The sequence below is a fragment of the Lynx canadensis genome, chromosome C2 (assembly GCF_007474595.2).
Source record: "Lynx canadensis isolate LIC74 chromosome C2, mLynCan4.pri.v2, whole genome shotgun sequence".
In the NCBI taxonomy this organism is placed as follows: Eukaryota; Metazoa; Chordata; class Mammalia; order Carnivora; family Felidae; genus Lynx; species Lynx canadensis.
The window spans coordinates 45,478,912-45,551,000 of record NC_044311.2 but is presented as its reverse complement, the minus strand read 5'-3'; the positions used below and the strand labels follow the sequence as shown (position 1 = coordinate 45,551,000).

The following is a 72,089-nucleotide window of genomic DNA, read 5'->3' as shown; positions in this document are numbered from 1 at the left end:
TAATGGTCCAAAATCTTTGTGATGCAGCAAAAGCAGTTCTAAGAGGGAAGTTTATAACAACACAGACTATATTGAGAAGTAAGAAAAATCTCAAATATCAACCTAATCTTATACCTAAAGAACTAGAAAAAGAAGAACAACAAAGCCCAAACCCAGCAAAAGGAAGGAAATAATAAAAATTAGAGCAAAAATAAGTGATACAGAAACTAAAAAACCCAACAGAACAGATCAATGAAACAAAGAGTTGGTTCTTTGAAAAGATAAATAAAATTGATAAGCCTCTAGCATGACTTATTAAAAAAAAAAGAGAGGACCCAGATAAACAAAATTACCAATGAAGGAGGGAAATAACAATCAAGACTACAGAAATACAAACAAGTATTGTAACAGAGTATTATGAAAACTTATATGCCAACAAATTGGACAACCTAAAAGAAATGGATAAATTCCTAGGAACATATAACCTACCAAAACTAAAGCAGGAAGAAATAGAAAATTTGAACAGACCAACCACCAGGAAGGAAATTGAATCAGTAATCAAAAAACTCCCAACAAACACAAGGGCAGGACCAGCCAGCTTCACAGGTGAATACTACCAAACATTTAAAGAAGAGTTAATACCTATTTTTCTCAAATTATTCCAAAAAATACAAGAGAAAGGAAAGCTTCCAAACTCATTCTATGAGGCCAGTATCACCCTGATACCCAAACTAGATAAAAAACACTACAGAAAAAGAGAACTACAGGCCAATATTTCTCATGAATATAGATGCAAAAAGCCTCAACAAAATATTAATGAACTGAATCCAACAACACATTAAAAAAAATCATTCAGCACAATCATGTGGGATTTATTCCTGGGATGTAAGTGTGGTTTAATATTCACAAAAACATCAACATGATACATCACATCAGTAAGAAAAGGATAAAAACCATATGATCATTTCAATAGATGCAGAATAAGCATTTGACAGAGTACAACATCCATTCATGATAAAAACCCTCAGCAAAGTAGGTCTAGAGGGAACATATCTCAACATAATAAAGGCTCTATATGAAAAACCTACAGCAAAATTCATACTCAGTAGGAAAAACTGAGACCTTTTCCCCTACGGTCAGGAACAAGAGAAGAATGTCCACTCTCACCATCTTTATTCAATATAGTACTGGAAGTCCTGGCCACAGCAATGAGACAAACATACAGAAATATAAGTCACCCAAATTGGTAAGGCAGAAGTAAAACTCACTCTTTGCAGTATATATATGACACTATATATATATACGACACTATATATATATATATATATATATATATATATAACATATATATATATGACAGTATATATAGAAAGCCCTAAAGACTCCACCAAAAGCTACTAGAACTGATAAATGCATTCAGTAAAGTCACAGAAACATAATTGTTGTATATATCTGTTGCATTTCTATACATTAATAATGAAGCAGCAGAAAGTGAAATTAAGAAAACTATTCCATTGACAATTGTACTAAAAACAATAAAATATGTAGGAATAAACTGAGCCAAAGAGGTGAAAGATCTGTACTCTGAAAACTGTAAAACACCAATGAAAGAAATTCAAGATGACAAACAAATGGAAAGCTATTCCATGCTAATGGATTGTGAAAACAAGTAGTGTTAAAATGTCCATACTACCCAAAGCAATCTACATATTCAATGCAATCCCTATCAAAATAACACCAGCATTCTTCACAAGGCTAGAACAAACAATCCTAAAATTTGCATGGAACCACAAAAGACCCTGAATAGCCAAAGAAATCTTGAAAAAGAAAAACAAAGCTGAAGTTATCACAATTCCAGATATCAAGTTATATTACAAAGCCACAGTAATTGAAACAGTTTGGTAATGGCATAGAAATAGACACATCAATCAATGGAATAGAACAGAAAACCCAGAAATAACCCCACAATTATATGGTCTGTTCATCGTCAACAAAAGAGGGATGATTATTCAATGGGGGGGAAAAAAAGACAGTCTCTTCAACTGTGTTGGGAAAACTGCACAGCTATACACAAAAGAACGAAATTGGACCATTTTCTTTCACCATACACAAAAATAAACTCAAAGTGGGTTAAAGACCTAAATGTCAGACCTGAAACCACCAAAATCCTAGAAGAGAGCACATCCAGTAATCTCTCTGACATCAGCTGTTATAACATTTTTCTAAACATGTCTCCCGAGGCAAGGGAAATAAAAGCCAAAATAAACTATTGGGAATACATCAAAATAAAAAGCTTCTGCATAGCGAAGGAAACCATCAACAAAGCTACAAGGCAACCTACTGAATGGGAGAATACATCTGCAAATATAAAGGGTTAATATCCAAAAAATAAAAAGAACTAATAGAACTCAATACCCAAAAGTCAAATAATCCAATTTAAAAATGGGCAGAAAACATGAAAAGACATTTCTCCAAAGAAGACATCCAGATGGTCAACAGACACATGAAAAGATGTTCAATATCTCTCATTCTCAGGGATATGCAAATCAAAAGTACAATGAGATATTACCTCACACCTGTCAGAATGGCTAAAATAAAAAAACACAAGAAAAAACAGGCATTGGTAAGGATTCAGAGAAAGGGAAACCCTCTTGAACTGTTTGTGGGACTGCAAACTGAGGCAACCATTTGAGGAATGGAGAGTCCTCAAAGAGTTAAAAATAGAACTACCCTATGATTCAGGAATCACACTACTGGGTGTTTACCCAAAAAATACAAAAACACTAATTCAAAGGGATACATACTCCTGTATGTTTATGCCAGCATTATCTACAATAGCCAAAATATGGAAGCAGCCCAAGTTTTCATTGATTGATGAATGGATTATTCAGCCTTCAAAAACAATGAAATCTTGCCATTTGCAACAACATGGATGGAGCTAGAGAGTATAATAGCAAAGTAAGTGACTCAGAGAAAGACAAATACTATATGATCTCACTGATGTGGAATTTAAGAAACAAAACAAATGAGCAAAGGAAAAGAGAGAGAGACAAACCACGAAACAATTCTGTTTCTATACAGAGAACTAACCGATGGCTATTAGAGGGGAGGTGGGTGGAGTCATGGGGGAAATAGGGGTGGAGATTAAAGAGTATACTTAGCATGATGAAAAAACCCAAAGTGAAATATGATTTTTTAAAGTCTGTAAATAAGAATCCATTCATCCCATCATTCTACATAATGACCCTCTCTGAGTGTGAGGTACAAAGACTTTGCAACACCCTGTCTTCAAGAAGCTTACTGATTTGAGGGAGAACATGTGTAGCTACATTTTTTTAGGTTTTTCCAGTGCCAGGGTATCCACTGGCTGGAAGGATGATAGTTTCCCCTAAATATTCCTTATGCCTTACCCAGAGTTTTTTGTTGTAGTTATTTTTGTTTGCTTGTTTGCAGTAACAGCTTTATTAAAACCCATCCTCGTTTTTTATGTGGTGCTCTAAGCTACCCTACCACCATCTTCCACCTGTATTATCTCCTTAATCCCCTTGTTTCAAAAAACTCTGCATTCCCCACTGTGTCATAGGTCCCCAAGACCATTCCTCCATTCAGTAATTCACTAGAAGTACTCACAGGTCTCACCAAATAATCATACTTTTGGCTATGATTCATTATGGTGAAAGAATACCAAGAAAGTCAGCAAAGGGAAAAAGCACTTGAGGTGAAGTCTGGGGGAAACCAGGCACAATCTTCCAGGTACGAAAGAACTTCTCCCAATGGAGTCACACAGGATGCACTTAATTCCTCCCACAATCACTTGTGACATCAAGTGTGAAACGTCTTCCAAGGAAGCTCATTAGAGACTCAGTGCCCAGGGTGTTTTTTTTTTTTTTTTTAAGTTTATGTATTTATTTTGAAAGAAAGAGAAAGAGAGGGGCAGGGTCAGAGAGAGAGAGAGAGAGAGAGAATCCCAAGCAGGCTCTGCACTGCCTTAGGGCTCAAACTCATGAACTGAGATCATGACCTGAGCCCAAATCAAGAGTCAGAGGCTTAACCCACTGAGCCTCAGCCACCCAGGTGCTCCATGAGTGCCTAGGGTTTTTTATTAGTATTTTTATTTATAGACACCCCATGTATAGCACATATCAAAATTCTAGACTACCAGAGGGAAAGCAGGTGTGCAGACAGTTTAAGCACAGTGAGCAGCTCTTAGCATTTTCTTTTCTTTTTTTTTAAATTTATTTATTTATTTTGAGAGAGCACACAAGTGGAGGAGGGGCAGGGAGAAAGGGAGAGAGAATGAATCCCAAGCATGCTCCACACTGCCAGCCTGGAGCCCAACACAGGGCTCAGACCCACAAACTGAGTCATCAGATCATGACCTGAGCTGAAGTCGGGCACTCAACCTGCTGAGCCATCCAGGAGCACCACCACTTTTTCTATCAGCATAGAGAACAGTTTACCATTCAATTTCCAGACGCCAGCCTATGGCCAACCTTCCAAGCAGCTTTTCTAAGCCTAGCAGCCTCAGACCCACTAGGTTAATTCTTTTCTTTTCTCTTCTTTTCTTTTTTTTTCCTTTTCTTTCTTCCTTCCTTCATTCCTTCTCTTTCTTTCTTTCTTTCCTTCTTTCCTTTCCTTTCTTCTTTCTTTTTCTTTTTTTCTTCTTGCTTCTTTTCTTTTCTTCCTTTTCTTTCTTTCCGTTCTTTCTTTCTTCTTCTTTCTTTTCTTTCTTTCTTATTCATATTCTTTTCTTATCTTTCTTTCTTTCTTTCTTTCAGGTAATCTCTATAGACACCCATGTGAAGCTCAAACTCACAACCTCAAGATCAAGAGTGGGGCGCCTGGGTGGCTTAGTCATTGAGCGCCTGACTTCGGCTCAGGGTCATGATCTCATGGCTCGTGAGTTTGAGCCCTGAGTCAGGCTGCTGTTGCTGACAGCTCAGAGCCTGGAGCCTGTTCAGATTCTGTGTCTCCCTCTCTCTCTTCCCCCCTGCTCACACTCTGTCTCTCTCTAAAAAATAAGTAAACATTAAAAAGATTTTTTTAATTAAAAAAAAAGATCAAGAGTTGCATGCTCTTCAGACTGAGCCAGTCAGTCGCCCCTATATTAATTATTTTTTGCATGGCAACATTATTAAAGTATTTATTGGTTATAATAAACTAACGTTGTAATACTGCCTCAGGGTACTTGTCACTAACTAAAATTGTAATATACTATATATGTCTGTATGTTCTTAGCGGTCTAGTTGTTTATTTTTCTGCCTCTCCTGCTAGAATGTAAGTTCCTCTGCAAGAAGGGTAAAGACTTTGTCATATTCAGTATTTTTAGCAGCTTAAACAGGGCCTCCTCCATCACGGGCACCAACAAATACTGGTTGAAGAGACAAAAGATCAACACTTAGGCCTGGACAGACTCAGGTGCGAGCTTCCTTGGAACATTCATGGAGTGCATCCTCTCCATGGTGGCCATGACTGCCAGATGGGGCAAGAGGCTGAGGAATGCTTTTCATTTTTTTAAATGTTTTTTTTTTTAATTTATTTTTGAGACACACACACACACACACGCACACACACACACACACACACACACAGCATGAGTTGGGGAGGGGCAGAGAGAGAGGGAGACACAGAATCCAAAGCAGGCTCCAGGCTCTGAGCTGTCAACACAGAGCCTGACCCCGGGCTTGAACCCATGAACCATGAGATCAGGACCTGAGCTGAAGTCTGATGCTTAACCAACTGAGCCACCCAGGGACCCCCTGAGGAGTGCTTTTCAAAAGCAGTACTGTCACAGTGAATCCTGGTCTGGTGCACCTGTAAGGACAATCTCTGAAGATCTCACCTGTAGCTGTATTGAAGAAGACATAAGAATGTTCTAGATCTGCTCATTCTTTTCCCTTTCTCTTAATAAAGATAAACATGGTACTGTTGAGTTTTCCCTGTGTTCCTCCCCACTCTCAGAAACATTTCTGATGTCCAGATTAAGTATTTCCTAAGGGTAGAAAAAACTATATTCCTTTTGAAAAACAGCCATCTGTGCAGCCTTGGAGAAACCCTACAGGACTCATGAATGAAAAGGGATCCCCAGATTGAAAATCAGTTCTCACTTAATGTCTTCTCTGGCTATTGCTCTGGCTGTTGAATGGGGTCAGGTTTTCATCTTATGTAATATGATGGGACAATTCAACTTCCAATGAATGTAGCAAATTTCCCTAGAGCTACATAGGACAGAGCTAAGTGGTTACATAAACACATATGGAAACTTAGAAACTTTAAAGAGAGGCTAAATACTCTGAGGGACAGGCCACCCACAGGGGAAATTAACAGCTGGGTCAACAAGCAGAGCTCTTTTCCAAGTGACACGTGGATCGCATACAGCTTTATGACCGCACTACAGGAGGAGCAAATGACTTTAGGTACACCTTTTTCTGTGACTCACTCTGAGAAGAAAATAAGCAACACTTTTTATCTCAGGAAACCAGGAGAAAGAGAAAGCACTACAGCCATAAACAACCACAGGCCATAGTATTTAGGGTCAGAGCAAGGTGTCTGTTGGGAATCCAGCAGGAAGCAGACACTCGGGAGGACTGACTGACGGGATTCAAGGAAGGGACTAGTTATAGAGGTGTGAACGGGTTAAGGAAAGCAATAAGGGATAGTGAGGCACCAGGGACTAACAGCAGCAGGAAGTTTATACTACTTTTAGGCCTGTTGAGAGCAAAGGGTAGATGTGGCGTGATTGGGCCCAGCAAGCTCTACAGTCCTGGGAGAGGAGCCACCCAATAGGAGCTGTAGCTGTTCGCAGACAGGGTCAGAACCATAAGAAAACTGGGGGAAGGGAAGGTGATAAGTATCTTAGGCTGTCTTTGTTCCTACTCACCAATCCCTTGCTGATGGCTCCTGCTGGCCAAAGCCAACGGGAAGCCAGGGGCAAGGAAGTCTGTAAGGGCAAAACAGAGAGGTCAGCGTCCTGGGTGTGGAGCAAGTCAGAGAAGGGCAGAGTAGGGGTGGGCGAGCTGGCGACGGCATGAGGATGAGAGTCGGCACAAACGTCTCGACCACCCTCACTACCACTCAACTGCCAATGATGGTTCTCGTGTGCCGGATGTGTAGGCACAGTCTTACATCCTTTCCACGAAGAACCTCACGTAATACTTGCTCTTTACCACGAAAATAACCAGGTTGAAGCTTCAGGGCCTCTTACCCGCCCAGACATCTTTCATGGTCCTTAGAGGGACGCTAAAAATGAGTTTCCCCAGTCGTACTTTTGGGACATGTGTAAACGTAAGATACATTTACCTCAATTAAGATCAGTATCTCTTTCCATTCAAATTTCCTTACCACCACGTTTCCCTTCTTGTCAGGTGGCACTGAGTACCTGTGGGACTTTTTGGATCTGGCTAACAAGAAGCTGAGTTGGGGTCATGCTTAATTTGGATTCAGTGGGATATTGCTGGGTGGCCTATCATCATCCCAGTGTAGGTAGGAATGGTTTCCAGGAATGTTCCTTCCATTCACTGTGCTGACCCATCATGAGACAAAGCGTCAGGACCGGGGGTCATATCATGGTATGACACTGAGCTACAGCACATCCCACTGGATAATGCAGATTGGAAAGAAACAGAGCCAGAGGCTAGTCTCTGGAAAATTCTTCCAATCATCAGCTGTGTAAAATGGTGAGGGTAGGTTTGAATTCTCAGTGATGCCTAGACACAATAGAAGTCCTCTCGTGGCAAGAATATACTGTGTAATTCATTGCCTTCAATTGTAACAGCATTATACTTTCCCCCTCTTTTTTGATGGGAATTGTGTGAAACTGAATAGTAAAATTTTGCGCCTGTGGGGCACAAAACAATATCGGCACTGCTTATACACAAGTTATTACAAATCCTACATATTTAAATGTACTTTGTGAGCCACATAGGTAAAACCTAGAGAAAAATATACATGTAAATATATTCGAAAATAATGTAATAATAGCTAATATTTATAGAGCAAGTAGTATGCATTTGGCACTGTGCTAAGCATTTATAAATAATTCATTTAGTCTTCATAACAACTTTCTGAGGTAGGTATCACTGTCCTCTTTTCTGACTTGTATTTCCAAAAGGCTGAACCCATTGTTGAGACCAAAATTTGAGGCGAGAGATAAGTACTTTCCTGGGAAACATGATTAAAGAAGGACTTTTCTTAGAATAAAGCCTCAAGGACTGAAGCAGACCTCAGCGGCTGGGGTCCCAGGCTGTAGCCATGACATGGCAAGGGTCAGCAAAGGCAAAGAAATAGCCGTTCGGGCTTGGCCTGGGATGTGCGTGCGTCAGCAGAGATTAGTAGAACACCTATCAGGATGGAGGCTTAACATATAAGTAAGCTGATGTAGAGAAATTAAAGAAAAAAATATCTTGGACCTCTGAGTTTGAGGACTAAGATTTGTATCTGCCATCTAAGTCTGACTCCGAAAATTCAATCAAAGGAATTAACACACCTTAGCTTCGCTGCCTTCAAAATCTGGGTTAACCAACAGAAGGGGTATTGGCTTTGGAGCCAGAAATAACTGGCTTCAAATCCCAGTCCTGCTATCTATTAACTCAGTGCCCTTGAAAATTTTCTAAAAATCTTCCTGGGTCTTGGCTTCCTCGACTGTAAAATGGGTATCGTTGTGGGAATCAATGTAAGATGATGTATCTGAAACTCCTCGCCTGTTACCACCTAACAGGCACTTAAATATCAGTTCCCTTTTTATATATTTTTAAGTTTTTTTTTTAATGCTTATTTATTTTGGGGGGGAGATGGGCAGAGAGAGAGAGAGAGAGAGAGAGAGAGAGAGAGAGGGAAGGAGGGAGAGAGAGAATCTGAAGCAGGCTCCAGGCTCCAAGCTGTCAGCACTGAGCCTGACGTGGGGTTTGAACCCACGAACTGTGAAATCATGACCTGAGCTGAAGTCAGATGCTTAATCCACTGAGCCACCCAGGTGCCCTCAGTGCCTTTTTTAAATGAAAATCAAAGCTGAACACATTTTCTGAAAGAAGGTGTTGCAGAAGCACAAATTACATAGTCCTGTTTCAACACCACCTAGCTAATATGTTCTATGAACAAACCCAGCCATAATTTTAAAAATTTTGAACTCACCCAACATTTTGCCCCCTGCTTTCTAAAACTGGAAGCCAAGCGGGTAACGTGCACCCATCTGTTCACCCACACCCTGCTGAATATGAAATTGATATAAAAGCTTTCTCAGGCTGTTTATACAGGCCTCGGTGGCTTTGAGGCAGATAGATCTGCTTCAATTAGAACCTAATCCTGCTCACCTCATACTTGTAACGCTCTCTCTAAAACCAGTGAGAAAGAAAAACAATAGTCCATTTAATTAAATTATGCTAAAGCCTGAATTCAATCCACCGGTGTAGCAAGAAGTAAGATTTTGAATACTGATTACTGTTCTCTGCACAAAAACTCCACTCCCTGCTTCCTACTCTCTTCCTGGTAAAGAATGATTCTTCTTCCCTACCCTCACCCCAGCAGTTTTTATTTTACTTAAGAACAAATTAAATAGGCCCAGTTCTAGACAGAAAGGAATTATATTGCTTCCCCTCTTCCTTTCCTTAAGCTTACTGTTCCTGACTTCTGGGACTTTCTCTCTGTCCTACCCTAACCATCCCATTTTAGTTGTCCACTTGCCTCCCAGTGCCCACTGTGACTTCCACTCTGAGCAGCATTCTGGGCTCCTAGTGTCTCTTTCCTCTCTGCCTGCTCTCTCACTTCTGCTTCCTACCCCGAAGGGAAAGCCTGACTGCCTGGGTTGTCTGAGCGACACTAGGCATCTCCTCTTTTTGCCCACCCAGAAGTTACACAAAGGGTTGTATTATGGAAACCTGAGTTAACTAACGCCCTGCTTCTAATCTATGGGGATGATTTGGTGGCCCCTATAGAACCTGCACCCCAGCCCAGCTCTGAATAAACGTGCTCAATAAACTCCTGACTCCATACTTCTCTGTGTGAAAGGGTAAGAAAGGCCTGCTCCTAGCAGTAATTGGCTAAGCACCAATTGGGCAGACAGATGAAAGATTAGAGATTAGGCAGCTACTTGCAAACCTGATTATACCATAAAATAACCCAGGGAGCCTTTAAATAATATTGAAGTCCTAGCCCCACTCTACCTGAACTAATTACTCTGATAGGGGACTTAGGATATATATATATTTCATTGTGGTAAAAACACAAAACAAATTTTACCATAACCATTTTTAAATGTATAAATTCAGTAGTGTTAAGTGTATTCACACTGCTATGAAACAGATCTCTAGAACTTTTTCATCCTCCAAAACTGAAACTCTATACCCATTAAACAACTCCCCTTTTCCCCCTCCTCCTAGACCCTGGTAACCACGATAGTACTTTGTCTCTATAAATTTGATTACTTTAGATATATCCTGCAAGTGGAATCATGCAGTATTTATTTTTTGTGATGGGCTTATTCACTTAGCATAATGTCCTCAAGGTCCATCCATATTGTAGCTTGTGACGGATTTCCCTCCTTTCTGACACGGAATAACATTCCATTGTATGTACATATCACATGTTGCTCATTCATTCATCTTTTAATGGACATGTGGTTTGCTTTCACCTCATAGCTATCAGGAATAATGCTGCTATGAACTTGGATGTGCAAATACCTCTTCAGGACTCTGCTTTGGATTCTTTTGGATATATACCCAGAAGTGGGATTATTTGTAATTTTTTTGAGAAAACTTCATACCATTTTCCATAGTGGCCATACCATTCCCATCAACAGTACACAAGATTTCCAATTTCTTCATATTCTTGCCCACACTTGCTATTTTCTAGATATTTTTGTTTTTTGTCCACTTGTTTGATAATAGAAATTCTAATGGATGTAAGGAATTATGGTGGTATCTCATTGCGGTTTTGATTTGAATTTCTCTGATGACTAGTGATATTGAGCATCTTTTCATACGCCTGTTGGCCATTTGTATATCATCTTTGGGGAAATATCTATTTCAGTCCTTTAGCCATCTTAAAATCAGGTTACGTGATTTTGTTGTTAGGTTGTAGGACATCTTTATATATTCTGGATATTAAATTCTTATCAGATATACGATTTGCAAATATTTTCTTCCATTCCTAGGTTGCTGATTGTGTCCTTTGATGTACAAAGTTTTAAGTTTGATGTATTCCCATTTGTCTATTTTTGCTTTTGTTATCCTTTGCTTTCGATGTCATATCTAAGAAATCATTGCCAAGTCCAATGTCATGAAGGTCTTTCCTTATGTTTTCTTCTGGAGTTGTATAGTTCTGGTTTCTTACATTTAGGTCTTTAATCAATTTTGAGTTAATTTTATATATGGTGTAAAATAAGGGTCCAACTTCATTTTTTTAAACACAATACCCAACTTTCCTAACACCATTTGTTATGAGGAAAAGACTTTCCTTTCTCCATTGTGTGGTCTTGGTACCTTTGTTGAAGATCAGTTGACCATGGAAGTAAGAGTTTATTTCTAGGCTCTCTGTTCTGTTCCACTGGTCTATGCGTCTTCCTTTATGCCAGTTTCACACTATTTGGATTATTATAGCTTTGTAATATGTTTTGAGATCAGGAAGTGTGAGTCCTCCAACTATGTTGTTCTTTTTCAAAATTGTTTTGGCTATTCAAGGTCCCTTTAGATTCCATAGACATTTTAGGATGGATTTTTCTATTTCTGAAAAAAATGCCTTTGGGATTTTCATAGGAGTTACATTAAACCTATAAATCACTTTGAACAGTATTGACATCTTAATAATATTAAGTCTTCCACTCCATGAACACAGAATATCTTTCCATTTATTTGTGGCCCTTCAGAGTTTGTATTTCCCCTGGCCAGAGCAATTTCTTCAAAGATAGGTACAATGCCTTTTTAGAGCCAAAAAGACACAAGGAATATATATATATATATATATATATATATATATATATATATAATATATATTCTGTATAATATATATTATATATAAATTATATATATATTCTATATAATATATATCAAATATATATATATATTGATATATATATATATATTTGATGTATATATATTTGAAATTTCCAAAGCAAAAGTGAGCTCTATTCCTATGCCCCTTGAACCTGAGGGGATGTAGAAACTAAAGCTATTGTCACCATCCATCTATGATGCCTGGGTTGGAGGTCAACCCAGTAAAAGGCTGAGACAAGGGATGGAGTGAAACTGAGCCTGGATGATCCCCTTTGAACCCTGAAGCCATGACTACTCCTGATCTTTCCAGTTATATGGGCCCAAACGATTCCTTTGATGCCTAAACTAGTGTTTGATTGGAATTTCTGTCACTGGCAGCTAAGACCCTCCCTTATCTGGAAAACAAAACAGTTTGTCAAAGAGTAGAGGTGGCTAGGCATCCAGAACCCAGGCCAGCAGTCCTGGGCATGAGCTCTCAGCAACCATAACAATGCTGTCCCTGAACAGAACCCTACCTGAGACCAGTCTGCACTTTAAGAAGTTGGCCCACCTTGCCAGTCTTGCAAGAATGGCTGCAGACTCTGAGCCAGCCACATCTGACAACTCCTTGCAGGCTATTCTTCTCCTCTTCATCCTCTATCCTGTAGGCCCCCGGCACCAATGTTCTGCCCGTCAACACTGCTCTCATTCACTCTAAGGTTTCCATGACTCATATGTCCCTACTTGTTAGAACATCTAACATTTCAAAGGGACAAAGTATTCCAATAATGATAACATTTCCAGTGATGGAATTTTTTAGACACATAAGAGTAGTTGCTTAGCATTTTAAATTGCCTTGGTTCACTGTACTGGTTTTGAAACCCAACTTATTGCAGACAATTGAATTTGCCTATGCTCGTAAAGCTCTATATTGATCATGTAACACAATGATATAGTGCTTTATGAATCATTATAGAATGCAGCAATTCACAGCAGGCCTTATAGTTTTCTTCTCCTCCATGGAAAAGTACAAGGTGCCCTCAATAATATCAAGGAAACGTCATCACCGTCATCAATGTTTATTGAACATTTATTACATGTTCCATACGCTAGGCATTGTTCTAAAAACTTCGCATACATTATCTGATCTCAGCCTCACCAATACTTGATGAGCTAACAGCATCATGAATCTCTTATTGCAGCCAAGGAAGTTAAGGTGCAGAGAAGTTAAGGAACTTTTTCAAAGCAGCAGTCACTAAGCTGAAGACAACTATGGAGTGAAAAAACCATTACAGGTGGCACTGGCCTCCAGGGTTCCTCCTGGGCTCCTCATAACCACAACATGGTGTTTAATGAAATCAGGAGCTGAAACATTATTTTAGAATCACATTAGGGGTGCCCAATGTGCCATTAAAAAGAGTAATAAATAAGATTTAGCCAGAATATCAGAAATGAAATTTATCACACGTCAGGGACTTTCTAATTTCTGTTCTCTGCATTCATTCATTCACTCACTCATTTATTCAGCATACACATTGCATAGAAAATACTCATCCCATAAAAAATGTTGGGGATGCCAAAATTAAAAATAGAAGCATATAAGCAAAATAAATAAGTTCTTTGCTCTCAAAGAAACAAGAGTGTTGGGAACAGGTGTTAAATTATTACCATAGAGTGTGATAATGCACTGATCAGTCACTTAGAGAAGGAGGAGCCGAGTCCACCTGAGGGTGTCAAGAAAACTTCATGGGAAAAAGGAGAAGTAGCTTTCAAAGGAAGCCAGATCAGGGAGCAGTCATCAGGGAGACAAATGAGACAGCAGGTGGAGGGTCTGGGGAACTGCAGGAATCTGGTTGTAGGAGGTGAGGCTAGGAAGGTGGGCAGACAGGATCTCAGGTTTCTCCTGCCAGGCTGAGGAATAATTTTTTGGGGGGGTCACAGGTGTTCTTGGTCAGATTTGTAATTAGAAGCAAATCACAATTTTAAAGGTGGAGAAGGGGTTAGGACAGGGTAGGCTTGCTGGGCAGGGGATTTTAAGCATTTAAGTGACCTGGTCAGATGTGCTCTTGGGTTAGGATGTGGTAGGGGTGCCTCTGAGGAGCTGAGGGGACAATGGATGGGGTTGCAGGGAGTCAAGTTCAGGGCCTGTTGCATCAGAGGAGAGCTCATGAGCACCTACCTTAGGGAGGTCTGCGGAGATGAGGAGCAGGGGTGTATTTGAGAGAGATTTAGGAAGTAAACCTACAAAGCTTGATCATACTGGTCAGGTATGGGGAGTGAAAGAGAAAGAAAGGGCAAGTCTGCCTCCCTGGTTTCTGAGCTGGCAGACAGAGTGGATGGTAAAGCCTCCCACTTCTCTTCTGCAATAGATGCAGGTTGTAAACAATTCAATAATGCAGAAGTGGAAGAAGTAACAAGTGAAAGTCCTCAGGATGGCTGGGTGGCTCAGGAGGTTGAGGGTCGACTTCAGCTCAGGCCATGATCTCGTGGTTCATGAGTTCAAGCCCCGCATCGGGCTCTGTGCTGGTGGTGTAGAGCCTGCTTGGGATTCTCTCTCTCCCTGTCTCTCTCTGTCCCTCTCCCACTTGTGCTCTCTTTCTCAAAAAAAGTCCTTTATCCTTTTCCTCCTTCGCCCCAGTGCCATTCCCTGAGGCAAAGCCACTGTTAATATTTTGGTGTGTTCATTTAGACAGTCTTCTGTGCCCATGCCCAACTCAGTTGATTTTTTAAACACAAAGAGCACTTCTGCTACAAAGACATCTTGCCAAATCATTGAAATTTCTAGACAGAATGTTTGCAATCAACCGTGCATATCGCAGCACTGGGCAAAGTTCCAGGAAAGGTTTCAGGACAGTTTCAGTACAGTTTCAGCGATGACAGGTCTTCCAAAAACCACATCTCTGGGAGTTCGTTCTGGGCTCTGTCACAGACTCATCCAGCACAATCACTCACAGAACCCCAAAACTACTGCACAGCATCCAAGTGTTAACATACCAGCAATGAAACTGATAAAACTTTATTAAATAAAACGTTCTTATTAATGATATATGATAATGATATGATACGATAATGATATAATGATTCCCCTATAATACAGGTATGTCCATCTCTAAAGTTAAATATAAAATATATTCTCTTATGTATTCAATGCTCTGGAAATGCCAATAGCACTGTTTGTATGGACATCAGCTTGCAGTTGGAGAATTAGCTATGGAGATTTTTCTTCCTCCTGTCACCTGGATAAAATTACTGATACAAATTAAAAATAAGGCAAATGTTGCAGGATGTGAAGAGATGATTTCAATGGCATATGCAACTGCAGTTGAACTCAATCACTCATACACACACACACACACTATATATATATATATATATATATATATATACACACACACATATATATGTATGTATATATGTATATATACACATATATATGTATGTATATATGTATATATACACATATATATGTATGTATATATGTGTATATATACATATATACATGTGTATATATATCAATATTTATATATAAATATATTAATTCCTATCAATATATATATTCAAATTTTCAGATGGAAAACAAAGTCTACCTTTTTATGAAGGCAAAATAAATCCTATTGCACACAGTAAGGTGTATTGGGTAGTAGAGATTCAAGCACTGCTTAACCAGGGTGTTGCTTGAGAGTGACAGAATGAAGGATTTCAAAAATATTTGAGCAAGGAAGCCCTAAGTCATGTATGTGGAGCTACTCCATGACTGAGAGTAAACTGTCCAGGTTGGTTACAGCATAAAGTGGAACTTAATTAAGCTCTTGGTTCTACCCCTGGCATACAGGCAGTCCAGACTTAGAAACATAGCCTTTTTGCATCTTGGACTCGTGGTTGCCAGGATAGGATGTCTGATGTGGAGGCAGGGGAGAACTGCTTCTAGAACTGGGATTATGGAGAGAATCTGTACACACTGGGAAGGTGCAGTAGTGACTGTGACTGCGTGCATGGACAGGCACATGCATCGTCAATGAGATCCCATCCCAGAGTCATTAAAAGTTGAATTTGTTGCTGCCAAACAATCAGACAGATTAAATCATACATATGGTCCCATTAGAATGCTCACAGAGATGTTTTATTAAGTGAAAAAAGCCAGATGTAGAAGAGTTTTCATGGTATATATCATTTGTTTATAAGGCAGGTGGTGGAAGGAAGATGTATTTACACCTATGCTAAGATGATCTGAGGATATAACAGCAAAGTTTTACAAGAAATTGCCTTGTAGAAGAGAGCCTGGAGACTAAAGGTCAGGGATAGAAGAACACTGGTTTTCACTCTTTATGGTTTTATCACTTAATTTTATAAACCAGGTGTATGCTTTACTATTTCAGATAGGATAGATGGTAGGTGGATGGATAGATAATCGATAATGAGTAGGATTTCTTACATTTGCCCCTTTACATCCATTTTACACTCTTCACCGCCCTGCCCTATGGCCTGAGAGGCTAACCTTTGGTTTCCAGTTGGATTTGGCCAATGGGAACACCAGGAGCTGATCAGAGGAGAGGAAAGGAGGAAAGTCAGGTCAAGGTAGTTATTGTCCCATCTTTTTTCCTGTGGGCCCACGGCAGATTCCAGAAGTCAGCAGAGGGACACTGTTGTTTTCAGGTGGCCCCCTCCACATGGACTTCTCTATCTGTAGATTCCAAAAACTATGCCCTTCCCATCTCTTTCAGTTCTCATAGAGGACTGCATCATCCCTTGTAATTGCCCTAAACCCTGCCCATGGTTTTGTAAATCGTCCCTTTATTAAACTCTCCTGCTCAGATTGCTACATCTGAGTGAACCAAAGATTCATTCTGGGATTCTAAGAAACAGAGATGATGATGATGATGATGATGATGATGATGATGATGATGATGATATAGATAGATAGATAGATAGATAGATAGATAGATAGAAGATAGGAAGGAAGTTGGGGGGTGGAGAGAGGGAGAGAAGGAGAAAGAGTCATAACTAGAAGAAAATAAATGTGAAGGGGCTGGTCCAGAGTTGGCCTGACATTCCAGAGTTGGACCCCAGTATTGCTTGATTTTGCTAGGACTCTGAGAATGGAAGTAGACTCCCAAAAAGGTCACAAAAGACTAAAGAATAAAATCAGCACACCAGTTTCCTTATTTAAAGCAAAAAGAGGGGCGCCTGGGTGGCGTAGTCGGTTAAGCATCCGACTTCAGCCAGGTCACGATCTCACGGTCCGGGAGTTCGAGCCCCACGTCAGGCTCTGGGCTGATGGCTCAGAGCCTGGAGCCTGTTTCCGATTCTGTGTCTCCCTCTCTCTCTGCCCCTCCCCCGTTCATGCTCTGTCTCTCTCTGTCCCAAAAATAAATAAACGTTGAAAAAAAAATCTTAAAAAATAAAAAATAAAAAAAAAAAAAGCAAAAAGACTAGAACTTCCAAAGGAACCAGTCAATCACCTGTGCTGGACAGCACCTTCCACTCAACAGAAGAATCCACACATAAACTAGATTACAAATGGGAGCAGACAACGTGGTCAGAGCAATGGGGTTGAGTGAGTCTCTCACCTTTAGAGGATCTAGCTGCCCATCAAGTCAGGTGTACCTGTGTCAGGGACCCAATACATCAGATTTAAAGACCAAAATCTCCCAGGAGCTGAAGGTACACTGCTACCTTTTTTCTCTGACAGTTTCTTAAATTTTCTTTGCTGATTCGTCTGACTGACACATATTCTCTTTAGACATCTTAATGCCATTTATTCTGCAAAGGCTTTAGACAGACTATTAGAGCCAGACTTTGCTTGTTCTTACCACTTTTGATCTGAAAAACATTTTGCCTTTAGGACTTAATTTGCATACATACATTCACTAATTCTGACAGCTAATGGTATTGATTGATATTGAGGGTCCACCCTGTGTCAGGAGATACGTGTTTCCTGCCCGGCAGCTACAATGGGGAACAAGAAAAGTTCCCTGTCGCCACAGAACTCACATTTTAGTGGGAACAACAGACAATAGTCAATTTGACCAATAAGTAAATAATATAACACAATTTTAAGTGGCAATATGAAGAAAATGAAACAGAGCAATGAGTTAGACAGTAGCTGGTCGAGGTGTGCTGTTTAGGTAGGCTGGTCCAGGAAGTACCCTCTGAGGAAGTCATATTTGAGTTGAGTTCTGCATGGAGAGAAGGGACCAATGATTGCAAGGTCTGGCAGATAATCATTTCCAGCAAAAGGAAGGGCAAGGGCAAAGTTCCTGAGGCTGACCCAAGCATTGAGTGTCTGAGAAACAGAAAGCTGACTTGTGTACTGAGCCTAGGGAGTGATAAGAGGAGATGTCTTAAGTAGATGGGCTGGACCACAGAGGGGTTTGTAGGCCACAGTAGAGTCCAAATTGTATCACCAGTGCATTGGGAAGTCACCAGCATCCATCCACTAGCAGTTCAATGGGATCTGATTTACATTTACATTAAAAAAACTTTTTTTACATTTATTTATTCTTGAGAGACAAAGTGAAACAGAGCACAAGCAGGGGAGGGCAGAGAGAGAAGGAGACACAGAATGGGAAGCAGGCTCCAGGCTCCGAGCTGTCAGCACAGAGCCCGATGCAGGGCTCGAACACACAGAACCATGAGATCATGACCTGAGCCAAAGTCACACACTTAACCGACTGAGCCACCCAGGCGTCCCTACATTGACATTTATAGAGGATCACTGTGTCTCCTGAGTTGAGAATGAATTGCACAAGGGAGAGAAGTTAAGAGGCAATTGCAGGAGTCCAGGCCAGAGACAATAGTGATCAACAGGACGGTAATAATAAGGGAGACAGTAAAACACGGTCAGGATCAGATACATTTTGGAGGCAGCAGTGAAAGAAGGTGTTAATGGATTGAATATGGCAGGGTAGGAGGGGGTGGCAAAAATCAAGAACAACTCTGAGTTTTGCCCTGAGCTGAGAGGTGACGAGGGTGATTAACGAGATGGGAAAGGCTCAGATTGGGCAGACGAAAGCTCTTCCTGCAGACAGTGTTCCTTATTTGCACCCATACAGGAAAAGAAAAGGTTAAGAAGTAGGAATCATGTCAAACCTACTGTGGGAAGCAGGAAAAAATAAACACCAAAGAGGAAAATTACTTGCCATGGTCATTGGGTAAGTTGGTCACAGGACCTACAGAGTCCAATCCAGGTCTCCTGACTATGCCACGTCTGCCAAAACACATCAAATATTTATAGCAGAACAAATTTTGAAAGAAATATATCTGGAATTAGAATCCTTTTGGAAGCAGTGATCCCTGTGTGTAGTGGTATATGTGATAACTCTGTTAAGCAAAATATTAAGTTGACTAGAATATCCTGTTTTTCTATTCTAAGAAAGAGGTTAATTCATGTTTAACTTCTTGCATAAGAAAATATCTGGAGAGCTACATGCTGAGTGTTGGCATTCCAAGATATTTTAATTGTGTTCCCTTTTTTAGGGTTTAATGTAGCAGAATTCTCCCTTTTTAGGTATGCAGTTCCAGAAATTGTAACAAAAGTTTGCAGGCATGTAACTCCACCACAATTTCACCCCAGAGTTCCCTCCGCCCCCTTAAGAGTCAATATTTACCCACCCTGGCCAGCCCCTGATAATTATTGATATAACTTATGTCCCAATAGTTTTGCCCTTTCCAGAGGTCATATAAATGAAGTCATACGCTTGAGTCTCTCTTCTTTCAGTTAGCAAACAACATTTGAGATTCGTCCATTTTGGTGCGTGTGTCAGTGGTTTGTTCCTTTTTATTCCTGACTAGTATTCTGTTGTACAGATGTACCACAGTTTGTTTATCCGTTCACAGTTGGTGGACATTTGGGTTATTTCCATTTGGGGGCGATTATGAATAAAGCCACTATAAACATTTGTGTATAAGTGTTTATGCAGCCATATGCTTTCAGTTCTCTTGGGCAAATACCTGAAGTAAGATTACTGGGTCATGTTACGAGTGTATGTTTACATTTTTAAGAAACTGCTAAAACTCTTTCCTTGGCTGTGCCATTTTGCAATCCCATCAACATACATAAGAGTTCCAGTTGCATTCTTGCCAGGACTTGATATTGTCAGGTGATTTTGTTTTGTTTCGTTTTAATTTTAAACATTTTAATAAGTAGGTTGTGATAGTCTATTGTGGTTTTATTTTGACTGATATTGAACATCTCTTCTTTCCTTTTTTTAAGTTTGTTTATTTTGAGAGAGAGCAAGTGAGAGCATGAGCAGGGGAGGGGCAGAAAGAGAGGGAGAGAGAATCCTAAGCAGGCTCCACGCTGTCAGCACAGAACCCAACGCGGGGGCTCGATCTCACGAACTATAAGATCATGAAGGAACCAAAACCAAGCGTTAGACACTTAACCAACTGAGCCATGCAGGTGCCCCTTTGAGCATCTTTTCTTGGGATTGTTACCCATATGTCTTTTTTGATGAAGTGTCTATTGAAATATCTTGTCTGCTTTTTAAAGTTGGGGTGTTTGTTTTCTGAGTTTTTAGGTTTCTTGTATATATTCTGTACACAAGTCGTTTATCAGATATGTATTGTTATGTATTTTATCCTAGTCTATGGCTTACTTTTCATTTTTTATGATGCTTTTCAAAGAGGAGAAAATTTTATCAATTTGTTTTTAATTTTATCATTCATACTCTTTTTGTCCCAGAACTCTTTACCTAACCCAAGGTCACAAAGATTTTCTCCTGTTTTCATCTAGAAGTTTTATCATTAGGCTATACATTTAGATCTATAATAAATGTCTAATTAATTTTTGAATATGGTTTGGTTTTTCTAAATGTCTTTGTTAAAATCATCTTTTTCATAATGATAAAACATTTCTGTGTCATTAACATCAAGAAGTCATTGGCTAGTCTACATTTTGTTTCAATAGAAGTGCAGGCATGGAGTGCAGCTTGGTTTTTCTTCATAAAAATCCAAGATCCACTCAATGTTCATGCGTCCTCAGTAGTGCCCATGGCTCAGCGCCTGGGCATTTTACATCATTTAAAGACACAGTGTCATGTCTGATCTGGCTTACTGGTGATTTTCAGCACATGACAAGTCAAAGAGTTTTGGCTCCCAAGTATGGTGATTTCTCAGGCTACTCCCAATCCAGCTTGGGTTTCCCAGCGCTTACCACCCCCTTCCCCATCTGTGGCTGCTCATCTTGGAAAGAGACTTTACAGATAAGGCATTCATAACCCTCTACATTGCCTTGTCTATAATATGCCTTTATTATTTTTCAAATAAGGACCATGTACAGAGAATATATGCACAGGCGTTGGAAAATTAATAGAGATCTTATATTCATTTCAATCTGAATTTCCTGGAAAGGGATTTTTAACCTTGAAATTTTGCCTTGCTTTGTAAGTACTTAGTGAAGTGTCTTGGCCACTGGGCTTAAAACGTTTCGTTTTAACACTTCATGCCCTAGTGACTAGCCTATGTTTTGCCATCCAAGGAGATAGTGCTGGTTTTCTAAGGTGCATAAATACGCACTTCATTCAGGATCTTCTCATGGATGGACAAAAATATTTTTGCTAAGAAGACTGAGGAAGAAAGAGAGACAGAGAGAGAGAATATGAGTAGCTATGGTAGAATGAAAGACATTTGAAGGATTAATTCATGTGTGATCTACCCTGAGTGGGGGAAGAAAAAGATCTGAGTAGGGCATGTATACATATCACTTGCAGATTTGCTAAGAGACACTGCTGTCTGGGAAAGTGAAGAAGAAGGAGGGACACGGTACTCAGGAGAGGGTATACTGGGAACATGGGCTGCAGCTAGGGCCCAGAATGGAAATCAAGTCCCATTATCACACTGTTACGCCGTCCTTCTCATGGCAACTAATGAAGCTCCCACGGGACAGCAATCAGCACGCTGCCAGCATGCATTCACAGGAGTCTCTCCTGTCTTTGCTCCAGGACTCTGTTCAGGCCTCCCCACCCCCTTCTGTTGAAGTCAATCCTAGGAAGTTCAGCAGTCTAGATTCTTGGGGGTCCTCCCTTGGAGGGTGAGACCTTGGGCGCCTCTGAGGTAGTGACCACATGTAAGGGGAGTGTCCATCCCTGATGAAAGAGGGATCAGACAAGACCAGCCTGAGGGGAAGCTCCCATAGAGCTAGGGCACTGGTGGACACAGAGGCTCTGGGACAGGGGATGGGTGGCACTAATATGCATGTGCTCACAGACCACATGTGGGATCTGCGGCAGCCACTGCTCGTCCTTCACTCACGTGACTGTCCAGCCAGTCTCACCTGGGGCGCTGCACCCACAACCAGATGGTGGAAAGAACTGAAATTGGCGCTTCCTGGGAAAGTTCTCAGCAAACAAACAGGTAAAAGAGTAAGAATGCTTTGAAAGCAGAGCCCGCCTTTTGACTTCTAGGAAGGAGAAGGGTGACAGGTGGTAGAAACACTGTGCAGTCAGACTGGGGAGAGAGGGCAATTCAAGGCCTTCTTTATGGGAAGAGACTCTCCCTCCTTCTCTCTGCGGACTGGCCTCCAATACTTTGACCTTGTGTCTTTGGGTACCACTTCTCAACCCTCAGCAGATGGATTCTGATTAGTCCGGACATCTATTCCTAATCACAGTAGACTGGAAAGCATGAGTCATAGTGCAAAGATGGCTGCCATAGAGTTTTCTATCAGGGTATTAAAAGGAATTTCTCAAAGAAAGGACCCAGGGCTGGGAAATCAACCCAAAGGCTGATGATGCCTCACTGTAGTAACACTTGGAATTGTCATTTCACACCGTTGGCTCCTGTGGAGCTCATTGTCTAGCTAATTGTCTTCTCACATGAAGGCCTGCCAACCCAGATTTCCCCAGGCAATTATATTTTTAATCCTGAGGATATCTTGTTGCTTTGATCCCATCCTTGGAACATGAAGATAATCTTGAATCTCTTTTTGGTCATCTCTTATTTTTAACTGTCTCTGTCCATGGTCAGTGCTCAAATAAAGGTTTGATAGGAAGCTAAGTGTTTGGATGAGATACAACCTCTGTTTTTATGTGAGTCTCTGATAGTAATGTCTGGGTGAATCAGTCTAAAGGTCTCTCTTGCTAGCATAGCTCCATAAGTCAATACTCGTTATTTCTGGAGACTTGATAAGATATAAATCCACCCAATTGTACTATTATTCAGCTCTTCATTATGAGAATATTTCAGGAGACTTTTTATCTGTCTGGCTAAAAATTGAACTATTGTATTACTTGGAATATCTTAACAAAGGAGGGGCAGGAAATCTAATAATTGCCCCAGTGTGTCTGAAAAGAAAGGAGTTGACACATGGAAAGCACATAGGATAAACCCCAGTAGGAATTATATTTTTGTTAACATTGCTACTATTATTTTGATGTAAATCATCAAAGAAATTGTCAGTATTTTAAGTGTCACACACCCACACAAAAGAAAACATTTATACAACAATAGTAATGGCAGAATCAAACTGCTCCAAAGTTTACCATTGCAACACATCTACCCCAGGTTATATCAGTGAGAATTTTTGTTGATTTCTCTGTTATAGGAATTCAGTCCATCTATGATTATTTTTTTAAAGTTTTTTTTTAATGTTTATTTTTGAGATAGCGAGAGAGAGAGAGAGAGAGAGAGAGAGCAAGCAGGGGAGGGGCAGAAAGAGAGGGAGACACAGAATCCAAAGCAGGCTCCAGGCTCTGAGCTGTGAGCACAGAGCCTGATGCAGGGCTCGAACTCATGAACTGTGAGATCATGCCCTGAGCTGAAGTCGGATGCCTAACCGACTAAGCCATCCGGGTGCCCCTCCATCTATGATTATTAAAGGAGGGGGTCTCAACTGGTGCCTTCCTTCTTCACTTATTTAGGTAACTTTTCCCTCCTTCCCAGAATAGGTCAGGATTCTGCTAAATTGAGGCTTAAGTATCACCATAGTCTCTGTACGAGATACCAACAAGAAACAGAAAAATCAGAGGGTGTGGTCACACGTCTTCTTTGACAGGATCACAACCTTCCTCTACTTAGGCTTTCTCTGTGGCTGCTCTCTGTCACAGAAGCCCAGCTCTTGCACTTACTTTAAATGTCCTCATAACCATCATCAACCCTGAAAATCCCTGCACTGAATTCACCCTCTCAGTCCAAATCCACTGTGACTTCATCTGTATTCTGAAAGAACTTTGTTTTCTTTTTCTTCCCTTTCCTCAACCCTTTTAATCCTCTAGTTCAAGCAATTAGCTCTACAAATATTAGCTGCAATCAAGGTCTAGCACATGTGGTAATTTCCCCCCTAATAAATCAATCAGTTCTTTCTGTGGAGTGTGTGTGTGTGTTTTGTTTTTTTTTTTTTACCCCTTTCAGTCATTAGAGAATTACAATGCTACTTGAGGATCACCAGCAACTTGAATCAGTCAAGAAACGTCAATCAAATTTGCCAGATTTTGCTTTAAAGACGAGAAAAATGGGATAGATTCACAAAGGCCTCTTGTCTTAGAATAGGAAGCTTGATAAACCCTTGTTGAATCCCTCTCAGAGAGGCCTTGGAGTATAATGATCCATTTGGAAGAAAATCAAAATCAGCTTTACCAGCGACAAATTGGACAAAACCCAGAAACTCTCATTAAAAAAAAAAAAAAAACTAAAAATTAATAATTGGAATAATCAACCACCTAGTGTCTCTAGGCAATACAATATTCTATAATAGCTGACAGGTGAGTACAGCAAAGAAAAAAATAATCTAGCAAATGGACATATTCGAATTCTATAACTGGCAAAAAAATTTTAGTTAGAAGGCAACTCAAGGATCGCCTGGCCCATGCCCATCATTGTCTCTGAGCTGACTCTAGGGTTGCAGGTGGAGGCTCTTAGGGAAAAAGGAGTGAGGAGAGTCCGCAGCAGACCTCCTCCATCCCCACCCCTTCCAGTATAGAAGCCCAATTTTTAAAAATATTTTTAATGTTTCTTTATTTTTGAGAGAGAAAGAGACAGAGTAGGAGCAGGGGAAGGGCAGAGAGAGAGGCAGACATAGAATCCGAGGCAGGCTCCAAGCTTCAAGCTGTCAGCCCAGAGCCCGACGCGGGGCTCAAACTCACAAACCTTGAGATCGTGACCTGAGCCGAAGTTGGGCGCTCAACCGACTGAGCCACCCAGGCACCCCTAGAAGCTCAATTTTTATCTCTTCCTCCACTCAAAAGTTCAGTTGAGGAAATGGTTTCTCTGGCTAAAAATTATTTAAGAATTGCCTGTGTAGCCAAGACCATTCTTTTCATAAAGGAGTAAAATGAATGCCAGAGTAATTAGGGAATTCTTAATTTTAGTGTTGGACCCTGGGTCATATCTTCCTCCCCACCCAGTGCTCTTTCCTCATGGTGCCATGCTGTCTCTTACTCTTAGGGAGCAAATCAATGAGAATTCCCATGTCTTTGGAATTGGGCCTTTTTTTTTTTTTTTTTTTTTTTTTTGCTTTTGTTTTTGAATAACCATAAGGGAAACCCAATGAAGCCAAATTAGTATGAGAAGACTCATAAACGAATACTGAAAGTAAAAGCATAGTCTGCAATTGTACTCTTTTGTCTATATCGTTTCCGGTCTCACTGGAGAATTCTATCATCGACCAGCACATGGAAGGGGTCAGGAGGGAGGGTAGAAAAGGCCTAGTTCCATTTTCATATGTTACCAAATGTACTGCTGTTAAGATTGAGAGAAGTAAAGATTTCAGTAGGATACTTGGTGAAAACTTGCTGACATTAATGACTCAAATTCTCAGAGAGACTGCAAGGAAAATGGTGTCATCACTGTCATTCAAGACATTGAAGATGAAATTTCAAAAGGAGGCTGTCAGGCATAATGACTGCCAGGTTCTATTCTATCATTCTCAGAGGGTGGATCACATACACTACTATGCAGCCTGTGGGTGGCTGATATTGAAGTTTGAAAGGAAGCTGCAGAGAGGAGGTGGGGTGGGCGTAAGACCCGAGAGGGACTGCTTCACAACCAGGAGACATCACCGTTGACATTCTCATGGTGATTTGGGGTAAATCTGTGATCTGGGGCCGAGGTTTTAGTCTGAGATAGGCTGAAACCTGACCCATCGGGACATTTTGACAAGATCATGATCTTAGTGGGGAACAAAATTCAGGAAATTTGAGCTGTAAATGGTTGTACCAATTTATTAATTTACAGTAAGGAAATTTCTCTCTGGTGTCTGAATGTTCACGTGTGCATGCACTCCAGCACTGAGATACCTGTGAACCCTAGTCAGCAATCAGAAGGCAGCTGTGTGAGAAGAGCCCTCGTTCTCAACCTTGGCTGCCCCCTGCAACTCCCCAAGGTGCTTCAACACCGAGGCCATCCCCTAAAATAAATAAATCTGAATCTCAAGGATTAGGACCCAGACATTAGTATTTTAAAAGTCTCCTCCAATGATTCCAAAGGGCAGTCAAGGCGGAGAATCACTGGGTCAGAGCAGAAGACGTTGTCTATGCAGGTTGCCATGAGCCTGAGGCCTCATCCTTTCCACACAGGGGTCCATGCTTTTGCATACTATAGACCGTGGGTTGGTTGGTTGTTTAAACTCGGAACAGATAGAAGTTTGCCATTAAAAAAAATTGTTTTAATGTTTATTTATTTTTGAGAGAGAGAGTGTGTGTGCAAGCAGGGGAGGGGCAGAGAGAGCGGGAGAAAGAGGATCTGAAGCAGGCTCTGCACTGATAGCAGAGAGCCCAACGCGGGGCTGGAACTCACCAGCCGTGAGGTTATGACCTGAGCCAAAGTCAGGTGCTTCCCCGACTGAGCCTCCTGGCACCCTGCCAATTTTTTTTAATTTGCCAAGTGAGGATGTATTTAATGATCACTATTCATTAAAGAAAGGAAATTTTAACAAAGATTAAGAAGGACATAATTTTACAATAAAAGAACTATGTCGTATTTCTTTTTCTTCTGTTTCTATGGATCAGGGAAAACCCCACTGTAGGCTGAGGCACACTTAAGAACTGGTGTGATCTAACTGCTCTCTATATCCAGTCAAGGCTTATCTTCCTGGATCGCTTACCATACCACGGGTTGGGGTTTGGTTCACATTAAACCACTGTCCCATGCTAACTACTCCTCTCTTACCACAGCCTTTCCATAGATGTACTCATAGTATTGATTACGTTGTAAATAATTTCTGCTCCCAGGCTCGGAAATATTCTGTCTCTTCCAATTACAGAATATGCTGATTTAATTAGCATAGCTCTTCTTCGACATCTCAAACTAAGGTTTCTAGAATGGGTGTAGCACACGTAACCCCAGATAACCGCTTCTTGGGGGCACTGCTGCTCCCTTGTTTCATTACTGGACAATGATGACAATTATTCTAAATCCAGGGAAGAATTCATTGGGAGGGCAAATAACCTGTGGTGGGTTGTTTATTGTGGGTGTCAAGTTACATGAAATGAAAAAGCTTACTTAGATTGGAAATTTAATTTTGAGTGCCTCTTTGGAATCTAGTGTGTGCTCTGTTCTTCTGTGGTCGTGGTTTATGTTGCCCCCTTCCTCCTCTGAAGGGCCATGGGCATTTTGGGATCAGTTCTATACTTACTTGTCTATCTTTCACAAGACAGCCTCTGGGGGCGCCTGGGTGGCTCAGTCGCTGAAGTATCTGACTTCGGCTCAGGTCATGATCTCATAGCTCGTGAGTTTGAACCCTGAGTTAGGCTCTGTGTTGACAGCTCAGAGCCTGGAGCCTGCTTCAGATTCTGTCTCCATCTTTCCATCTCTCTCTGCCCTCCCCTGCTCTTTCTCTAATATAAACAAACATTAAAAAAAAAAATCAAAACAACAACAAGAAGATAGCCTCTGGAAGCTACTAAGAGAGGGTAGCTGTGCCAGGAAGTCCAAGACTGTACGTAAAGAACCCCTCAAAGTGCACATAACCTTGAGATTCACTTATGCTGACAGTGGCATAAAATACATCTTCTGTTATTAATTTCTCTTCAGCTGACATGCTTAAAAGTGGATCAAGAGAATAGAAACTAGCATCAATATGTGCTTTTGACCAAGTGGGAAAATTCTGTTCGAAGATACCTGTGTTCTCCAAGCATCCAAGATGTACAATTAGTGAGGATTGCTCTGCCCTTATTACTCCCAGCCCAATACAACCCAAGATGAAGAGCTTATCTTCTCTTCAAGGCCAAGGGCTTTGCTCAGGCTAGCAGATAAACCTCAAAACGAGAACACCTGGATTTGAATCCCAGCTCCATTACTCTCTTGGGCAAGTTGCTGGGTCTCTCTGAGCCTCAGATTCCTTATCTATAAAATGGAGATATCATTTTCATCATCACTTCATACAGTGATTGTGAGGACTAAATAATATAATTTAGGTAAAATACTGAGCAATATACCATGCATACTAAGTTCTCACTAGAAGTTAGGCTCTGGGTCAGAGCCTAGCACAATAATGTGCCATACAATAGATACTCAGTAAACACACACACACACACACACACACACACACACACACACACACACGTTCTGTGTCTGAAGGGAAAAATCTCAGTAGAAATGCTGAGGTGAAAATTTGTTACTAAGTTCTCAACGTTAGTTTTCAGACATTAATGATGTAACCTGACTTACTTGCTATTTAATCTTGCTCATGAATTTGTCTCTTGTCTCTCTAACTGATGACTTCTCCTAGGACCCTTGCTTTTCTGTGGTAAATTCCTTTTTTTTTTTTTTAAGTTTACTTGAGAGAGAGAGAGAGAGAGAGAAGCAAAGAGAGAGGGAGAGAGAGAATCCCAAGCAGGCTCCATGCTGTCAGTACAGAACCCAATGCAGGGCTCAAACTCACAAACCATGAGATCATGACCTGAGCCAAAATCAAGAGTTGGACACTTAATCGACTGAGGCACCCAAGTACCCTGTGGTGAATTCTTAGAGCAGACTATATGAACACAATCTCTTCTTTCCATGACAGTGACCTTCTCTTCTTTATAGATTCAGATATTTCTCAGACCCAGAACCTCATTTCCTTGCTAGAGTCCTGAAGCAGCAAAGCATTTTGAAGGAAAGCTTTTAGAAAACTAGATATTTGCACCTGTGCCCCAGGAAAAATTGGAATGAACTTTTCTATGATTCAAAATCATGGATTGGGAAGAAAAGGAGTTAGGGGGACAGGCCCTGATGGTTGGTCTAGGGCACTTCATATTGACACAGAACCCAACTCAGTTCAATATTTTCTCCTGTTACATTAACATTTTTCAAAATCTATTAATTACCAATAAATACATATATGTTCTTCTTCTGTCCACACGCCTCTTCAGCCCCCACCAAAAATGAAAACAGAAACACATCAAAAAATGCACTTCTCAGGTTGCTGAAAATCTGCCATAGGAGCCAAGCCTGTTTCTGAAACTTTCAACTCATCCAATCAGACAAAAGGCTGAGGAAAGGGGAGGCATTTATCAAGTTACAGGGAGGACTCCATCTGTTATCTTAGACCTTTGTTACCAAGTGACACAAGAGGAGATTGTCGAAGGCAGCATGAAAGAGTTTTATTTTACAGACTCTTAGTCCAAAGCTTCCAAATTAGAGAGAAGCAGCAGCAGAAAAGAAGTCAAGTAAGTATGATGAAGAAGTCTCCATATCCTGCCATTCTACTGACGAGAACCACTGTTGAGGGTGAAGGTGCCTCTGTGGCCGGGATCTGTCCGTTCAGCTTCTACAATAAATGCAGCCAAAGGGGCAGTCACTTCTCATCAGTCACAAAAGTCTCCTCTTTAGACCTCACTCTCACAAAAGCCATTTCTCATCATGCCAAACCAACAAAAGAAAGTCATTTTTTGTATGGCTGGGGTGTTAAGCTTCGTGTGCGCCCTTGGAGTTGTGACAGCCCTGGGGACACCGTTGTGGATCAAAGCCACCTTCCTCTGCAAAACAGGGGCTCTGCTCGTCAATGCCTCTGGGCAGGAGCTGGACAAGTTCATGGGAGAAATGCAGTACGGGCTTTTCCACGGAGAGGGTGTGAGGCAGTGCGGGCTGGGAGCGAGGCCCTTTCGGTTCTCACGTAAGTAACAATTGCATTTGAATTATTTAATACTTTAGGCGCGCTCTCCCAATTGTTACAAGGAATTACTTTTAAGAAGGAATTATTTTTAAGAGCCTTGCCCTGTCTATTACAAGCCTCTTAAAACAGACGTGAACCATTTGAAATACCTAGGACTCTTCTGAGAAATTTCTTCTTCCTAGTTTTTACTATTTTGTTCTTATTATTTCATTCTGTTTTTATTATGACAATATATAGTTAATGAGTTGGTATGGAATTAAGCTTTTTGAGAAGGTAAGCAATTAAATTCTCTTAAACATTAATATTTATGCTAGAAATTTTGGTATCTTTTTAAAGGGGGGGCAACTTGGAGAAATAGAAAGCTGTAAGAGACGATCTTCTTTTTGTTCTTAAAACAAGAAGATCAGTGTCATGGGCTCCTTAAGCAACTCTAACTTCTTTTCCACCTTGCTCATGACTTTGTACCCCATCTATCCCTCTTTTATCCCTGCTAGCACCTTTCCTGCTGCTAATATTTTTTTTTTCTTTTTTCACCAATGTGAATCACTTGGCTTTTGGAATTTAAAGCGGATCTGCTATGCTAACTGGGAAAGAAACAGATGCCTATTTAGGATAGAAAATTTGCAACTGATTGACCTTCAAATCATGTAGAGAATATGAGATGGGTTTTCTGTTCGATTTTTGTGAGATGGAAGTGTTACCCACAGTATTTATAACCTGTTTATCTTAAGAAGAGAATTTAAAAAAAATTACCATGTGAATAGGCAACTCATTAAATGAAAATTAATAAGAAGGCATTTGTTATATCTCTCACAACACACATTCAGAAATTATTATTATTTCAAAAGGGCTGGTTTGGAACAATCTTATGAAGAAACAGCCAGTAAATTACTGCATAAATCACTCTTCAGGAAAGGAGGTTACCAAGTGAGGCATTTAAAATGAATTATTATTTTGCCTGGGTATTTTTTTTTCTCTAGCATAGGTAGAAAGCTAAATTAATTGAATTTATTATTAACATATGCAGTGTCTAATTAAATTTCAGTGCTGGCCTATTTATATTTCTGCAACATTCCTTCTATCTTCTTCGCAGTCACTGGACACCAACTTTCACTCACATAGGTTATTAGGTGATACGAATTGTCACAGGGCTCCAAAAAATCCTCAAGAATTAGTCTTTAGCTTTTCGGAAAATTATCATCCACTAGATTTGATGAAGTGAATACCAACTCTTTTTGCTGAATGGCTTCAGTTCATTAAGGTAATGGGGCTGTTAAAGTTGCTTAGCTGTCCTTGGGGGGAAAAAAGAACAAAGTAGATCACATGATTTGCAACTGTATTAAAAAATAAAAGAGGAAAAAAGATGAGTGGAATTAGGTAACTCTCATTCATTGACAGCTAAAAAGGGAGAGGAAAGCTTCTCACACATGAATTTAGACAAAAGCAGGGACCATACAGTGAGTTTTCTGGAGCCTTTGCATTTTGTACAGTGAAACAGAGATCAGCTTTACTCATACCATAGGACAGGTTTCAAACGGTAGGTTTTGTGAACACTTACAAGACATGAAGCACGAAGCGTGTTTTGTCTTATTTAATCCTCACAAAGCCACATGCCTCAGCGGTTTGATGAATAGTTTTCATGGCCGTGTCCTCTGCTAGCTCTGTCTGTGACGCCGTTGTGCTAGTCAGGTGGCCTACCCTTTGCTTTTGTGCGGACTCATAGAGTCGTGGGGTTTAGACAATACCTTCACCTATGACAGAATTTCATTTGTCCTTGTGATACTTTGAACATTTCCCCCCACCCTCGTTAAGAAGATCTTACATTTGTTAGTCTGTTCTGTGGTGACAGCCTCTCTGTGTAACCTGTCTCTACCCCAGACATGTTAAAACCTCATTAATTTCTTTTTTTTTTTAATGTATTTACTTTGAGAGAGAGAGAGAGAGAGAGAGAGAGGGTGAGCTGGGGAAGAAGGGAGGGAGGGAGGGGGAGAGAGAGAGAGAAAGGGGGAGAGAGAAGGGGGAGAGAGAGAGAGAGAGAGAGAGAGAGAGAGAGAGAATGAATCCCAAGCAGGCTCCACACTGCCAGCATGGAGCCCGAGGTGGGGCTTGAACTCACAAACCACGAGACCATGACCTGAGCCAAAATCTAGAGTTGGATGCTTAACCGACTGAGCACCCAGGCACCCCAAAATCTCATTAACTTCAATGAGACCCTGCAAAGCATACCTACAGTATCACTTTTTCTGCCTAAGCTTAGAAGTATCTCTTTCAATGGAACACAAGAGAAAGTTAGGAAAAGTGAATACTGGATTCCCTAAAAAGCATAATGCTCATTAATTTTCTTAAATGTTTATTTATTTTGAGAGAGAGAGAGAGAGGGCAACAGCGGGCGTGGGCAGAGAGAGGGAGGGAGAGGGAGAGGGAGAGAGAGAGAGAGAGAGAGAGAATCCCAAACAGGCTCTGCACTGTCAGCACTGAGCCCGATAGGTCTCCATCTCATGAACCAGGAGATTATGACCTGAGCCTAAATCAAGAGTCCGTCGCTTAACCGACTGAGCCACCCAGGTGCCCTGCATAGTGCTTATTGAAACAAGCAGCCCTCTCAGTGATAAAAACTTCCTCACCAATATGCCTTTCGAACATCCTGCACTGAATTGACACTCCTGCTACAGGAAGGCTTCACGGTCCATATCTTCACGTTCAAAATGCCATCACCCTGTCAGTGACGTTCTAACAACGCATTCTTGAAGGAAGAGAGCCCTCAGATCATTCGCCTGAGAGAAAAGTGTAGTCCTGATACTGTAAGAGAATGGGAGGCCTAACCCTGTTTTCTCAATAATGGCATCCTTCGAGCAAAACGTAGAGCCCCCAGAGAGCTCAGGGTAGATGATTCTTTCCTGTTTCTTCCAGAGCCCAAGTTATGATTAGGGCACAACTCACTTCCCAGAACTTTTCCCTTTCTCATATTCCCCTTAGAAAAGTTATTAAGCAAACATTTGGATTGAAGAAACTTTCCAATGTAGGAGGAACGGAAAAGGCAGCTCGTCCAACTATCAATCGCTTCGTGACCCGGTTCTTCGCGCTGTGGAGGCAGCATCAGTTAATACAGATTTACATTTCGGTTCTGTGGGATTGCTAAATGCTACCTCGCTGACCAAACTTTTCATTTAGATCAGCACTGGTCAACAGAAATACAATGTAAGCCATAAACGCAGGCCACATATGTAATTTTAAATGTTCTAGTAGCCATACTAGAAAAAGGGAGTAAAGGAAACAAGTGAATTGTGATGACATTTTTCTTTAACCCAAGAAACCCAGAATACTGTCATTTTAACATGCAGTCAACGTAAGAGATATTTTACTTTTTTTGTGCTAAGTCCTTAAAATCTAGTGTATATTTTCACTTACAGCACGCCTCCATCCAAACTAGCTATATTTCAAGTGCTCACCAGCCATTTCAATGTGGCTAATAGCTATCACAACTGGACAGTGCAAACTCAGCTAGAGATTTCCTCTGAGTAAATCGGGCGTTGATGGTGTCCATATTCTAAATGAATTTTTGCTTGGTTCTGCTGCACAAGTGTCCGTGTTATTTTTACGGGCAGTGCCATGTGTCACTTTTAAAACCCAGATATATAGTGCAACATGAGGATAAGGAATGGAGCAGAAAAACCGTCAGGCAATGTTGTCATGTTTGTTCCTATTAAACGTTCCCTACTGACCACTCTATCTCTTTTAATTATAACAAGAATCTTCCCTGCCAGCATGCACAGTTATGCCGGGAAAACTTCTGCCTCGTTTACTCTGGTTGATTCTCATCCACTTATGGGTCAGCGCTTCATTTTCTAGGGGTCACTAGCATTCATACCTAGCACACAATTTCATTCATTATGATGAAGGGCTGTCTTCCTTTCAAGGAAGCACAACCGGTGGGCTCAATTTTTCCTGATATGTCACCTGTAAAATTTTAATGATGATGTTTCAACTCTTACTGTAGCCATCAAGACAAAAACTGCCAGTTTTGAGCTTAGTATGTGCGGGTGGGTTTCTGTTTTGGTGCTTGGAAACACTGTAGAGCATCATCAAAATAGGACACCCAAGAATCATATGGTATCAATCATTCCTAGATATGCTGATCTATTTATTGCCAAGACAGTTCAATGAGCTGGTAAAAACATATGGAACTTTTTTTTTTTTTTTTTTTTTTTTTTGGGAATGTGAAAAATAAGATCTCACCAATCATGGATTACAGATTGCAACTTTAGTCATACTTTTAAAAGCATTTTAATTGAGACCTTATGATTGAAAATGTGTTAAAAAGCTTAACAGATTTAACTTACTTCATATTTTTTAAAGTTTATTTATTTTGAGAGAGAGAAAGGCCACACAAGTGGGGGAGGGGCAGAGAGAAGGAGAGACAGAATCCCAAGCAGGCTCTGCACCATCAGCCCAGAGTTCGATGTGGGGCTTGACCTCACGAACTGTGAGATCATGACCTGAGCCGAGATCAAGAGTCAGATGCTTAACCAACTGTGCCACCCAGGCGCCCCAAAAATCTCATGCTTTTTTTTTTTTAAGTGGGCTTCATGCCCAGTACGGAGCCCAATGCGGGGCTTGAACTCAGGACCCTGAGACCATAACCTGAGCTGTGATCAAGAGCCAGACGCTTAACTGAGCCACCCAGGCACCACCCCCCACCCCTTCATATTTTTAGAAAGCAGAGTTTCTTTACCAAATGAGGCACATCACCCAGGTTACAGAGGGGATGTTGAAACTACTTGTGTCGGCAAGCAGGTGGCTTCTCAAACCTACTATCTTGGGGCAGAATAGTCGGGACTCAGTTTCTGCCACTGTTACTGAGAGTTGGCACTGTACCTTCATGGTTTCCTGCAAGTGTGGCTCCCCCACCTGGAAGGACCCAGGGGTTCCCCTCGTCACCATCCTGCACATCCCACATCTCTCCTATCACCCTGCCTGCCCACGGCAGAGCCACAAAGGTCTTTGATGGTACCTCCTTCTAGTAACACTGCCTACCCCCCACTTCCTTAACGGATGGTCTGGTGAGAGGGAAAGCTATGGAGTTCAGCGGGGAAGCCTACCTGGTAGGAGGGCAGAGGGAAGACAGCCATTTGTACCATTTCACCTAGCTTGCATGGGCCCTCCTGCCTTTTAGCTCAGGACCCTGTTGTCTAGTCTCATTCACTCATTAAAACAGTCCAGCAAATAGACTTTTCGTTTTCCTCCCATTCAACAAAAGTGATTGTTAAGCAGCAGTGGTACGAAGGGGGAAATCTTCAACTTCTCTCAGCTTAATAATGGTTTCCCGATTTGTCCTTCCCAGACCTTGATAGTCGCTCTATTCAAATCACCTTGGATTATAAGTATTTGAGAAAGTGTATTTCTCTGCAAGGAGACCCTCAGCCCCCAGAAGGCAGGAGTTCGGTATCATTCATCCCGGAACTCCCTCAAGCAGGACCCACACGGTGCACGTCACAGAGAGGTGCTTAATAAATGCGCGGTAAACAGACACTATCGGGATTAACCTGGGTTTGTGGCAGGTCTGTGTCACTCACCGAGGATTGGATTTGGAGCACATCACATTTCATTGGTTTTCAGTTCTTGCATCTGTAAAATGGGAGGTGAAACCAGGTGATTTCTAACATCTCTTCTAGTTCAAACGCTTTATGATCTATATAATGAGGGGCTGGCTGTTCTCGACAAGGTCCTTCCGGCTTTAAAATTGTTTGACCCTTCTATTCTGTCGCTTGAAGCCTCCACTGACACATTGCAGCCACCATTGTCGGAAGCTGTGAGTTTTGTGTGCCTTTACTCTTTGGTCCTCAAATCTCATGATTTTTAAAGTATTCTGAAATACCTACCATTTATCAGGACCCAAATGAATTTTATTATCAAAGTGAATGCCCCTCTTCTTCCCGATCAAAAGCTTTTACTTTTTGTATAGAAAACTACGGGTTAATGAAGGAGAGAAAAAAAAAATGGAATGTTTTGGAATTCTAGAGAGGTGCATTGCTGGGGTTGCAGCGAGCAGGGGCAGCCACAAACACCCAAACAGACTAGATGGGGTTATTGAGAAAGCAAAAGGGAAGTCAAAATACAGTGAGAGGCTGAACTCCTATTTTCTCCACTTTTCCCTTTCTCTATTTTTCCTAGAAACTTCTCTGCCATCCTCCCTGAAAAACTCCTCTTTCTTGCATTTGGTTTCATCAACTGATAATGGCAGGAAATTAGGAACGACCAGCGTGTTTCGTACTCTCGGGGGATTCTTTACCCAAAGGAGGAACTGAAGCAGAAATCATCCTCCAATTGGTGAGAAATATGGGAAGATGCTGTTGAGGAAAGGAACTTCTCTCCTTGCCTAGGCCAGGAAATGACCTTTTTCCAGGCAAAGACATAGAAAAGACTATTTACCAGGAAAAATCCCTCACAGAATTAGCCTCGTTTGAGGATTATAGTTTTGCACACATGCATGCATACAAGCGCATACACACACACACACACACACCCCTTCCTTTACTTTAAATTACTCTCTACTCTAATAGCCAGTAAAGTCATCACCTGGGCTCTCCTGAGCCATGAAGCAAAGGCTGACGGGGCTGCATCTGAAGCTCCGTGCAATAGGTCCCAGGCGGGGCTTCTGGAACTTAACCCTGGTGTGTGTGAACTTCACCTGTCGGAGCAGGACTCCAAATCATTTTTACAATTTGCTCCTGTGCTTTGTCTTTGACTAGCTGTGGGTATCTTCCCCAAGGACGTTTGGACAACACAGAATTAAAAACACTTATTTCCGCTGCCCATTTACTGGGTGCCTGATAGGTGCCAAGCATTTTGCATATATCACCTCCACCCCTTTGGGACGTGTTCTGATGCCATTCCCCCTTGAACAAAAATGGAAACTGTAAACTCAGAGAGGTCACAGGACTTCTCAAAGTCACAGATCTAGTAGGTAGCCAGCCTGAGACTGAAATTCAGATGCATGATAGATCGCGATCATTCTTCTGCCACATCTGTCTCCTTACAACGTGCAAAAAGAACACAAAGCAAGGAAGAAAATCTAAGAGCAAACTTCAGTTTCACCATCCATTTCAACAATGACGTCGGGACATCACAAGAACTAAATCTTGTATATCAATATGATGATGGTCCTTAGCCTAGCGACTTGGGCTCATTCACTGCCTCTTTATTTCACATTCCAGTGGCCCTAATGTCTCAGCCTCGATCTCTGACCTTTGGAAGGTAAAACAGTCAAGCCTAGTCTGTTTAATAATCTAGGTTGAGCGGGTCACATGCTTATGGCTAATCTTTGGGTTATGAAATTATATTACATTAATGTTGATAATTTATGTTGAAAGCAGAGTGAGCTGATTGCTCCTGTGGCTGGCTGACTTAAGATCACCGCCAACGAAACGCTTCATGGTATGATCTTCAGAATTACTTACTTGACCACAACAATTATTTCACCAAAATGGCAGGCTCTTTTCTGAGGTGTCTTGAGTGGTTTCAAAACAGAGGCAGAGATAAACAGAAAAGCAGGTACATAGCATTTGGTTAACTTCAAAAACTGGTATTTTATTAGGAGCCAGTGGATTAGAATTAGAGCATAAATTAAAATCTCATTTTTAAACAGTGAAAAATAAAAGCTCGTTTTTATCTCTGAAGTCGATCAGGGATTTCATAAAATTAAAGACTTTCTTTTTTTTTTTTTTTTTTTTAATTTTTTTTTCAATGTTTATTTATTTTTGGGACAGAGAGAGACAGAGCATGAACGGGGGAGGGGCAGAGTGAGAGGGAGACACAGAATCGGAAACAGGCTCCAGGCTCCGAGCCATCAGCCCGGAGCCTGACGCGGGGCTCGAACTCACGGACCGCGAGATCGTGACCTGGCTGAAGTCGGACACTTAACCGACTGCGCCACCCAGGCGCCCCTCTTTTTTTTTTTTTTTTTAACAAAACTTATTTAAATTAAACAATGACAAATAAGTCTTTCACCCGGTCACGCCTGTAAACACCCAGACTGGTTGGGAGATGATACACTTTTATTACAGGTAGGACAGAGCTGACTAATAGCAAACTGTACCTGGCAGACTAATTTATGCAGGATTCGTATTTCGCTCCCTCTCAGCGTGTTATAATTGTAGCAAAGCCATTCTCAGGAGTTATTACCCCAACATAATCATACCCTGTGGATTAGGAGCAGTCAAATGGGTTCTGTTATCAGAGACACATATGCGCCAAAGCAGCTGTCGTCCCTCAGCCACCGTGGGTGATTAAGACTCACTGACGGGGCTGCCTCTGAATTGGGTTGAGTCAGGTAGATACACTTCAGCTGAGAGGAATTCAGGCACGGTACTGAAAAGATGGCATATTAGACGGTTCTATCTTACCGTGAGGTCTCCTCCTCTTAAGTGCTGGGGTCACAGATTTCATTCTCCCTGACCACGGCAGCTGTCAGAAAGCAGCCTGGCTCAATACCTAGGCGTGAGCTTATGGGGGATATTAAAGGAGGCGAATGCACTGAGCGTATGTCAAGGAATGCCTTTTACTGGATTTTCATAATGACCGGCCGCAGATGGGCTGAGGCGAAAGTCAGATCAAGAGCATTTCCGGAAGAAGAAAGAAACCTTCTCTCTTACTCCCTTTCAAGAAAATGAATAGCTGAGCACCAAGGGGCCAAATACAACGGTTTTTACGCACCTTTTATGTGGAGGAGGACAAGTTGAGAAGGAAGACAGGACCTCTGAAGCTACCACATGGCTTTAATCTAGGAAGAGGTTGCTGCACCATGGCTGACATCATTATCAGAGCCTGCCTTCGTTCCCAGAGCTCCACAGATGGTGTTACCTTCATTCTGCACCCAGCCAGATAAAGGCGAAAAGGGTTGATGAAACCTAAGCCATCGGGTCAGTGATCCATAACCCTGGTTGCAGCTTAGAATCACCTGCACCATAGAATCACCTAGGCTCCATCCTAGGCCAGTCGAACCAGGATCTCGGGAGGGGGCGCCTGAGAAGTGGGATGGCTGAGAAGCTCCCTGGGAGATGCTGATGTGTAGCCAAGGCTGAGAACTACAGAGGTGGCCAGTGGCCAAGACAGGTGGAAGCAGGTGAGGCATCAGAAGTCCCCCAAATAAGGGAAGGACAAGACCTCCAGAAGGAGGGCAGGGAAGAGGAACAGCAGTGTTTAGCATTGCTTCCACACAGGTGGGAGGCTTTAGGATCCTTAGTTTCCACTCCTTCAGCTGTTTATTTCCACGAAGGGTCTCACAGTTGCCCTACACCTGCCTGGCCTCAGCAAGAACGTGAGATCTGATTGATGAGTTTGAGTAAGGAACAGCATACTTGGCTCTCAGCCCCAGAGGCTTCTCATCTTTCTGAGTCTGCCCACCACTTACAGGAGCCTGTTTTCCACCTGATCAGGATAAGGGAACCTGCTCTGCCCTGGACTGGGAGGCTCTCAGGTGTCCAGCCCCACCTGTGACGAGGTGGGTGAGGCCGCCGAATTCAGCAGAACTTGGTGGAAGATCTAAGCCACATTCTCCAGCACTGTATCCAGAAAGAAAGCTAACATTCTGACCTTCACCTGCCTGTCTCTTGTGGAAGGGTTCTGCTCCTTCCAAAGAGACTATCAGGAGACTATCACCTCCTTAGAGATGTGCCATCGGCCCAAAAATCATTTTAGAGAAGTCATTACAGAGAATGTGCAAGAAATTGCACAAGGGAAATAGAAATGAGAATGAGAACAATATATCAGATGCTGAGGAAAGTGTGTGACAGGTACCAAATAAGTAATTAGCTATAAATCTAAAGTTCCTGGATCATTTACAGGAATAGTCACCCACCTGGTCAGGGAGGGGGAGAAAAGTAAAAATGTGGGCTACAAGATAGAAACTTTGCCTGAATTCCATGTGTTCAGGGGTTCCATGTCCATAGGGACCCCTATGGGGAGGAGGGGGGGAATCGTCCGTCTCAATGTACAGTTAAGTGCTCTGACCACCCGTGAGCCCAAAATTCCCACCCACCCACAATGCCTGATCATGAGACTTGAAAATGCAGACGCTCTCAAGACATTGGGTTCTTATATCCTCCACTCCTCTTCGTGGAAATATGACTGCCCTACCGTTCTCATCGTGTTAAAAAAATATTTAAGCGATTACTTAAAATCGACATAGAGCATCTACGTAAGTGATCTCACTTGTGTGTCTCAAAAGTTCTTTGACTTATTTCTGTCACTACTCACGTTTACACAGAAGGGAGCCAAGGTATCCAGACGCCCACATGAGCAGTGAATGGCCAAGTGAGACTAATCCTAAACTTTCCTAACTACAAAAGCTATGCTTTTTTCAACCTGCTATGTTACCTTTCAGTTAAGGCCTGGCTATTTGTCACTCTTCCCAGCAGCATCTCTGTCCTTCTTGCTTTGGTGTTGGATGATATTCTAACTAATCTTCTTGGTAATGCCTAAATATAGGTTTAGATTGGACTTCTAAATTCCTGTTCAAGACCTGTAGGATAAAAGATAGGACTGTCAGACTCAAATCAGTAATAGATATAAAGGAGAACAAAGTTTCGAGATAAAATATAACGGAGGAAACCAGCAGATAGAAATAAATTTTAAGGCAACTGAAATGAAAGCCATGCATTTAGAGACAGCAAATAAAACACGAATTAATGGCAAGTAATAAAGGAACATCCTTAGCAGTTGGTAAAAACAAATAGTTTTTTTATCTTATTCTTATTACTCTCCAATGATCTATTGAAAACAGCATGACTTTACATGTAAGACACAAATTCTCTGTAAGTTAGAGTCTATGCGCCCTCACCCCCATGCCGAGGAAAAAAAAAAATCACTGGGGCCTATAATGTGCCTAAGAGTTCTCCTAGACTCTGCAGATATGAAGGAATGAGAGAGGGTACTTGTTCACAAACAATGAAGAATCTAGCAAGAGTGTTTTAAATAACTGTCAACATATAAAAGTTGCACCAGTACGTCAGTCAAGATGGACTGTTACGTTTCAACAACAAGTAAGTTCAAACATCACAGGTCGATCAGCAAAGACTGATCTCTTGCTCAGAGAACATATTTGTCAGAGATCAGCTGTAGGTCCATTCCAGGGTGCAGCCACCATCTGGAATGCCACCAGTTGTTAGATAGAATTGTGGAGACTCTCACACTGGCAAGTAAACCCTCTGACCCGTAACTGACACATGCCACTTCCACTTAGACTTTGTTGACAAAGGTTGTTACACAGCCACATCTAACTTCAAAGGGGCCGGGACGTGCAATCCTATCACGAGCCCAGAATCGGGAAGAACCAGAATTGTAGATAGTTGAATAGCACTAATTACTATCACAATTATTGTTTTTATTCACACAGCCCCAAGAAGTAGAATTATTCTTTGTCAGGGCAAGGCACAAGGAAACTGGAAGAAAGTTCTTAAGAGTTAGAGTTAGATTTCACTAAATGGCATGGAGGAAGCCATTCTGAGCAAAGGAATAGCACGAGCCAAGGTATGAAGAGCCTACTGTGATCAGAGTACAAAGGACGGGAGAGAAAGGAGAAGGAGGATAAGGCTGGAGAGGAAGGCAGTGACCAGAATATGGAAGACTTTGCTGTACCAACGCAGTTCATTTGATCTCGAAGGCAGTGGGAAGCCACTTAACGGTGTTAAGCAGGTATGTGACAAGGTAGAAGATGGACTGGAAAAAAAACCAAAAGAGAGGTGAAGAGGCCAGTCCACAGGCTCCTTCATCCAATATTTGGTGGCCCAAACCAAAGCATTATCAGAGGGCTGCAAGCGAGGGGAAATATTTCCAAAATAATCCGAAGCAAAAATCAACAGACCTTAGCGACATGAAACGAACCCCAGACTTCTGCAGGACAGAGAGCTGTAGCAAGTCACTGAGAAAAGAAACACAGAGGAGAAGGTTTGGAGGGAATAGGACACTATTTTTGGTCATGTTTAATGAGGTTCACTTATAGGCCAGCAACAAGTGATGTCCATCAGTTGCACAGATGTGGAGGTCATGGGAGCAGGTCTGGAGTAGGGGTAGAGAAGAAGGAATCAGCAGATTAGAGGTGGCAGTGGGATCTACAATGGAAGGAAAGATTTCCAGGGAGGGGAATCAAATGAGAAGGTGAATAAGAGTGGGTTTTAGAAAATACCAATACTTATGGGTAGAGAGGAGGGATTGGCAAGGCAGGCTGAGGAGGAGGGGCAGTGAACTGGAAAGGAAATGAGCAGAGGGGAAACCGAGAGAGGGGAAACTTTCAAAAGGAAGTAATGGTTAACAGTCCCAAACACCACACAGGTGCCAAACGAGAGGCAATTAAAACAGTCCTTTGAAATTTAATCTTTTTCTTTCTTTCCTTTCTTTCTTTCTTGCTTTCTTTCTTTCTCTTTCAGAGAGAATGAGCGGGGGAGGGGCAGAGAGAGAGGGGGACGGGAGATCTGAAGCGGGCTCCATGCTGACAGCACGGAGCCCAATGAAAGGCTGGAACTCATGAACCATGAGTCATGACCTGAGCCAAAGTTGGAAACTTAGCCACCCGCGTGCCTCAGTCCTTTGAATTTTAACACCACAAGGTCATGGGAGACCTTTCTAAAGCATTCCTGATAGAGTGGTGGGGAAGAGAGGTCCTTGTAAGAGCTGAGGAGGGAATGGGAGGCAAGGACTCAGAGAAGGGCTGCAGGCATACCTGCGTGCATGCCTGTGTGTGCACAAGCGTGTATGGGTGAGTCCACGAGTATGTTCACAATGGGAGAGGCTTGAAGAAAGTGCTGAAGACAGACGGGAGAGGTAGGTAATGGATTGAGAAAGGACCCTGTGAGGTAGAAAAGGATGAGTCTGACAGCACAGGGAGAAGTCCAGGCCTTGGGACAAGAGGAAGAAAATGTCACTCAGAATGGAGAGAAGGTTGGGCCCAAACCAAAGAAAACATGGCAGTGGGGAACTGACAGGTGAGAGAATTGCCCTGATAGCCCGTTTTCTCTTTGGAATGGAAGAGTTCAATTCACTGGATGTTTTCAAGCCTTCTGTAAGCCAGGCACACAAGCTGACAGAAATGGAGGCAGGGGGTGGGGGTGATAGGTGCTTAAGAGTGGGGGAAGGGATGGAATATCTGACAAGGGCCAGAAGGGAAAAAGACTGGAAAAGACTCTGCAGGATGCCCGGGGGAGGGGGGGAGCCCACAGATCAGAAGCCCAAGTTGCAATGGGGGTACAGAGTCAAGGGACATGGCTCAAAGAATAGACCCTCCCCCCCCCCCCCCACCAAATCATTGAGGGAGGGACAATTCCCCACAGAAAGCTCCCCTATGACTGTATTTTCACTGCAGATCCTCTGCTTAGGACTAGCTCAGCTCCGTTTTGTGATAGCAGACTGCACTAATGAGGGTATGACAGCCTTTCTCTGTTCGCTGAGCTAGTTATGCAGTGCGGATTTCCTTGCCGTCCCCCCACCCCATGACAGGTGCTTTCTATTCTGCTATTAGGACAGTGGCCTCAATGACTAGTATCTTCTAGCTCTCAGTTTCTGACTAGATAATCTTGTCAGAAATCTCTGCTTACAGACTGCAGGGAAGAGAAACTGAGCTCTGAACCAGTAGTTTGACATGTATGTTACAAAACATAACTCACCTTCCTTAGGTTACCTTGGATCTATACATATACAGCATTCTTTTATTTTTTTTATTATTTTTTTAATATGAAATTTATTGTCAAATTGGTTTCCACACAACACCCGGTGCTCATCCCAACGGGTGCCCTCCTCAATGCCCATCACTCACCTTCCCCTCCCTCCCACCCCCCATCAACCCTCAGTTTGTTCTCAGTTTTTAAGAGTCTCTCATGGTTTGCCTCCTTCCCTCTCTGTAACTTTTCTTCCCCCTTCCCCTCCCCCATGGTCTTCTGTGAAGTTTGGGATACAGCATTCTTTTAGAAAGCACTCTGATCCAAGTCACTCCTTTCCTGGAAGTTCATCCAAAAAAGTTAGTGTTGCTCATCTTCCACGCCCATAAAAGAAAGAAGAAGGAATGTGCTTGAAGGTGGCCATTACAGCCTCAGCTGGAATGCCGAAACCATGGACGATAACCTAACAGACGGCAGTGCATCAGCTTGATGGAAAATCCAAGTTGTTATCTGTATGATAGTTGTGAAGACAACACGTATGACACGGAAAACGCTTCTATTCTGAATAAGACGTACAGAATAGAACCTCAAAACTCCATTACGAGTATAACAACATAGGAAATAAGTATTAAGATGGACAAAGATTTGAAACGACTAAAATAAAAGGGAAAACCTTGCTTTTGTATTGGTAGGACTGTGGGTGAGATTTTTATCTTAATCTCCATTTCATTGTTATAATGTTGTTCATTTATTTTCAAAAATTCCTCTATAAACAGTTGGGCATTTGAATAGAAACACAGTGAGGAGCAAGTCCATCTTTTCCTAATCTCCCCGCCCTGCTAATGAAAAAGAGCTTTGTCATGTTTAGGATTGAGATGAATTCTTTTTTTTTTTTTTTTTAACATCTATTTATTTTTGAAACAGAGAGAGACAGAGCGTGAGTGGGGGAGGGGCAGAGAGGGAGACACAGAACCTGAGGCAGGCTCCAGCTTCCGAGCTATCAGCACAGAGCCCGATGCGGGGCTTGAACTCACAGAATGTGAGATCATGACCTGAGCCGAAGTCAGACGCCCAGCCAAGTGAACCACCCAGGAGCCCCTTGGATTGAGATGAATTCTTTTACAAATCTCAGACCTTAAACCTTGCTATTAAGCAGCCATCAGTTTCCATGTAACAGGTCAACAACCCCCAAATATGTTGGATTAAAATTTTTCTTTTAATAAAGAGATTTGAGATTCCATTTCAGTTACCAACCAGGTCTTTCAACTTCTTTAAAAAAAAAAAAAGTTCCTATCATCCCTCTGGTGATTATTCTATTTTATCTCCATTGCCCCAGATTCTCTCCCAAAACCCTCTCAATCCAGCTTCTATTACCACCAGTAGGTTACATCAAGGTCAACAGCGACTGCTAAACTCCACAGACAAATTCAAGTTCTTCTTTTTAAAAATTTTTTTTTAACTTTTATTATTGAGAGACAGAGCATGAGTAGGGGAGGGGCAGAGAGAGAGGGAGACACAAGATCCGAAGCAGGCTCCAGGCTTTGAGCTGTCAGCACAGAGCCTGACGCAGGGCTCGAACTCACAAACCACAAGATCATGACCCGAGCCAAAGCTTTACCAACTGAACCATCCAGGCGCCCCGACAAATTCAAGTTCTTAACCAGAAACTCCCATCACACTAGAAGCTGCTAACCCCCCCTCTTCTTCTCCTCTAGCCCTGGGGTCACCAAATGGACTGTCTATTCCTCTTTTTTCCTTCCCTTTTTTTGCCTTTGTGGAAGTAACTCCCTTCAGTATAAACCACTGACTTCTGCCAAGAAACCCCAGACCCGCTAACCACATCAGACTCAATCCCTGCATCCTACTCCAAGCAAAAGGTATCCATCCAACATAAACATGTCTAACAGCTACATCATGCATTCTTAATGGCTGCTATATTCCCTGTAAGGGGATGAAAATTGGTTCTTGGGAGCAGGAAAAAAACTCTTACTCTTTAAGAAGTGTCTATGAAAATAATAAATATAAATAAAAAGTGTGTATGTGTATAAAGCAAATATATAAATATAATACTGAAATCAATACACAATATATCTGTGGTATTAAGATGTCATTGGGAAAGGGTGATTAGGAGAAATGTCTGAAAAGACTCCTGGGGTGAGGAGCAGTAATGAAAAAAAAAAAAAGTTGAGAAATACTAATCTACACTGTGCCCAGCATTCTTAGGTGCTAGGGATATAGCAGTGAATAAAATAGACCAATGCACCTGCCCTTGTGTCAGGAGAGAAACAAACAAGTAAAAGTATAGACTTGGTCAGGTGGTGATAATTGCTAAGGAGAAAAGTAAAAGTAAGGAAAGGAGGAGAGTTGGAAGGGGAGGTGACTGGGCAGGAGATGACAACTTTAAATATGGTGGTCAAAGAAGGCCCTCTGACAGAGCATCTAAGTAAAGACATGGAGGTGAGGGAGCAAGCCATGGGAATATCTAGGGAATATCTAGGGGACTGTCCAGGCAGCGGGAGCAGTATGTGCAAAGGCCCTGCGGTAGAAGTGCTCTTGGCATGTTTGAAGTACAGTAATGAGTCCAGTGGCTAGGGCACACTCCTCAAGGGAATGGGTAGCAGATGAAGTCAGAGGTCTGGCAATGAGTCCAGCCACATAGGTTCTAGTAGGCTATTATAATGACTTGGCTTATCCTCTGAGAGCAGAATCCACTGGAAGTGTTTAAGCAGGGGATTGATATGAACCAATTCATTAAAAAAAATTTTCTTTTCTAATGTCTATTTTTGAGAGAGAGAGAGACAGCATGAGCAGGGGAGGGGCAGAGAGAGAGGGAGACACAGAATCTGAAACAGGCTCCAGGCTCTGAGCTGTCAGCACAGCTCAAACCCTCAGACCACAAGATCATAACCTGAGTGGAAGTCAGGTGCTTAACTGACTGAGCCACCAGGTGTCCCAGAACCAATTTTTAAAGTAGGTTCCACGCCCAGCATTGGAGTTCAACGCAGGGCTTGAACTCACGGCCCTGAGATCAAGATGTGAGCTGAGATCAAGAGTCAGACACTTAACCTACTGAGCCGCCCAGGTACTCCTGAACCAATTCATTTTTTTAAAGATCCCTCTGGCTCCTGGGTTCAGAGTGGATTGTAAGAAGGAGGGATGGAACCAGAGAGACCGGGTAGGAAGCCCTTGCAGCCATCCAAGTGAGAGATGACGCTGGCTTAGACCCGGTGGGGCAGTGGGAATAGAGAGAAGTGGTCAGATTCTAAAGGTAGTGCCCACAGGTTTTCCTGGTGGATGAAATATGAGAGTCAGAGAAGAATCAAGGATGATGCCAAGGAAGAGTGGAGCTTCCAGCCACTGAGATGAAGAAGGCTGAAGGAAGCAAGTGTGAGGACAGGAAAAGCACGGGTGCGGTTTGGGACACAATGAGACTCCTATTTAAGATCCCAGTCAAGATAGTCAATAGGAAGTTGGCTGGAAACTTCCAAGTGTGGGATTCAGGGGGAAAGTCTGGGCTGGAAATATCTGTTTGAGAGTGTTTCTAGTAAAAGCCACGCCACCGGATGGAGCACCAAGGAAGTGAGGGAAGAGGGAGAAGAGAAGAGGTACAAGAATGGAGTCATCCCCTGGATGACCCCAGGGATAAGGATGAACCAACATCGCAGATCCAGATAGCAGCCTGTGAGGTGGCAAAACCAGGAGAGTGTAGTGTCTGGGAGCCAGGGGAAGATAGCACTTCCAGAAGGAGGGAGGGAGCCACTGTGCCAAATGTAGACCAAGGAAGATGGGGACAAAGATTGACTATTGGGTTTGGCAGCTCGAAGCTCTCTTGGGAAATGCTGTATCAATGCAGTGGGTTCAAGAGAAAAAGTGGAGAGAGGGAGTTGCTGCTGAGAATATAGCCAACTCCTGGAGAGGTTTTGCTTAAGGGAAATTGAAAAAAAAAAGGGGGGGAGTAATAGCTGGAGGGCTTAAGTGATTTTTTTTTTTTTTTTTGAGAAAGGGAGCATGAGCGTGGGAGGGGCAGAGAGAGAGGGGGACAGAGGATCCAAAGCAGCTCCACACTGACCGCAGCCAGCCCGATGAGAGGCTCAAACTCACAAACCGGGATATCAAGATCTGAGCTGAAGTCGGACACTCAACCGACTGAGCCACCCCGGCCCCCCACGTGAGAGTTTTTTACGATGAGAAAATGACAGCATGTTTTTTGTGTGCCCAAGGGGCTGATCCAAAGAGAGGAGGAAATTGCGTGGCAGAGAGAGAAGAGAAATCCTCAGCAGTGTTCTTGAGGAGGTGAGAAGGGATGGCTATGAACAGTGGTCGAGCTGGCCTAGGGGCACAGCACGGAGAGCTTCTCCTGACCACCTACCTCGTGCTAGCTACTCCATACCCTGAGGTCATGGAGTCCTCACAGTTTTGAGAGAAAGGCAAAATTAGCCTTATTTTTCAGATAAGGAAATCAAGATTTAGAGACTCACAGACTTAGAAAAGAAGCTGACATGTGAACCTCCTCTAATTTCAAATGCCTGGTCCCTTCCCAGGCTGCCCCACGGAACACCTTCATTTTGCAGAGAGAAACAGGGACTCTTTGACCTGCTCAAGGTCACATGGTGGTCTAGAACCTGGCGCTTGGCTCTTGGCCTGTGCTCCTTTTCTTCCCTTCTACTGAGCTCGTCCTCCTCCGTGCCAAGCTGTCACCTTTGCTGAGGCCCTTGCTCACGTCTGGAAGAGCCTACACATTCCAGACCTTGCCCTCATGCTCTTTTGTAGTTCTAGGCAGGTTTATTTTTTTATTTTTTATTTTTTAAAAATTTTTTTTTTCAACGTTTATTTATTTTTGGGACAGAGAGAGACAGAGCATGAACGGGGGAGGGGCAGAGAGAGAGGGAGATACAGAATCAGAAACAGGCTCCAGGCTCTGAGCCATCAGCCCAGAGCCTGACGCGGGGCTCGAACTCCCGGACCGCGAGATCGTGACCTGGCTGAAGTCGGACGCTTAACCGACTGCGCCACCCAGGCGCCCCTAGGCAGGTTTATTGAGGTATAATTACGTACAGTAAAATTCATGCTTTTTAGGAGTACCGGCCTATGAATTTTGACTAATACATAAAGGCGCGTAAATACCACCACATTCAGGATATACAGCCTTCCATTACCCTCCAAATTACCCTTGTGCCCCCCTTTGTGGTCAATCTCCTCTCTCACTGCCAACCTTGGGCAAAACCTGATCTGTGTGCTGTCCTCATCATCTTGCTGTTTCCAGAATGTCACGTGTATGGAATCATACAACATGCAGCCTTTTGAGTGTAGTTAATTTCAGTTAGCATAATGCATTTCAGATCCATCCGTGTTATTGTATGTAGCAATAGTCCATTCCTTTGTATTACTAAGAAGTATGCCATTCTGTGGACAGGCCAAAGCTTGTTTATCCATTCACCAGTTGATCGATATTTAAGATGTTCCCAATTTTTGGCAAATATGAATGACGCCACTATAAACATCTCCATACAGATTTTTGTGTAGACATATGCTTTTAATTCTCTTAGACAAATATCCAGAAATAGGATTGCTGGGTCATATGTTAAGTCTATGTTCAGCCTTTTAAGGACTGAAACTATTGAATATCCATATGCCAAAACAAACAAACAAATTTAACCATGACCATATACAAAAAATAACTCAAAATGGATAACAGACTTAAATGTGAACCTAAAACTAAAAAATGTCTAGAAGAAAAACATAGGAGAAAATACTTGTGACCTTGCATGAGGCAAAGACTTCTTAGATTTGACATCCAAAACATGATACATAAAAGAAAAACAATTGATAAACTAGAACTCATAAAAATCAGAACTGCTTTTCAAAAGGCACTGATAAGAGAATGAACAGACAAGCCACGTACTTAGAGAAAATATTTGTGAATTACTTATCTGATAAAGGGCTCGTATCCAGCATGCATAAAGAATTCTCAGAACTCAGTAATAAGAAACAATCCAATAAAAAATGCACAAAAGATATAAAGAGACACTTCACCAAAAAGAGATATACAGAAGGCAAATAAACTCACAGAATAATGCTCAATATCATTAGTCATTTGGAAAATGCTAAGTAAAACTACAATGAGGTAAACGACACGCCTATTTAATGGCTACAGTTTTAAAAAGCTGCCAAGTGCCAGCAAGAATGCAGAAGGCTGGGACTCATACTTTGCTGGTGGGAAGGTTGTGAAATGACACAGCCACTCTGGACAACAATTGGCAGCTTTTACAAAGTTACACATACAGCACGAGGGGGTGGGGGGTGGGGGCAGGTGGACTATAAAGGAGAAATGGGGAAGTTCTTGGAATGGTGAAATTGTTCTATATATTGATGGTGGTGGTGGTTACATGACAGAATGAGTTTATCAAAATTCACAGAAGTATAGAGTGAAAGGGGAGAATTCTTTACTGTGTTAATTTTACTTTAATCTAAAAAATAGCAGGGGAGGGTTAAAAGCAAAGGCACAGATGCCCCTGTGTGACTGGGCTAGTTTACTTCTTTGTGCCTCAGGGTTTTTTGTTTTTTAAGTCTATACATTGAGAATAAAATGGCACCTTCCTTATGCTGTTGTAAGACTTAAATCTCCCTCATTTATGTTTTATGTTGTGACGATTAAAATATTTAGATCTCTCATCTATTCTCCAATTTATTAATTTTTTTTCTTTTCAAATTAGTGGTTTTGCTTTTTTTCCCCATTAGCTCATTATTTATTTATTATTATTTTTAATTTATATCCAAGTTAGCATATAGTGCAACAATGATTTCGGGAGTAGATTCCTTAATGCCCCTTACCCATTTAGCCCATCCCTCCTCCCACAACCCCTCCAGTGACCCTCAGTTTGTTCTCCATATTTATGAGTCTCTTCTGTTTTGTCCCCCTCCCTGTTTTTATATTATTTTTGCTTCCCTTCCCTTGTGTTCATCTGTTCTGTGTCTTAAAGTCCTCATATGAGTGAAGTCATATGATATTTGTCTTTCTCTGACTAATTTCGCTTAGCATAATGCCCTCTAGTTCCATCCACATAGTTGCAAATGGCAAGATTTCATTCTTTTTGACAGCTGAGTAATACTCCATTATACATACACACATATATATATATTATATATATAGTATAAATATAATATATACATGCATATATATATATATATATATACCACATCTTCTTTATCCATTCATCCATCTGTGGACATTTGGGCTCTTTCCTTACTTCGGCTATTGTCGATAGTGCTGCTATAAACACTGGGGTATGCGTGTCCCTTTGAAACAGCACACCTGTATCCCTTGGATAAACGCCTAGTAGTGCAATTGCTGGGTCATAGGGTAGTTCTATTTTTAGTTTTTTGAGGCACCCATACTGTTTTCCAGAGTGGCTGCCCCAGTTTGCATGCCCACCAGCAGGGCAAAAGAGATCCTCTTTCTCCGCATTCTCGCCAACGTCTGTTGGCAACATCTGTTGCCTGAGTTATGCTTCAATTTATGTTGTAAGAATTAAAACACTTAAGTTTCTAATTTATCCAATATAGGTAAAGTACCTGGAACATAGCAAACGCTATGTAACTTTTGGTTGTTGATTTTAGTCCTGTTGGTACTACTCATGTATTGCTCTTTGAGGAAGTTCGGTGATGAAATAACAGAGAAGAAGGGCACTTGGGGGCTGGGGTGGTCTGAAGATGGGGAGAGGCAGGCACATGGACTCGCGCACAGAGTGGAGGAAGTCCGTGAGAAGAGAACGAAGGACAAGGAGAGTGATTCTGAGTACAAGCCTGCAGTACTAATGTGGCATCAGCTGCGGGCTTTAATAAGTAACTCCCTTTCACTTGCAAAAGCTAATTAAGTAATTTCTGGAGGCCAGAAGTGACTTGGGCTGGATTTAATGACAGCCCCTCCACAGATCAAAACGTTCCAATCCTTTGTCTGTGTTAACAATCCCAAACCTAAAAGGAAGAAAAGACCAAACACTCCTACCTCCTAGATACACAGTATCCAATCTCGCTGAAGTGACACCTCCCGGTATTTATTTGAACGGTCTGCTCTCAGCTTCAGCCACAAGTCCTGTGAACGTTAGTGTGAAATGGAACGATGTTACCAGAGTCCTGGCCGATTGTTACAGACTCAGGGAATTTTCATCAAAAACAGAAACCTGAGAAAATGTAAATAATTGTGTAACTTGCAGGGATTAGTGCCCTGCTGGGTGACTTTTCTCACAAGGGTGGAAATTGTAAGAGACTTCATAAGAATTAGAATGCTCCATGTGACAATTTATTTTAGCTCCTAGCTTTTCTTTCCAGGGGGCAAATCAACGCAACTTCTTACAGTCTTTGTTTCATTTGGGTCACAAGCCGCAATTTTCAGACAGGCTTCACCTAGCTACCCTGAGACAAGGAGGTTGCCACCTCGTTGAAAGGGTGGGTAGATGGAGGCAGATTTTTTGATAACTGCTAGTAAAAACCAAATCAACAGCTGATCGAGCTAAGCACAGCAGGTTGGATCGATTGTGCGGTCTCAGCAGTTGGAGGCTCAGGAGGGCAGGGCATCCGCAGCATAAGGCTAGCTGGTTCACTGTGTGCCCCTAGAACACAGGGCAGGGTGGACCAGCAGAACACCCGTGAACTTTAACATCCATATTGCCGCTACGCCACGCACATGAGGAATTGTTGTACTCTATCAACCTACTCACCGATATCGTTTCTAAATGATGATGACTTTCTTTTTTTTTTTTTTTAATTTTTTTTTTCAACGTTTATTTATTTTTGGGACAGAGAGAGACAGAGCATGAACGGGGGAGGGGCAGAGAGAGAGGGAGACACAGAATCGGAAACAGGCTCCAGGCTCTGAGCCATCAGCCCGGAGCCTGACGCGGGGCTCGAACTCACGGACCGCGAGATCGTGACCTGGCTGAAGTCGGACGCTTAACCGACTGCGCCACCCAGGCGCCCCAAAATGATGATGACTTTCAAAGGTACAACCGCAACACCATTAACACAAACAACAAAATCAATGATAGTTACATAATATTACCTAATACCCAGTCCGTGTTCAATTTTCTCCGGTTACCTCAAAAGTGACTTTTATAAAGTGTTTGTTCAAATCACAAACAATATCCATACATTGTATTTAGCAACAAGTCTCTGAAGTCTCCCTTAATCTAGAACAGTCCCAGGAGTTTTCTGTCTTTATCTATCTACTATTTAGGTTTTCACTGAATAGAAAAGGCTTCCCAAGAAGTAAAAAAGCAACAAATCCAAGAGTTTCATAATGAAATATCCCTCAGTCTCTTTCTCCAGAAGCAATGTTACCAGTTTCATGTGTAGCCTTCTAGAAATAGTGTGGATAAGCATGCCTGGCCCTGAAGCTACTGTAGCGTGGTGACTTACAGTGAGGACAAGAGTTTGAATCTCCACCACTTACTACGTATAAATCTTGGGTATGTTACCACACCCCTGAGCTCTAGTTTTCTCCTGTGGCAGGTGGGATGTTGAAAGAATTAAATCAGATAAGCACTTAAATTATTTGTTATTATATACAGTCCCCTTTGGCTTTTTCCCAAATGATAGAATGGTGCATACTTCTATTTGTTTTTGCCATCTAACATACTTTGATAATAACTCCATATCTGTTCTTTTTTAAATTGAGAGAGAGAGAGAGAGCATGTGCAAGCAGGGCAGGGGAAGAGGTAGAGAATCTCAAGCAGGTTCCACATTCAGCACAGAGCCCAATGCAGGGCTTGATCCCACGACCCTGGTATCATGCCCTGAGCCAAAATCAAGAGTCGGACCCTCAACCAGCTGAGCCACCCAGGCACCCTCATACCTGTCCTTATAGATTCACATCATTGTTTGGACCATTTTCTTCCCTTGGCTTCTCTGCCATCCCATCCATGGATTTGTTCCTAAGTCACAAGCTCTCTTTCTCAGTCTCCTTGGCTGGTTTCTCCTCTCTCCTGTGCAGGGAAATGTAGGGGAGTCCCAGGGCCCTCCCCTTCTCTAACTACAGTCTCTCTGCAGGTGATAGCCATTCCTCTGGTTTTAAATACCAGGGGGAGGCCGTGGAGGCCCCTAGTCATAAAATTTAAGGAGACATTCACTCTCAGGCTCATGAAAGTGCAGGGTTAGCCCCGGAGAGTGATTACCCCCTTAAATTGCATGCCCTAAGCACTTTGCTTCCTCCCCCTTGGTTCCACCTCCCTAGATACCTCCACCTTCTCCCCAGAACTCCAGACACATGAATCCTATTTGGCACCTCTAATTGCATATTTTAAACAGGACTTCTGCCTTATTTCCCACTCCCATGCCCAAACCCACACCTTCTCCTTGTCTATGTCAGTTAATAGCATCACCATTTATTCCGCTGCTTATCCTTGAGTCCTTTCTTTCGACAAGTCCTATCTTCTATCTCCAAGATATACTCCAAATCTGATAACCTGTCACCACCCCCAGCTGCTAGCCTCCTGCCTCTTGCTGCTGTGAACACTCCCTGCCCTGGAGTCTCCCTGCCTCCACATTTGCCTTCTTTCCTCCCCCTACCCCCTTATACACACTAATCAGCAGCCAGAGTGACGTGAAGGAGATTGTGCCACTCTCCCATTTAACCCCTCTCCCCTCCCAGTGGCTTCCTAATGAATTTAGAATTAAAAGCCCACGCCTTACCATGGTCACATGGTCAGGAGACCAAGACCCAGAAGGTGCAACAATCTGATCCCAGCCTAGCAATCTCACTTCTGCCCCTTTTTGCTTGCCAGGTTCATTGCTGCCCCAGTGGTGTTCCTTCTCCCTGGAATGTTCTTCCCCAGATCTTATTATAGCCACTTCCTTTTCAGCATTCAGATGCCAGCTCAGGTATACCTCTGCTGACCACCCACACCCTTTCACTCAACCACTCAAAATTCCATTACCTTGTTTCATTTCTTTATAGCATTAGCACTACTATCTGAAAGTGTCTTATTGTTACCATTGCATAATAGCCTCCCAAAGCTCAGGGGCTTAAAACAAAAATTTATTAGTTCAGTTTGGCAGTGCTTGATTGGGTTGCAATTAAATAGCACCTGGGGCTGGAGTCATCTAGAGGTTTTTCTGGGTTGGACGTCCAAGACTCTTCACTCCCATGTCTGGTGCTCCTCTGGGTCGCCTTTTTCTCTAGCAGAGTAACTTGGACTTCCTGCATAACAGCTCAAGCCTCCAAGAGAAAAAAAAAAAAAAAAAAGGAACGGCTGGTCTTCTTATATAGGCTAGGCCTGGAATTGGCACGCTGTAGTTCTGCCATATTCAGGTGGTCAAAGCAGTCATAGGCCAGCCCAGGTTCAAGGGAATTGAGGAATGAATTCTACCTTTTAAAGGAGAAGTGACATGTGTGTAGAAGGAGAGAAGGAATTGATGGCGGCCATCTTTAGAGATAAGCTATCACATTTGTTTGTTCACTTGTCAATTATCTGTTTACTCCCATTAGGTTATAATCTCCATAAGACAATGGGGACCCTGCCTATCTTATTTTATGGCTCTCTTTCCAGCAGCCAGAACAATGCCTGGCACATACTAGGTGCCCAGTAAATAAATTAAGAAAGCACTTGATAAATGTTGGGGAAACTTAAATGGGCTGCACTAAACTTCCCCAGATTGGTCTCGCCAGGTTTGCTGATGCTGAGCATACTGATGCCACATCAGATAAGAGAAACCCTACATTTATAAAGTATTTCATTTCCTCTGCAAACAAGAAAAACTTGCCCTGAACACAAAATCTAGAAATAGATTTGGCATGTTTTCTAAATGGAAAATATTTCTCATATCACCAGAAATTATTTTCCCACAGCTTGTACTACATGAAAATATTGAAGTTGACTGAAAATACCCCATTTTTTAATCTTGGTGTGGACTAGAAACAATTTTTTCTTTTTTGGTAGTAAAAGAAATAGAAATACTTCCTGATGTTTGAACTCCCCCAGATATTCCCAAACCAAAAGTCTCATTTCAAGATAGATTAAAAAAAAAAAATGTCTACTGAGAAATGTCATTAAAAGTTTGGTCATCAACATGCACAGTTTTTGGTTGTAAAGCCAGCACTTGTTTATTCAAATAATTACATATGACCAAGGGCAGAAAAAATTCCTTCAACTCTCCTCTTTGTTGGTCTCTACTGGTGAGTTCTAGAAAATAATCCTGTGTTTAAACCTTTTTCTAAATCCCTTGTAAATTAGTAAGTGAGAATGTATTCATCGGAAGGATTTTAGTGATTTTTGAGGTTAAAAAGAAGAAGGATTTAATTTTTGAAATTACATTTGCAGACTATCACTAATGAAAGTTCTTCTAATCTTTGTTTTATCTTTAGTTTTCCCAGATTTGCTCAAAGTGATCCCCTTGAGCATCCACGTCAACATCATTCTCTTCTCCACGATCCTGGTTGTTTTAACCATGGTGGGAACGGCCTTCTTCATGTATAATGCTTTTGGCAAGCCCTTTGAAACCCTTCATGGCCCACTAGGGTTGTATCTTTTGAGCTTCATGTCAGGTGGGTACAAAATTCTCCTTCTGAAGACAAATGTGCCTTCCAGTGTGTCAAAAGACAGGTCTACCTAAATGTAGTTATAGTACATATAGATGGATGCCCACTGTAGTGTTATGTATGATTATGAAAGTAGAGAAAAATATAATTATCCAACAATGGGAAATTTGAGATACACATTATGATACTCTGTATGAATAAATGATGGTGACATTAAATCACATTTTGAAGATGTAATCAAAAGGATGCATGCTTGTATCAAAAGTGAATAAAACAGTGTATAAGATTTTATAACTATATATAAATATGGACAATATATAGGAGTATATGTATATTGTACATATACTCTCTCTAGCCTCCATACAGATACACAGAAAGAGAGAGAGAGAGACCATTATATTTGCGGTAGTTACCTCTGAGCAGGGAAATTATGTGTGATTTTCACTTTCTCTCATGCCTTTTAATGTTTCCAAATGTTCAATAATGTGCATTTATTTATTCACAATCAGAAAAACAGGAGCACCTGGGTGGCTCAGTTGGTTGAGTGTCTGACTCTTGATCTCAGCTCAGGTCTTGATCTCAGGTCATAATCAGAAAAATAAATACAAATCATGCAAAAGAAGTGAAGGGCCAGTGTTCTGCCCACATGAGTTGTAATATTCAAGCCTTTAGGTACTTTGTGTAGCCTAACGATGTATGTATCTGGGAAAAAAATAAACTCTAAACTCAGCAATCAGTTCATCAATAAACATGTCCTACTCAATAACCAAGGCAGATGGAAAAGAATACAAACTCAAGGTAGTGCCTCAGGGTGCTTAGGATATAGTTACAAGGAGAAGAGAAAGATGAGAAAATAAAAAAATGTATACATAACTCGTATGTAGCGTTTCTATGGAAGGCCTCTCATTTCACCACATTTCAGACTTGCAAAAAGACGTAGTACTTTGTCATAGTCCCAGGAAGCATCCATAGTTCTGTTAATGATTCCGTGTAGAGATGCGAGGTTACAACTCACACCAGCCAACAGTGGATTGAAAATCCCTGTTAGAGGGGTCCCTGGGTGGCTCAGTTGGTTAGGCATCTGACTTGATTTTGACTCAGGTCATGATCTCACGGTTTGGGAGTTCGAGCCCCACGTTGGGCTCTGTGCTGACAGGGCAGAGCCTGCTTGGGATTCTCTGTCTCCCTCTGTCTTCTGTTCATGCTCACTCTCTCCCTCTCTCAAAAATAAATAAATAGGGGTGCCTGGGTGGCTCAGTCGGTTGAGCGTTTGACTTCGGCTCAGGTCATGATCTCCCATTTTGCGGGTTCGAGTGCCTCATCGGGCTCTGTGCTGACAGCTCAGAGCCTGGAGCTTGCTTCAGATTCTGTCTCCCTTGCTCTCTGCCCCTCCCCCATTTGTGCGTGTGCGCGCGCGCTCTCTCTCTCTCTCTCAAAAATAAACATTTAAAAAAATAATAAGTAAATAAACATAAAAAAAATCCCCATTAGACTGTTTCCTTCCCTGACGTTGCCCTTTAACTGTCGGCAGGCCCCAGGCCCTTCTTTGTCTGGACACGGCTCCCTTCCCCTAGCACAAATCAACTCTGGCCACAAACCTGCAAAGCTCCTTCTCTATGAAGCAGAGCCTTGTGGTTAACAGGGGCTCAGTCGCCTTGCAACAACACCCCAGCCTCTCTCCATCGGTACCTGAGCGCCCATCTCAGAGTCTTGCCTCATCCACATCTTGCTAACCAAATAATTCACTTAACCAGAGCAGTTCTCTCTCTCTTGTGGGGGTTCTGCTAATATTTTCCCCACGTCTTTCACCAGCAGATAGCACAGTTCTAAACTGTGCAGCAACAGTGACCCTAATACGGCAGAGACCAGTCTTTCTCATCCTGGCATGTCCAGCAAGGGCATCCAGCGTGAGGCTGTGCGCACAGTAAACACTTCAGTATGTGTTTGTGGACTTGAAACATCAAACCCAGAAGGAGGTGTTAGCTGGGGCACTTAGTACCCGTTAGAGAAATCGGAATTCAAATGGATGGGATTAGCAGAGCAGGCCCACAGAGGCAGAGGAAAAGGGCCGGGGGAGAGATGGGGTGAGATATGTAAAGGAAGGCTGAGGGCCTCGAGACCAGGGCAGAGGAGCAAGCACACAGGGGCAGGGTGGGGACAGAAAGACCGACAGAGTGATGTAATCTCACAGGTAGGGCCAGGTGAGAAGTGGATGTTGGCTTTACCTCCGTGCTCCCCCAGCATAACAAACCAAACTGGTAGATCTGGGTGGTGTGCTATTTTAGTGAAGGCCATTAACTCAATCAGAGGCTAGCCAGAAAACAGAACACGCGCTACTTTCCCGGAGGGAACATAATGTTCAGCAGTGGTTCTTAGAGTGGGTCCCCAGACCAGGAGCCTTTCCTTACCTGGGAACTTGATAGAAAAGCAAATCCCCACCCCAGACCTGCTCCTGCACCGGGAACTCTGGAGGGGGAGGGGTGTGCTCAGCAATGTGTTCAACAAGCCTCTCAGGTGATTCTGCTGCAAGCTCTTGGGGACCAGGGCCGTCAGGGACTGATTGCACAGGTGTCAGAGGACCAGCAGCACAGAGAGGAGCCCCTGGGGTAACTCCGAGACGGCGCTCTCAGAAAGCAGCCGCCATTCCCAGGGCTTAAAGATCTGAAGAACAGTCTGGAGTTACCAGAACCTGGTGGCTTGAGAGAGGCTGGGGCGCTTGGTCTCAGCCCTCTGAGGAGATGACAGTGTCGCGGGACACCCGCAGCCGCTCTGGGAAGGTCGAGGGGCCTGGGAAGTCCCCCAGTGCTCCGTCCCACTCGTGTCCCCTCCCCACGGCTGTCTGTTGACAGAGCATAACGGGAAGCAGCTGACAAGGCAGACTAGAGACTGGGGAGTCTTGACCCAGCATCACAAAGCAGAGAAAAGACTCGTACGAAGCCCAGACACGGCAGCTTATTAACTGGCACAGCCATCTCGCACTCCAGCCTCTGAACGGAATTCAGAAGAGCAGCCCATTTGGAAGACAAATTATTTGACAGTTTTAACGGACGACCAAACTAACGGTATTTGAAAAGCGAGATGACTCCGAGAATGCAGCATTTAATCCAAGTCCCAGATCTTATCTCGGCCCTTGGCCAAGTCTGATGCGAAGAAAACCTGAGCACAGAAATATATGCGGGAACACACAGACCCTGCGCTTACATTATATCTTATTTATCTTTGAACTTGTTGCAAAAGCAGGCCCTCAATAAAGGTTTGTGGATGAGGGAAGGAAGAGACGGGGAGGAAGGGAAAGAAGGAGCTAGCTCCAGATCTGTCTCGCAGAAGGTAAAGGACAGGTGTTTTGCACATCGTCTGCTTTTTAAAGCCCCCAATCCTTGTTTTTAAATAGCAAAACTTTCCATCACTTTTTAAAACAAAACACGTGTCAGCGTCAAACGGACTGATGGTTTGTGACCTTTGGGGGTAAACAGATCACTCTTGAATCGCAGACTACCTCATTCAGCTTCAATATACATACAGTAAGCAGAAGCCCCTGGAGTTTTGGAAATGCTTATCCGAAGTTATAATATTCATGGAGATCCCAGCTCTAAACCCTCATCGTGGAAGGATGGGGATTACGGTCTTATCACAAACACTCTAACTATGAGCCAACAGATAAACACACAAAGAGGGGACAGCCTGTGTTAGGAAGTCATTTTGTTCCCATATGAGTCACACTCCATTAAAAACCCCTCTGTTGGCCGGCAGTGGGGGGTGTGGGGAAGAGCAACTCTTTTCCACTGAGTCTCCTCCCCTGTTTCTCTGCCCAGGCAGCCCTCCTCAGAGTCAGCAGAGAAAATTCCTTCCTCCTCAGACCTCCTTTCTCTTCTTCTCCCACTCAGTCCTGGGTTCCCCAAGATGCCCCCTTTCCTCATACCGATATCATTTGGATCTGTCTACTCCCTTGCTGGATGGGGACCCAAGGCTTGGCATCCTGAGGCATGAAGATACGGGAGAAGGAAGGAGAAGAGGTGTTCCTTCCACACTGCCGGGGTAACGGAGCTATGAGCCTTTCCTCATGTGTCCCAGCACGCATGCCAGACCCTGGAGACAGAGAAGGAAAGAGAACAAACCTTTGGATTAGGCCACCAAAGGTTTCAGGCACCAGCGCTTGCTCATGCTATGGCCCGATAGCCTGTCGCCCTCTTGGACCAGACGCTCCTTCTACTACTTATGGCTTCCAGTTTGGTTCATCTTATTCCTCAGCCCTCTTCATGTAGCATCTCTGTCCACCATCACTGTGCATGAAACACAGGCAACGCAGTTCACGTGCTCTTTCTCATCTTGTCAGTTATAAACTAGATTTGAGAAACCATTCCCCAAGTTAGGATTTTAGTAATACCTCAATGGGTTCCCTTAGTTCATTTTGGGCAGTGATTCTCTTTCTGGACTCTACATTAAAATCACTCGGAAAACTCCCTAAAGGTGCTGATGCCAGGCCCCGTGCTACACTAATTAAATTGGGGTCTCTGGGGGTGGGGCCTGGGTACAGGTGTTTTTATAAATCTCTCTCGGGTAATTCTAATGCGTGACCAGTATTGAGAACCACCGATTTAGGTGCATACATATCCCTTATTTAACAAACCCTGACTGAATGCCCACTATGTGCCGGCCATCATAATAGGAACTGGTGATGCCACAACCAATTAGGTACACACAGTCCTACTTTCGTGGAACCTACAGTCTAGCAGGAGAATCAAACAAAAGCGTACATAAGCAATTAGAGATGACACTCAATCCCGTAAGGGTGATCAACATGCTGCTATAATAGAGAATGGAAAGAAAGAAGGGATGGGGCTTTGATGCAATGGGCAGCAAGTAGTTCTAAGGATTCAAAGGAGCTGAGGACCCCTAGAGACTTTCCCAAGGAGAGGAGAAAGCACTCGTGAAGACTCTAAGGAAAGAGGTCGGCTTGCTGTGGGAACTGAAAGAAGGCCCAGGTGGCTAGGTGTAAGTAATGAGGGGGAAATGAGAGAAAAAAAACAAAAAACAAAAAACACCAACATTATTATCAAGACCTGTTGATGGCAGTTAATGTCAGACCTCAAAAGTCAGCCAGGGTAAATCTTTCAGAATTGATTCTAATTACATTGAGAAACTTGTGAAAGAGTTTAAGGAGACATGAGGTTGCTGATTTACCTTTTAAGAAATGTCTGGTGAAAGACTAGGCTATATTGCCTTGGACATGGAGAGAGATGAATGGATTCTAAAAACATTTTGAACGTAGATCCAAAAGTAAAGCCTTTTGCCGGTGGCCGAAGCAAGTCGACAGTGGTGGCATTTACCAAGACGAATAAGACAAGGGGAGGAATAGACTTAGAGTTCAGGGCAAGAAAGATGTGGAAGGAGGAGCTTAGCACTAGAAATCAATGTTCTATTTGGGGCATGTCAACTCTGAGACCCTAGGAGGTATGTGAGTAGAGATGGCAAGTAGCCAGTGGGATATATGAGTCTGGAGCTCAGAGAAGAGGTCTAGACAAAAGACATAAATTTAGGAGTTGTCAGGATATAGATATTATTTAAAGCAATGGAAATGGATGAGATCATCTGGGGAGAGAATGTAGATAGAGAAAAATTGGCCTAGGACCAATCCCCGAAGAACACCATCAGTTCACTTTTGGGTTGAGGAGGAGCGGCCGGCAAAGGACACTGACTAGGTGTGTCTAGAGGGGAGGAAGGAAAACCAGGAGGTCATGATGTCCCTGAGGCTATAAGACAGGGGTGTTTAAGAGTATTGCTGAACAGTGAGCTTTGTGAAAGCATAAATGGGAGAGTAAATGGGAGGGGAAGGCAGAATGGGGAAAGCAGGGTTGAAAACACTTCCCTCCATGTTTCTAATACAGTGGGAGAGAGAGAGAGAGAAATGTACACAAATTAGGGAGGTAGAGAAAGAGAGGGAGCCAAAGAAGAAGCGTCTGGGCATGGAAGCGACTGGATCCACAGTTTCACACTGGGGCACTGATACATGAGTGTCTGCCTTTCTATACTGCATTCTAGAAGTTTCCCAGTTGATGGCATAGTCCCAGATCTGCAAGGAGAAGAGAAGAGGCCAGGTAGAAGACTTTCCATGGATCATGCATAGAACATTCTAGATAGTTCAGTGAATACTCTCTGAAAGTGATATGAGAGGTATTGGCTCAGGCCTTTTGGAGGTGGTGAAAACCTCCAAAATGTGGGCTTATTGCAAATTGTATTTATTACGTCTTCTCTTACACATAGTATCATGTTAGGAGTTATACCAAGCAAGGCAAACAAATACAATGGCTGCCTTCATTTAAAAGGGAGATGTTCCTGATATGGGCCTAATTAATTATGATAATTACAACTATGGCATGGAACATAAACAAGCACAGTCACATATGAAACACACAGACAGGAAAATAAAGAGCAGTACAAAAATAGATGAAGGCTTACATTACATATCAATTTCCATGCTCCAAATATCCTGGCCTCTGTAATATGTCTAGGACATATTACTCTGTAACTGTGGTCAGAAACTCTCCAGGTCTTGTTTCCACTTCAGTCCTTATGGAGGAGCTGTTATCTAAAGTCTGAGAAGGGAGATACAGGGATATCCAGGCATCAAAGCAGCTGAGCCTGAGCAAAGCTGAAGGACGGGATTGTGGTAGGAAAAGTCGGCAACGACAGTATTCTACTGGCTTCTCAGCATAGACTTTAGGAAGGAGGCCACAGAAGGAAAGAAGTAGTATTAGCCAGCCCGTGATGGCAAAGGACCAGAGATTCTTATTTGAGGTGCCGGTGGCAGCAGGGCAGTGACAGGATTGCACTCCAGGTTACTCATGTCGAGGGTGCTGGAAAAGGTTAACGCACTTTGCCCTGTACCCGGCCATGACCTCGTGCAAGGAGATGTTCAATCTTGTTCTATCACAAGCGCAAACAGACTCCCTTCCTATTCAGAACACGCAAGTGTGTCTTCCTTTCTGTTTGTTTTAGAGTCTCAGCGCAAGTCCTTGCTATGATCTCTAAAGCACCACTTGATGCGCCTACCCCAGGACCCCGCCAGCCCCTGCCCCCACACGCGGCTCACCTCTTACTCCTCTCTGCATGGCTCTCTGCCTCTCTCTGCCCAAACCGCCCGGGTCCTCTGCGCACACTGTTCCCTTACCCCAAAATGCTCTTCCCTTCACTTACCTTTCTCATTCCTTGACTTTCTTCAAGAGGCACTAAAACATCATCTTCTCCCTGAGGCCTCCCTGGCCACCCCCTTCCCTGCTTTATTTTATTCCCCTTAGTGCAAATCACACTCTGATAAGTGACAGAATGTCCTCGCTTATCTAGTTATTGCCTCTTCTCCACTGTCTCCACCACTGACAGCCCCATGAAGACAGGGATTTCTGTCGGCTCATCCAGGACTGTATCACCAGGGCCCAGAACGCTGCAGTAGGCACCCAACAAATATTTGTTGAATAAACGAATAGAGCAGAAGTAGCTCTGTGTATTTTCTGAAACAAGGGATATTCTCCTTTTCTGAGAGTCGATTCAAATTAGAAAAAAGATCGCGTTTTTAGATCATTTCTTCTTTGCACAAATCACTGCTCTACTGACATGACATTTGTAAAACTTAAGTTAGATGTGGGTTCTTCAACTCTCCAGTACAGGAGATGAGGAGAAAAAGCTGAACCTAACTGGTGGTGTTCTTTCATCCACACCTTCTCTTTGGAAATGCGTGACCAAATTTCTCCCCATCAAGACCTCAAAATCTACTCTTAGGTATTAACTTGTTTTACTTGTCCTGCTGTCCCTTTTCTAGATAGCAGCCACTGGTCTCTACAGCAGGGTGAAGACTGAACCGCTTTCATTTGCGGAAGAAATTATTGCTGGAGACCTCACCTTTGATAACTGGCTTTCTACTGAGATTGCATAATTTCACAGAAAATTAGTACCTACACCTGCAAAGCTGTGGCTTTTCCACCTCCATTTATCATCTTTCAAGACTCCTTAAAGAAGGAAATTATCAATTTATCATTCTGCAGAGGCAATGGAATGCCTCTAGTATTTGTCATCTGTAAGAGAGCTTAAAGATGACGTGCTAGCTTTCTGGAAATGTTGGCCATTACTTTAAATGGAATTGAAATTCTAATTTATTATTTCCCACAATACAATCTTAGTGATAATAGGAGAATGTATCAGAGCTTTTTTTTTTTTTTTCACCTTTGAGGACACATTTCCCCTGAAGCCCACGGTACCCTGGACTCACAGAGATCCTGGCAGGCTGTTCTCACCCATCACGGCATAGTCACCCTCACGATCAGCCAGGGATGAAGAGGCAGCTCTCTTGCTGGCCGTGACCTTTGCTCCCTATATTGTAGGGACTGGAGGAGAGAGGCGTCCAGCTCTGCAGTCCCAGAGAGCTGCCAGAGGAGAGTCATGAGTGTGCAATGTCTAGCACATTACAAATGTTTGTTAATTGACTGGTAATTCATTGTGTGACGGCTCTATAACTCAGCTATCCTTTTCAGTCAGGGATTAACTCAGTAATCAGTCATTAAAGGGGGAAATAAATATTACAGTACCAGCCAGATGGCAGGGCAATCAAACACATAAAGGAAAATGGCTGGTCTCTGGGTAAGACGCATGACAGCAAAACGTGGGTCCTGTGCCTGGTTATGTCCCAAATTCTAGCTGGAGCACGTCTTGGCAGGCTTTCCTACATCTAATGTACTCGAACCTTCCTCATGAGCAGGAGCGGTGTTGGTCAGACAAACACGTGAGGCATCTGTCCAAAGGGCCCTGGCTGAGTTTGGACTCCTGGGGAACATGGATAGCTGGGAAAAGGAAGAAGGAAGCACGCAGGCCTGATCCTAACATTTGTGAGGCCTTGAGCAAGACTATTAATGACAGTCCACATACCACATGTCTAAACATTTGAAAGTCATAAGCTAATAAACTATTCAATGAGACATGCTCTATCCGTCTGCCTTGACAACATCTCCCCATAAGGACCTGGAAGGCCACATTCGCATTTAAAATTCTGGACCTGAATGCGGTGACAGAGAAGAGCTGGCCCCTGTCTGTCCACTTCCCTCCTCTTGCTTGGTTCTATCCACACTGCAAAGGGCCCCACGTGTACACTCTACTGTGTATCTGAGCTCTGACTGCACCCTCACAGTAGCTGTTCCTTGGCCATCTTCAGGCCTCAGGGCTGTGCAACACCAGCCACAAAGTCTGCCCTTAGAGTGACTGCTCCAAAGAAGACAGATACCCATGCAGCCCTGGAAATGCACTCAGGGCCGTTTGGGGAGGGAAGTCCCAGGTCCCAGGAGCACGAGCTAGAATGTGGGTGAGGGACTCAAGATGGGCTCATCCCATTGACCCTCACCGGAGGGTGAGGAAGGGTCTTTCTAGAAGAGAGAGAGCAGCACCCTCTAAATGTGGGACCCAGAGCAAGGAGCCCCCTTGCTGGGGACTAAGGGCCATATTGGAAAAGTGCTAAGCCCTATTCCCACCATCACCCCCTTCCCTTACACACCTCTCCCCGTGTGCCTGGCATCCAGGCCACAAAGAGAAGATACGTTTCATGTGTATCTTTTGGTCCATAGGTTGTAGTTATCCTTGGTCCCACATCTCTTTTAGAGCCATGGACAGAGAGAAGCAAAGATACCCTAACATCACAGTAAGTTGTTTCCCTTCACATCTCTTCACAGTCACAGGGTTGGCAAAAATTCAAGCAAGATTATTGTGCTCCGACTCTTAAATGATAAAGTTGACCCCATGGTCAACTCCAGAATCCAGAACAGAATCTCAGACCATCCTCTCAACTACTGGACCATGCGCTCTGTTTTGGGAGCTTGCACGCTTGGATGACTAGCTATGGTGAAAGGCTGCGAGTCTTAAGATACCCCAAGCAACCTTTACTTCAGGAATTTGAAATGCAGTCTCACTATGATGCTGTCTCCCTAACAAAGTAATACCTCTAAAATATTTAACAACTCGAAAAGGAAACCTAGCTTGAATTTTCCTTTCAAGCAGGAAGGAAATAACAGTGTTTCGCTTCTGTCTGAAATTCACCATCTCCTCAGACAAAGAAAGTTCTTCTGGTAAAAGCAATGGCATTTTCTCCACAATTTTCAAATGAAAGATAAAGAGAAAACAGCATTGCAGCCTTTTTGTTGGATCTAACAAGAAAGGAATAATACGATTTTGCCAGGGGAGAGCTCTGGTTTTAAGCTCCGAATACAAAAATAGGCTGACGAATTTTACAAAGGAATACTCTCAACTACTGCGCTGAGGCTGGTGAGAAGTGAAGTTTCAAGAGAACTGCATCATTTGATTATTTGGGGGTATATTACGATGATGATCAAGCGGATGGGTCAGCCCTATGCAAAATTCTAAAATGAAAGAAATGGGATAGCTCCTTCCCTGCCCTTCACCTCTTACTCCCACAAGATCCTGTCTCTACCTCGATCCCAATGCAAACCTGACCTTTAGAAAAGGAATGGGGGCCATCATTTGCATTATAGCTCCTCATGTCCAGACCACTCCCCACACTGGTCCAGCCTCCCTTTGCTCAGCTAACTTTTCCTACAGCTACTTCCAAGGAACCTTCCATGATGCTGCCCACCCTCTCAGTAATAGCCACCTGTACCTCCCTTGCTATTACACTCACTGAAATCGGTTTACAATTGTCTTATGTGTGTTCCCTACCCTATTCTATTCTCTGTTAGAGCAGAAACCATATGTATTTTCTTTAACGTTTACATATCCACCATTATCCCTGAGCTTGGCACATAGCATGCCGAGTGGAATCAATGAATGAGTGAATTAATGAATGGGTACTGAAGCCAGTATATTGCTGCTCCCAGGGTATCTGAATAAACTTTAACTGAAGGGCAAAAAGCACTTACCCATTCTAAAGGAGTCATAAACCTAATGGGAAAGTATTTGGAGGAACAAAAGCCTGTACTGTATTCTTTTGGGGGGCTTATCCGAAACAGTCAGGGTTTTTTTGGGGTGGGTGGGGTGGGGGTGGGGGGTAAGGGATTGTGGCAAGGACTTTCAAGATGAAAAGAGTACACAAAAAGCGTAGGAATAGCTACTGATTAGTAAGCATTTATATGTGTCAATTCTAATGACAAGTGCTAATCGTGCATCATCTCCATTATTCACATTTTAGAGATGAGAAAATTGAGACTTGGAGATTAAAATTGCCTAATTTCACAGAGTAAGTGGAGGAATCAGGGTCCGAATCCAAACTGGTTTGACCCAAGTTAGAAGACCATCTCAACAAGTCTCCTATTAATTCGACCCCCACTGAGGTGGCCTGGGATGCAACACTAGCTGTGGAAGGCCTGGGCACCTTGCTATCCACTTGCCGCCTGCTTCTGTCCTCTGTGCCACCCACCCATCTGGGGGTCTCCCATTCTCCATCTTCAGGGAGAGGGCCTCTCAGAACTTCCAGGCACCACTCAGTATGGAGTGCTCCTGTCCTGCAGGGAGATCACCCACACCACAGCTTTAAGATTAGATTAGGCTACCAATGAGTAGTACATGAGGGAAAAATAATAATAGTGGATTAAACAAAATAGATATTTATTTTTCTTCCACATAAAAACCTAGAGTTTGAAGTCTAGGGTTGGCCTGGTAGCTCCAGGTGTCTGAAATCCATACTCCTCCATTCTTGTTTTTCTATAGTACATGGCTTCCATTTCTGAGGCCACCTGGTCCAAAATGTCTGCTGGAGCTCCAGCCATTGCATCCATATTTCAGCTACAGGAAGGAGGAAGGGGGAGAAGACAGGGCAGCCATCTGATACATGCATACTTCAAGGAAACTTTTCTGCCCTCACCCCGCCCCTCTCAACCAAACAGTGAGGCCTTTATTCAAGGCAGCCACACACACCCAGGTAAAAATCCCGAGTTTTGTTAGACACAAGGAGAACAGATACTGTTGCCTCAATGCTTTATGTATGGCCCCCTTTGCTCAGGGACTCCTCTGGGCAGCCGTGGCCAGGTGGGAGCTGGAGGAGAGAGGATCCCTTCTGAGGGAGAGGTCATGGAACTCTTCTGAAGGAAGCCCTAGGCCCTTTCATAAGGGGGCTGCATGGCTGGAATTTTTTCTGCATGGTCTGTGAAGTACAGAGAAATTTGTTCTCTTAAAGTCACATCACAGCAGTGGCTGCTTTGTAGCTGGATCCCACCATTGTGCTTTGAAGGTGCCCAGCCAGCCATTCAGCCCACTCATCACACAGAGAGGAACATCTCCCAGTCTTCGTGACATCAGCTTGATTCTACCCTCCCCACCTCCACCAAATCTTCTTTGCTCACGGACATAACTCAGGCCCCCCGCCCATCACTTGGAGAATCAGGCTCATGATTACAAACGTGAAATGCTATATTTTTGGAGAAGGATGCCAATGAGGGTGATGGTAAAGGCTTTCTTTAGTTTCCACGCTGACCCTCTTCCCTGCCCCTTACAATCGGGAAATATTTGTGACAACACATTGTTTGCTCCTTCTGTTGCAGGCTCCTGTGGCTGTCTTGTCATGATACTGTTTGCCTCTGAAGTGAAAATCCACCACCTCTCAGAAAAAATTGCAAATGATAAAGAAGGGACTTACGCCTACAAAACGCAAAGTGAAAAATACACCGCTTCGTTCTGGGTTGTTTTCATTTGCTTTTTTGTTCATTTTTTGAATGGGCTCTTAATACGACTTGCTGGATTTCAGTTTCCTTTTGCAAAATCTAAAGACACGGAGACGACCAATGTAGCTGCAGATCTAATGTACTGAAAGGCAAATATTCCTGTGATCTGCCAAGTAAGGGAGTCGACTTGCTCTGGTCACTTGGAAATGGTTAATTTTGTCCGTCCTTTCAGATGCACAAATGAAAGCATCCAAGCCCTCCGTGGCAATGTTTACAAATGAGGTACTAAGGATACAGGCTCAGTAAGGGGAGCAGAAGGAAGGTTTGAGAAGGTTGTTTTACTTCATGGGAACTGCGTGCTTAAAGCTCTTGACTAGAAGGGACAAATTGTTACCCTATGTACGCATCAAAGTGTAAAATACCTGCTCCATCAGGAAGGAATGAAAAGGCATGGGGACTATGTTTTAATACAAACAAATACGATTTCTGATACATCCACACATTTGTTGCCAGAGATACCAGGAAATAAAGCTGGAATCGCTTTCCTAAAATGATAGCGCACTAAGTGAGCATTGATGAAAAGTATCCACATGCTTTTTTTTTTTTTTTAAGTTCGTTTAAAGCACAGTCTTATTATCCATGCCTGTTGGTCAAAATTTGCAAACCTCTAAATGGAAAAAAAAAAAAAGGCAGGTGGGGAAACACAGTACTTTAAACAGACATACTTGCTGGGACCACTGACGAATCATGCAAAATGACTCTTCTTAGTAAACTTAATGCAAATGACTCACTGGGGCTGTTGTTTCTAACTTTAGTGTCTTTAAGCACTAATTCCCACTTATGAAAATTACATTACATTCTGGGATTGTGATGGTATCACTACATCTCGGTTTTTGGCCTAGCTGTCACAAAGCATGACCCAAGCCCATTTTCTTTTTCCTGAATTACCCATGAAATTGACCTGCAGCTGACCAAAGACCACAAGTGAGTCCAAACAGACACTTCCTCTGTCCCTGACCTGCTGCCCTCAAGAAAGCGCTCAGGAAGAAGCAGAGAATGACAGAGAATACACCACCAGGCCCCTCACCACAGCTGCTGGGTACTTAGCCGCCATACAAGAGGTTCTGAAAGTGCTCACTTAAAAAAAAACAAACAAACAAAAAAAAAACTTTTTCCCTTTTGGAACAATTTACAAGAAACAAATGACTGCTTATATCCCTGATAAGTAACTTGCTCTGTGGGTGATCCGTGGCCCATAGGCTGACATCAGAATACACCTTTACTTTCCAGATGCCTGTCCCCACGCCTTTATTCAGGAAATACACCCGGAGAATTTCTAGAGACCACAAGTCAGTCTGGCAATGAAAGGATGTTAATTCTAGCTCAGGCTAGTGGAGCCCAGTGCTGGAAGTCTTCATGCAACAGTTAAACACAGAAGCCTCCGTAGCTGGGAGGGGGCAGGAAGGCCCAAGGACCTTCCCCACGCGGTAATTGGCCTGAGATCCTGGAAAGCCAGGCCCCCACATTCTCATTTGACCTCTCTCTCTTCTCAGAGGTTTGAAAAACTTCTAACACCACGCTTTCTTCAGGAAACAAGTCCCCAGTTGTTCTCTCTTCTGTAAAAAGAGAAAAGTCGGAGCAGCGGCTGAAAATCTAATGAGAACCTAATAGGCGAACTAACAATGGTCCCTGGATGGGAAGTCGAGGCAGGGCTGCTGGTCCCTGCAAATCGTGCCACACACAAAAATAAAACAAGATACAATCTGGGCCCTCAGAAGAGTGCGCTTACATTGTGTCCCTTTCTTCTCTCCGACGAAATGTGTGGTTCCGGTGGCCTGTGACCCTTAGAAGAGGGATCTGGCCAGGACTCCTTTTGTGGCTCCCTCTATGGGGATCAAAGGCGCCGAAGAGTGACACTCATTATGCTGTGTCCGACCTCCCTCCCCAGGTGGCAGCCAGCATCCTCACATTCTCTCAGGGATGCGGGGCCCCCTGCTGGCTCTGGGGCTGCAAACACAGTTCCACGGTCTGTTGGTCGGTTTCCTTTCCACTTGTCTGCAGCCGCCCTCATCAGCTCGGAGAATACCCAGGCTCATCACGCCGGGGTGGGGGTGAGGGGAGGAATGGGGAGAAGCTATGAAAGCCGTCCCAAGTCGTTCGGGGTACCCCCTGCAGTGAACGTGCAAGACACGTTCACGGCCATAGGAGGAAGCTTCGGGACTAAACAAGTGCAGACAGGGTGGGCTACAGGAGGAGGAGGGCGCCTCACCTCTGTGCGCTTTCCACAAAGGTCTTTTGCTCTCATGGCCCCATCTGCTCCCTCAGAACAGCTGCTCTCAAGTCACTTCACAAGCATTCAGGGCGGATCAATCTGGCTGGTGGCTCACACATTACACAATCTTAGGGCGATTCCTCTCCTCTCCCTCTGCCCGTGTTTTTAGGGAGAGCCTGGTGGGGGGCTGCCCCCTCCCAACTCTGGTGGAGGGAGGATGGGTTCGCCGGGGCAGTATCAGGGTGCACCAGCTTGGAGGGAAGCGCGAGTTGCTATTAGAACGGATATGGTCCGGACCATTTACTGATGGAAACCTGAGCAAGAGGCAAGGGAGGGAGAGACTCTGGGGGCTGGAAATCAGGGTGCTTTAACCTCTCTCTCAATTGTCCCCAACTTCTCCCCTTCCAGCAAGATCCAGTATAGGTAAAAGTGTGGTTGTTACAGAAATGCTTCGTCAAGGCCAGTCCCAAGCCATCGGCCTGGTTTTTCTAACTCCCTTGCTGTCCCCCATCCTTCTATTTAGATGTTTGGAGCCTGCACTGTGTGGGTGCTCAGTGTTGGATCTGGTGGCATACCAGTTCTCAACCCCTTTCAACATGGCAGTCGTTTCTGGATCAGGGGTGATGGCTCGTTCAGCAGATAAGCCGCCTCCTCCAAGTGGCAAGGGACAAAGCAATGCTGGTCAGTTTAGAGAAACAGGTACCTGCTCCTTGAAACTAGAGAGAGAAAGACTGGGCAGGAGTGGGGCCCTGGCTTCTGGGATGAAGTTCGCCCTCAGAAAACACCTTCTTGCTCCTAAAAGTGCTACTGTAAATTTAATAAGTGTATGCTCTGATTTACAGACTTCGTGACCATCCCTCCTTAGATAACATCTAAGTGTACATCTACAGGTACGTCTATAGTGTCCCGCCCAGAGCTGGGACTCACCAGCCTATTCGGAAAGACTGAATGAGTCCGAGGCTGAGCGGACGACCTAAGTTAGAAATCTCCAGAAAGCGTTGCCTACAGAGCCTATCCAACAG

General features: G+C 43.0%; 1 protein-coding gene across 2 annotated transcripts; it reads left to right on the top strand.

Moving 5' to 3' along the window:
• Nucleotides 1-29,720: 29,720 nt before the first annotated feature.
• CLRN1 (clarin 1) lies at nt 29,721-68,941 on the top strand. Of its 2 annotated transcripts, XM_030330644.1 has the most exons (5): nt 29,721-29,973; nt 55,978-56,157; nt 57,124-57,139; nt 65,355-65,377; nt 68,676-68,941. In XM_030330644.1, the coding sequence occupies exons 1-5, from the start codon at nt 29,721-29,723 to the stop codon at nt 68,939-68,941; spliced, it is 738 nt and encodes a 245-aa protein (XP_030186504.1). The 2 variants fall into 2 exon arrangements, with proteins under 2 accessions (XP_030186504.1, XP_030186503.1); XM_030330643.1 differs by lacking the exons at nt 57,124-57,139; nt 65,355-65,377.
• The last annotated feature ends 3,148 nt before the right edge of the window (nt 68,942-72,089 follow it).

Coding starts and splice junctions, on each gene's coding strand:
- CLRN1 (XM_030330644.1), top strand. CDS start 29,721: ATGCCAAACCAACAAAAGAAAGTCATTTTTTGTATGGCTGGGGTGTTA. Junction 29,974..55,977: donor GAGGCCCTTTCGGTTCTCAC/GTAAGTAACAAT, acceptor TTTTATCTTTAG/TTTTCCCAGATTTGCTCAAA. Junction 65,378..68,675: donor TGTGCAACACCAGCCACAAA/GTCTGCCCTTAG, acceptor CTTCTGTTGCAG/GCTCCTGTGGCTGTCTTGTC.